This window comes from Camelina sativa, chromosome 12 (genome assembly GCF_030686135.1).
Source record: "Camelina sativa cultivar CO46 ecotype springtype chromosome 12, ASM3068613v1".
NCBI classification, from domain to species: Eukaryota; Viridiplantae; Streptophyta; class Magnoliopsida; order Brassicales; family Brassicaceae; genus Camelina; species Camelina sativa.
This window is the reverse complement of record NC_141891.1, coordinates 11273021-11333968: the sequence shown is the minus strand read 5'-3', so window position 1 is coordinate 11333968 and position 60948 is coordinate 11273021. Positions and strand designations below refer to the sequence as shown.

The window sequence follows — 60948 nt, the reverse complement described above, 5'->3', positions numbered from 1 at the left end:
AAGCATAATTAGAATGCTTTTGATTATTTACTTTTCTAACGCTATACACAAATTATAAGTGCAATTACGCAAATAGAGACGTAAACACAAATAAGACGCTCAATATAAAAACTGAATTGTTGTATATATACCTAAATAAAAATAAGAAGACAGTTTAATTTAAAAGTCCATAGCCGATTGATTCACAATTTCCATAGCTATTGAGTCTCGTGTGTAATGTATGTTTTTGTATATGTGTGTGTTCAAATGTGGTGTATGCGTTAGATTAGAAATATACTTTAACCATATAAACAAAGTACAGTATATCTGTATATATACATACCTAGCTAGTCATATATCATGCACATGGGTAGAAATAAATTGTATTGAGTTTGAATTCAAGTGTTACTACAATATATGTATATATATAGTAGTAGTCTAGTTACCCAACTTGGCTTCAAGCAGTGTTCGAGGATGAGAGACTTCGATCCTTTTCATAGTGTTTTGGTGTTTGTTTTTATTGCCCAAATGGTTTTCGTGATAACCATTCTTTTATATAGGCCAGGTTTTCTCAACTGGTATGTGGCTAGTGTAGGAATAGGCTAATTGTGGGTGGATCTCAGGTTTTGTTTTTTGGAAAAGTTAAGTTGTAAACCCATGTAACAAGGATATCAGATCATCAAAATCATCAATAGAAATCAGTTGAACAAAAAAAAAGATTATAGTTCATGTAATAAGATCAGAATAGGCAATGAGAAATTTAAACTAAATTTTGTTTTTTGACAAATTATTTAGACGGAAAGGAGATAGAAGAACCAAAATTTTGATCGATCGAACTTTCTATCAAAATCCTAATTTTTATATTATAGTTAAGACCACAATCTCAAATTGTTCTTACTTGAACTCATGGTTGACTCTGTCTACGATATAGTTTTTCTTATTTTTTTTCTCATGAATCACACTTTTCTAAATTATATTCAGCCAAACATTGGATTGAGCCTAGCGTTGATCACGTCCGAGTCCAACTCTAAGTCTCTAACCCTAAACCAAAACCATGCATGCATCTCTCTTTCTCCTTCTAGTGTATTTCTCGGCTCTTCTCCAAATTATTTGGCTTCGTTATGATTTAATTTTTCGGAAGACAATCCCATTTTAGATACTAATTAATCGTTCTCATGTTAAGTTTGCTCTCTAATAACCGATCGAACCACCTACATCTGCTCACCAAAACTCTATGAACGAAGAAGTTTTCCTACAAACGAATCCCACAATTTAACTGTACGATGGAATAATGGATAGCCAAATCATAGATGTAAAAACAAGTACGTACAGATTATACAGCATTAAGCGGTCTAATATAAAGACGGACGCCGAGATATCATTTACCTGAAATGTTCTGATAATAAGCCCATTTATTGTAGACCCACTAAAAAGTTAACATCGCCGACCGCTTAATGCAGCCCATTTGTTGTATTTATATTATGAATGTTATACTGTACATTCTTTTTTATGCCATATAACAAAAAGACCGCTTTATGTAAAGTGAAGATCTAGGAAATGTACTCTGCTTTGTTGCATTTGTACTACTGACTACTGTACATTCTTTTTTTAATAAATTTATTTCTCAACCCTAGAAAAGGGAAAAATAGAACCAGAGGATTTTTCTTTTCTTTTTTTTAGTTATGAATGTTAATACCATGTAAAATGAAAAGGTTTGGCCATTACAAAGTAAGAGTCTGTGGATTTGAACCCTTGGCAAAACAAATTGAAACAAGGAGAGAGATCCAAGATTTGGAAGTCACATAGTGTGAGTTCATGTTAACCAGAGCTGCATTAGGTTGCGGCAATGCTTGCGTTAACGTCTTGCAGTGATTACATTCCAAAATTTTTTGTCGATTAGCTTGAAGAATGAAAATGGTGGTAGGCTGGTAGCTGGTAGCTGGCAGTGGGATCGAGACTTGGTGATAAATTTGTAATAGAACCATAGTTTTACACGGCATTTGTAATACATTTGTAATAAAACAAATGTGGTTCCATAAATACCATGTGATTGTTAATGAATCAAGTTTTGTTTTATTTTCTTGCTATCAGTCTTTTTCTGATTGAGACATTTTATTTTACATATTAACGGTACATTTTTTAATAGTATTAAGTTTCAACGTCGTTTTGAGAACTTTGCAAGGATTGGATAAAATAAAACAAAGAAATGTTCAGATTATATATGAGAACTGGTGAAACCGAACATAAGCATTTTTGCTTTTAGCTAAAAGAAAGATGTTGGTTTAAAACTTAACAAATAAAACAAATGTAAGTAAACAAGAACGCTAGCTAGAGGCTAGAGCCTAGACCATCGAAACCCGTTTCGAAGACATGTAATTCGTTGAGTTTTCACTTCCTAAAGCCACTTCTGACAATTAAAATACATCTAGCTTCTACACGCCTAAACAACTTTTTCCGAAATATACTAACAAGTAACAAGCTTGATAGAGCGCGCTGTCTAGTTTTTATTTGTTTGACAAGATAAAAGCTGTCATCGCATAGATGGAAATGTTACATGCATGACACAAAGATGGAAATAGTTGAAAAAGACGACAAAAAAGAATTTATGAGAATAGGGGAAAAAGGACAAAAGAAAGGCACACGTGTATGTTAGAGTTGTGTATGGTTGAATGGTAAAGAAAGCACCTGAGCTGTTTAGACAAGACTCATGGAGAGAACAACTTTAAATGCACTTCGATCATTATTATGAACCCTATTTCCTCAATACATACATTGATACATATATTTTCATATTTGGCACTACAAAAGTCAACGTCCATGAATGAAGCACATAAGCTAAACGATGCAAACATAGAGTATGCAATAAATATGATGAACTTGTGATAGTTTTTGAAGTACAAATCTATTTTGAAACCGTCACATGATTGGTTTTGCGATAATTGACAATTAGTCTCAATTCCATATCACACCTTATAATTTAGATGGTGTTATTAGATTATAATTTATAAATAATTTTTGAAGATTTCAATAAAATTATTAAAAATAAATAAGTGAAAGATTTCTAAAGAAGAGAAGAGAGTATTCTATCGTTTTGTTGTTTAGTTTTCTAAAATCTTTTTAAATGTTCCAAACAATCTCTGTATTTTTGTGATATTTTATATAATTTTATTTTGTAAAGGAAGTGTATAAAATCATGAACCAAATAATAATTAATTTCATTAACAATACTAGATTCTTTTATTTAATTAAATAATACAAAGCTTTTATTGAGTTTATTAAAATCTGAATCCAATAATTCAAATTTATTAAGATTTTAAATAATTTTTTACAAATACTAAACTTTAATACAGTTCAACAAAATTTTGATATAATAACAACACATTTGACATAACATTTAAAATTTTTAAAACTCTATTCAAGTCCTAAATCAATAATCCCCCACAGACATATATGTGGCGAGTTTCATAAAAATCGTCAGACAATTTTAATCTACACAAATCTATAAATGTACTTTCCCCAAACGACAAATATCTCTCTCTGCCTTTTTTAATTATTTTTTACATCTTAATTATGTATTTATTATGCTCAGTTACGCAGAGAAAAAAAAAAAAGAGAGTCAAAATTAAAATAACAGTTTTTCTCCACATAAATCAACATGTGTTTATACCTCTTTACTGATCGACCTCTATATATAGTGCTAACGTTACAATGTTTCTCTCCACCAGATGCCTCACAAGAAAGAAAAACAAAACAAAAGTAAATCCTATAGAAATACGATCATGAGCTCCGTCACAGAGCTATTCAAGAACAACCCCGTGAACCGTGACCGTATCATCCCTCTAGACTTCACCAACACCAAAACGTTACCCAACTCTCACGTCTGGTCCAAAACCGAACCTGAGCCTAAACCCATGTCCCTGCCCATCCCCGTCATCAGCTTGTCGAACCCGGATCAGCATGTGCTACTAAGACAGGCATGTGAGGAATGGGGTGTATTTCATATCACAGACCATGGTGTCCCACGCTCGTTACTTCACAACGTTGAGTGCCAAATGAAGAGGCTTTTCTCTTTGCCCATGCATCGTAAGATCCTAGCCGTCCGATCACCCGACGAGTCCACTGGTTACGGTGTGGTTCGGATCTCCATGTTCTATGATAAGCTCATGTGGTCTGAGGGATTCTCCGTCTTGGGTTCCTCTCTTCGGCGTCATGCTACACTCTTATGGCCCGACGATCATGCCCAGTTCTGGTGAGTAATCAAAATTTTATAAGATATATCATTTTTTTTTATTCTCGAATTATAAACAAATGATGATATTATATTAGTATTATTACCCTTAGTAATGCTCATTACCTAGTGAAGAAATTAAACTAATTATGATTGTTTTTGTTGTTTTTGTTTCTTCATTTGATGTGAATATATGCAAAATGAAGACAAATTAATTATGCTATAGTTTTATCTGAATACCTACCATATTTTTATAGTTTTATCTGAACGCTGTGATACCCAAATCAAGTTATTGTATTCTATATAATATGGTAGGTATTCGAAATTTACGAAGTCCTGTGAATATATATATATATAACTAATGAGAATAAAACTCAAAATTTCTAACACATTTTTGTCAAATGCAGCAATGTGATGGAAGAGTACCAGAAGGCGATGGATGATCTAAGTCTTAGACTAATAACCATGTTGATGGTCTCGTTAGGGCTAACACACGAAGATTTGGGATGGCTTGTACCAGAAAAAACTGGTTCAGGAACCGACTCAATCCAATCCTTTCTACAGTTAAACTCTTACCCGGTTTGCCCTGACCCTCATCTAGCCATGGGGTTAGCACCTCACACCGACTCCTCCCTACTCACCATTCTCTACCAAGGCAATATTCCAGGTTAGATATTAGGATATTTACCATTATCTTCAATCTTTTATCTCATTTCAGTTAACTGTATTTGTAGTTTTACTTTTTTTTTTAACAACCACACATTCATTTTTTTAAGATGTCTTAATTTGGGGTGCCCGGTCCGGAAGAACAAATTTTCAAACGAAAATTAAGTAAATCTAGATCTTGAATTAGGACTAAACTGGTTGCCTGATCATTTGGAAGTAAGGGAAATTAAACGAAAAACTAGTGATATTTACAAATTCAATATCTAGAATTTTATACTTAATTACAAATGACACCCACTTTGTGGTGCATTGGATATGGATATGAACGAAATATTTGTTATATAAAATTAAGCACTATAAATTCAGAATAGAAGAATTATACTTAACACCAAATCTTTTATTCTTGTTATATATAATTTAACTTAAAAGTAATTGTAATATATCGGGTCGTGGATATCACAAAAATCTATGCATTCATTCCAAAACAACATTGTATAAATTATGTTGCATGCATTGCATTGGTGATTTTGGTCAGGTCTAGAGATTCAAAGTCCACAAGAAGACGGGTCGAAATGGATTGGAGTAGAGCCAATAGAAGGTAGTCTCGTTATCATTATGGGAGATTTATCGCATATCATATCCAATGGACAGTTCAGAACAACGATGCACCGTGCGGTGGTGAACAAGACGCACCACCGTTTCTCAGCCGCTTTTTTCGCCGGCCCACCAAAAAACCTTCAGATCGGGCCGTTGACCGGCGACAAGAACCATCCTCCTATCTACCGGCGTTTGATATGGGAAGAGTACCTTGCAGCCAAAGCAACCCACTTTAACAAAGCCTTGACTTTGTTCCGTTGCTGACTTAAAAATTTAACTAACTTCTACTTTCGTTTATTTGTTTATTAATTTGCGTTGTTGCATTTATTCATAATAAGTGTTTTTTTTTTTGGTTTCCTAGTTTCCTAGTTTCCTAGTAGTTAACTTTTAATTTGTTCAACAAGAGTTTTGTTTTTTCGTAGTACTGTTATATTAAGGTCAGTGTTTTGGTTCCAGTGATTAAAAAACCAACCTTCAACGTTAAAATACATATATTTGCTAATTTTATTTGTTAAACTCTATTTCCTAACGCCTGTCGATTAGATATTTTATAAAACTCAGTTATACTTAATAAGGAATTTAACTATTTATTTGATCATAAAATAATTTTGAAAAGAAAGTTAATATAGTATACAATTTCATTTTTTTTAAGCAATACATTCCATATATATGGTAATATTAATCCTCTAAATTTCATTCATCAATATTTTTGAAATAATTTGACCAAAAAAACAAATTTAAGTAATTAAAAAAATAACATTTTTAGCTTTGAAGTTTTGAAGGAAGCGGATCTTGAAATGGCGAAAAGAGGGAGGAGAAAGAAGAAACAGAGTATGTAAAGTTTCTCACTTTCCTCCTCCGTAACAATGGCGACTTCTCTGTCGCCCTCTCCATCTCCTAACTACCCTTCTAGTTCCCTTTATTTACAATCATACCCTTCTCTCTTCTTCTTCTTCCTCCTCGTCTTTCTGACCTCTGCAACTTCTTCACTCACCGTCGTTGCATCCTTAGTGAATCCTAACTCCTTCGCATCCCCACGAATCCCTTACTCCGATCACTGCCACCACATAGTTCCAGAGTCTCCTATCGACCCTTCTCCCTCCGCCGTGTTCAGCCGCGCGTCGCTCGCTTTCGATGTCAGCTTCTTCTCCGGCGGCGACTCTTTCTTCACGAGGTATCAATCACAGAGCGGCGACATTAAATCTGCTAGGTTTAGACCCAGATCAATCCGCAAAGCTTTGGGCGATGGGAGAATTTACAAGGTTGAAGCCAAATTGACTTTGGAAATCTCAAAAACCTCAGCTTTTCACGGCGGCGATTTTGGGCAACGGAAGATTCAGGTAACGCAGATCGACGGACGTAGGATCCATTTGAGCTCTTGGGGAGGACCAAGTTTCGATTTTTCTGGGTTTTGGTCGGAGTCTACAGGACAAGTCTGTATGGTTGGATCAATGCAAGGTACTGATTTGAAGAACTTTGATGCTCGTCTTGTGCTTAACTATTCAAAGGACTCTAATATCTATGGGAGTTTGGTTAAGGGAGTGTTGGAGAGTGTGAATAGACAAAGTAGTTTTGAAACAATTTCGATTCTTGGTGCGAGAAACACTCCTTTGAACTATGAGTATAAGTTGCTAGAGCAATCTAAATCGGATTGTGGGGTAAACAGTGAAGAGAGTATGTCGTTAGAGAATGTTTTGGGAGGAATGTGTAAGCTTTTTGAAGGTAGAGTTCATGTGTTTGGTTTGATGTATAGAAATGATTGTGGGATTAATCATAGTTGCAGTCCTTTGGGAAGTGATGTAGAGTACACACCAGGTTTTATGTCGTTGTTGTCGTTTCTTTGTGATGGGGAGAGGATGCGAATGGTTTTGTCATTTAGTAACATTAGTAGTTTTACCAGGTTGTTTCCGTTTGATCCGAGCACTACTTTGGTTGCGGAGGGAACTTGGGATGTAGAGAAGAAAAGGTTCTGTGGTGTTGCGTGCAGGATCTCTAATTTCTCGAGTTCTTTGACTAATGCTGTGGTTGATGATTGTTCCCTGAGGTTAAGTTTGAGATTTCCTGCTGTCTTGTCGATTAAAAGCATGGCTCCAGTAGTTGGGGAGATTTGGAGTGCCAAAACTGAGAGTGATCCAAGCTACTTCAAAAGAATCAAGTTGTCGAGCCTAAATGATCCACTGTGGCGTTTCCCAAGTCTGAGATATGAGTATACAGAGAGAGAGAGGCTGAATAAGTTATGTGGGGCTGGCAAGAGTCACCCCAAAAGCAAAGCAAATGAATACCCTGATCCTCAGACTTCAGACATGAGATTTGTCATGTCAGTGAAAATTTCTGGAGGAGGTAATGTGTTGAGATCTGCGCGTGCAAGCCCTTATTTCGTGGGAGATCGGTTGTATCGTGATCTTTTGGTTCGCGGGCAAGGAGCTGGACTAACTGGAGTTCCTCTGAACGTCAACAAGGTCACTGGAAGCTTCACAAATATTACTTACAGAATCCGTTATTTGAATCCGGTTTCTGATTCTCGTGGAGATATCTATGCAGAGGGAACGTATGATAGGGATACAGGTGAGCTATGTATGGTAGGATGTCAATCAGTTAGGCTAAACAGCACAGTTGCAATGCAAAACGAGACAGTGGATTGCAGTCTTGCAATCAAGATCAAGTTTGCTCCAATTGATTCGAGTAGTGAAGACCGTTTAAAGGGAACCATTGAAAGCACACGGGAAATGACAGATCCGCTTTATGTTGGACGTATGGAGGTTTTGTCGAGGTCAATTTATGTTCATCAAGCCAAAGAATCTGTTTGGAGAATGGATTTGGAGGTTGCTATGGTTTTAATATCCAATACACTTTCATGTGTCTTCGTAGGGATGCAACTCTACCATATGAAGAAACACCAAGAAGCACTTCCTTTCATCTCCATCGCAATGCTGATACTTCTTACATTAGGTCACATGATTCCTCTGTTGTTGAACTTTGAAGAACTCTTTAAAAGCAGCCAAAACCAGCAAAGGTTGTTCTTCGAGAACGACAGATGGCTCGAAGCCAAGGAAATTGTGGTGCGGATAGTGACGTTGATAGCTTTCTTACTGGAGTGCCGTCTTCTCCAAGTAGCTTGGACTGCTAGAAAAAACGAAGATCATCATCACCATGAAGGTGTGTGGAATGCAGAAAAGAAGGTTTCTTATGTGTGTTTACCTCTCTACATCACTGGTGGATTGATTGCTTGGTTAGTGAATCGTAATAGAGCTCCTAAAAGAATAGTATACATAGGGAAACCGCATGCACGGAACCTCCTGTACCGTCCGGTGAACCTGAAACGCACATTTCAACGTCCTCCTTTGTGGAAAGATCTGAAATCTTATGGTGGTTTGATGCTTGACGCATTCCTCCTTCCTCAGATACTCTTCAACGGATTCAGCAACTCAGAGTTAAAGCCTCTTGCTGCTTCGTTTTACGGTGGAAACAGCTTCGTTCGATTGCTTCCTCATGCTTATGATCTGTATAGAAGCCGCAGCTATGGGAAGATTCTTGATTGGTCATTCATTTATGCAAACCACAAAATCGATTATTACTCTACGGCATGGGATATCATTATCCTCTGTATCGGTTTCCTCTTGGCTGTTCTGATATTCTTACAGCAGAGATTTGGTGGTCGTTGTTTCATTCCGAAGAGATTCAGAGATAATGTGGGATATGAGAAAGTTGTAGAGCTACAACAATCTGGTGAGCAACACAATACCAATGATTCTTGACATTATATATAGACATTTAGACAGACAGTTTTTGTGTTCATACAATATAATTGTCTTGTTTTTAATCATTTTTTTTTTGCTGTAATCTCTACAAAAAAATTTGTTTTTTTGGGAAAACAAATTGTTACAGTGTACATTATTGAAATAAAAATAGAAATGGAACCAAATTGGCAAAGCTCCACCTTGCGTCCTAATGATTCAATGTGTGAGTATATTAATGTCGGTTCTTTGATTGACTTAACACGGCGTGACGTTAAAATTGTTTGCTTCAGTTATAAAAGTGACGTTATGTATAACGTCGATTAAGTAGTGTCGGTTTTCTCAAGTATTTTTACGTCGATTATAATTTGACTTTACGTTCACGCCACTTTAAAAATCGACACCAGATACCGTAGTAGCCTAATCCATCTATCGGAAGAGAGCATCCAACAAGTAAGTTCAGTGAATTTACTTGCACCTGCTTCTCTAATATGATTATTTGATAATGTTTTTGATGTAGTGATTTTTACCAATTAATATCCAAAGCACTAGTGATCATATCATTATAGCACTTAGGGTCGAACCACTAGGAATAGAGTTTGCACACTAAGAATGCAAGAACTAAACTAAGCTAGGACAATGCAAATGTTTGGTTTTATACTAACAACCTAAGTGAAATGAAATCAAAGAAGCTAAAATGCAAATGAAATAGACAAACTAAAGACAATTGACCAACCTAAACAAGTTTCTAAGCTAAGTTATTACCCACACACATAAAGCAATGACAAAATGAAAGAGAGAGATGCAATTTATGAAAGTCAACAAAAAGTCAACTCAAAAGTCAATAACGGAAATGCAAGAATATAAATGTCTATGGGTCTCTCTTTAGCTTGGTAGATTGCCACTAGAAAGATCATCAATTAGGTTTTGTTTCCTATATATGTTATAAGACTTAAATCTAGCGGCTTAAACCCCTAATTATAAACTAATCCACTTCATGGCACTAGTTCATTCACTAATTACTCTTAATCATGCTAAGATTCCTCAATTGCATCTACGAAACATAGTGATCATTAAATTCATGCTTAAACACCCTACAAAGCACTATAAACATCAACTTCCATTGGCTAGAATATGTTTTGCTCTTTAGGATTGAAATAGACATTTCATCAAACACCTTGTGTTTCAATTTCTCAATCAAATCATAGCCACAAATTCATTCCTAATGATAGATACCTTAATAACTAATCCTAAGAACCAAATCCTAACCATCAAATCTCCCTAATATACCTTTAGCCTAAAGACCCATATATTAGATTTACTCACACATGATTATGGAATAAATCATGGTGAAAAATGCAAAATAAATGTAAAGAGAAGAAGGAATCATAAGCAAATATGGAATTACAAAATGAAATTGTCATCCAAATCACCAAAAGATTTAACAACAAGTGTATGGATCCTTTTAGAACTTAGAACAACCAAACTTTGTAAAATTAAATGTCAAAACGCTTAAAAAGAGGTTTTGGTCCGAGTTGGGTCGACCCGGTTCGAACTGGGTCGGGTCTGGATCGGATCCGGTTTGGTTTGCTACATTTCTCATCTTCAAATCTTCATAACTTTGTAACCTTAACACCAAATCCACTTCTGTTTCGACCCACATTTCTTTTCTTTGATGCTCTTCAATCTATTCCAGATGGTTTCTCAGATGGCTGAGCTTTTTTTGACACTTGATCCAAAATTTCATTTCGCCTCTTTAGCTAATTTAGCTTAATTTGCTCCTTTTTGTACCTAAATCAACACCAAATGCAATGCAAATGCAAAAGCTGATGAAAAAGTATCTAAATGCACAAAGTGGGAAATAAAGACTCAAAAACTCAAGAGACAAGTCCTAAACAATGCAAAATAGAGAACAAAAGCAAACAAAAACAAAAATATAGAGATATCATTTTTGATTTTATCTATCTTCTTTCTCAGTTTAAACAATCTGTTTAAAAAAAAAAAAAAACAATATCAAGTAGAAACCATTTGCACAAAGTTTGTTTTGGATGAAATGTTATTAAAGTGATGATAAGTAGTTTTAATAATTATATAATACAAGATTAGACCCGCATAAATATGTGGATAAAAAAAAATTAAACTAAATTTTATCTGATAGTTTCTTATAGAAAAATCCTCAAATTTAGAGGTTATGCACTTTATCTTAAAATACACAATTTAACGGTATATTGCATCATAACAATATTAGATTTTAACGGTATATTGCATCATAATAATATTAGTTCTCTGTGTGATTTGTTTTTTTTTTTCTGTTTTGTCTTTTATGGTATCAGTGTTTTTATGGAAAAGATTGGAGCTGGTTAGTATATTCTTCTAGTGCAAATCAATAGGTGTGTGATTGAAATTGATGAGAGATCATAACAATAATATTGACAGCTTTATTCTTTGTTTCATTAGGCAAATGATTCAAATTCCAAATGGCAATTCATGTACCGCTTAGAAATTTTTACAACCGCTGGTACTTTGAAAATATTGTTTTTGGTTCTCCGGGAAGGGTGTATCCAGTCGTGTTTGACACCGAAGCCCATGAAATATGGATTCCGGGTCACCTCTTCCAAACCATCTTCCGAACGTAGTTATCAATAGATATAACGACGCTGCCTCAGTCACGTATGATGAACGTCCATGTAATTTTTTTTAATTCACTTTTAGTTATTTTCCTTATTGGTATATGTACTATTATTTTTTAAATACAAATTTGAAAAATACTATGTTCTCTAGAGATTTACAAAGATGTTATTACTTAACTACATCTTAAAGTACACAATTCAACGGTATATTGCATCATAATAATATTAGACTTTAATTCTACACACTCTATTCTAAATTCCACTGGATAATAATTATAATTTTAATATCAAAATAATAGGTACATTACATAAAATGTATATCTTACTTAGTATTAAAATAATTGAACATTTATAAAACATAATTAGCAAAGAGATAAATGAAAACTAATGATCTCATATTTGAAAAATTGACATTATCTGAAATATATATATTTTTTTTTGTATATAATGGGTGTCAAAATGGGTCAAGACTAATGATTCAACTCAATTCAACTCAAATCATAAACCCTAATGAGTTGATGGGTTAAATGAGTTGATTATTAAATGAGTTAATGAGTCAAATGAGTTTGGTTATAATGAGTTTTTGAGTTAATCCACTAACCCATCAATTTTAACATGATCAACCTAATATCATCAACATCATCATACTATCATCATCATCATCCTACCATGATCATACTATCATCATCAACATCATCATCATCATCATCATACTACCATCATTATCATCATACTACTATCATCATCTTCTTCATACTATCATCATCATACCTTCACAATCATCACCATCATCATATCAACATATATATCATAGTCAATATCATGATATCATCATCATATCATAATTTTACAGCCAAAATTCCAAACCCGCAATTTTGCCACTGAAAATGCAAATCCGTAATTTCCACTTAAAGTTATGTGATGTTGATGGTGAAAACGATGATATAAATTAATTATAATTATTTTTATGCTAAATATTAATTAATTTATATTGTAGTGGATTAATCCAATTAATCATCTAACTCATTTAACTATATGGATTTATGGGTTGATCCAACTCAATTGTTAAATGAGTCGAGTCAACTCATAAACTCATTTAACTTTAAACTCATTGGATAATGAGTTGAGTTGGGTTGGATTAACCATTTTGACACCCCTTATTATTTTGTAATGCCATACATAATAATTCTACTACATGTGGCATGTCATACCGTTAGATAAAGCTATACTAACATCACTTATACTAGTTTTCTACTAGCTTATCATTAATTTATGTTATTTTAGATTTATTTTACTCATTATTTTGTCAAATAGGTGATCTTATATTACTTAACGTATGCTATACCTTTTAAAGTTAGATTTAAGGATCATAGAACGATCTATTGCGAAAATGCGCCTTAAATTTTGTTTCTAGATCTAAACTAATTTCCTCTTGCAGATGTCGCTGTTGCTGTTGCTGCGTCTGCACATGGTTGGTTGAATGCTCAGCAACTCAATGTCCTCTTTCAGGCGGTCCATAATGGCCTCGACCTGCCTTCTACACATCAGATCATCCCGCTGCCATTATTGAGAGTGAAACTTTTTTCCGCGAGAAAGAAACTTTGAAATATATATGTACTACATAAACTGTGAGACTAATTTACCAATAACTAAAACTGAAAAAGGCCATAATATACCTCTGGTAATTAATTTGTTTTCTAACAAATTTTGACTATATCATCTCCAATATCAATATTAGGTGAGGCATTTTGTCTCAATGTCATATAAGCAATATTCTCATTTGATGGTAATATAATAAAAGTCCGCTGTCCGTCGAACGTCAATTGATGAAGCCTTAGATACATTCCTTGTAGGTAGTTTGGAATGATATACTTGTTAGGTTCTTTTGGCCACTGGAGGTGGTCATTTGGTCTATCTAGAAATTGGGGATGGGACATTGACGGAAGTCAACCATATATAGTCTAGTTCCTCATTCCTAAGATCATAGAAATTGGGTTTGCATGCAGTCTTTTTATTTCCTTTTATCTATGTATCGTTTTCGTTTCTCATAGTTGTCACCCTAGTTTCTTATAGTCTTCAGATTCTTATAATTGGTTGAATAAAGCAAGCATGCTTGGTGGATAATAGAAATGTATCACTGGTATTGATTGTGGAAAGTGTGATGCTACTAAAAGGTTCCATGCAATCAAAGCAGCCTGGTGGCAGGAGGACATGGCAAACCAAAACCAAAATTCTGTTGGAAAAGCTAGTGGCCATACTCTGCAAGGTTCCTTCTCTAGCAAATGCACCCAAGATTTCCAACGAGGTAATTCAAGTTCCATGTTTACTCTTCTCATCCTTTTTACATCATAAGCTTCTTACTGCGCTTTCCGAACTACTGAGCATGTAAGAGGTGAGTTTTGGGTGAGTTTCGCAGCCTCCTTGATTAATTTAAAGAACCATATGAAAAAGACCATAACATGTTTCTTCCCTACAGAATTCGGCTACAAAAATACTCGGAAATATATATGAAGAGCTTGTAGCAGCTAGAGCTATAGACATTAGACAACATTGATCTGGTCTGCAAGCAGAAGCATACATGATTAACAAGTTTCAGAACATACACTATCAACTTTGGGACACCTTGCTCGTTATCCACAAATGGCAGATGAGCTAATCGACACGAAAGTTCCATTCAGACAATCTTTTGGGAACTACTCAAGTCTTCTCTATAAGATTAAGTTTCATCCTAATCGGTGCACTGCACTACCACAACTCTTCTCTGTCTAGATTTTGTAGTTACTTTTTGCTTAATTAAGAAACCCTTGCGGATTTTGTTATGTTATGTTTCAGAAATAGATTGTAACCAACGTAGTTATGAGAAAGATAAGGAAAGAAAAAGGTCAGATGAATTGGAAGTTGCACTTTGATGAAAGTCTGGGGAGAGCCATCACACTAGCTCGCACCAAGTTACTGTTGTTGTTGTCAGCTGCTGCTTTAACACCAACTTTGACAGTTGTAAGGCATTCCAACTTGCCCAAGAAATGACTCATCTGTCTCAGCTCTTGAGAAGAACCTCCATAATCTGAAATTTCTAGCAACTTCACTTGACATGTCCATAAACAAGATATGTCCTTCTTCAAAATCTTCCTCTTCTTCTCAGGGATGCAAGCGCATGCATCACCGCATTTATCTGTAACTCTATGGACAAGACCCTGGAAAGCAGAGACCAAAATTTTGACATGTATATATAATAGTAATGGCAACAACAAAATTTAGTAAGAGCTTGATTTGGTATACCTTGATGGATAAAGCGTGTAGTTTTGGACAACTCGTGAGCAGAAGGGGCATTACTTGCCAACCTCTATACTTGTTACTCTCAACAGATAAATTAAGGAGGTTGCTGAAGACAGGCATGGATTTACAGCAGAAATGAAACGCCTTCACAACCAAAAAACATAAAACACAAGTGAGAGACTGTCATTGATTCTGGTCCAAATGGAAATAGCAAAAAAACACTGACCTCAAGGGAACCAGGAGACAAGTGAAGGGTCGTAATGTTGCGTATACCCGCAACGAGATCTGTAACATCACCATATATAGGCGGCTTTTGTTCATAAGAGTGGCCATCATCATCATCATCATCATCAACGACGTAATCATAGCCGTGTGTTGACACCCATAACCTGAGACTCAGCCTTGCTTCGACAAGCGAATCCAAATCAGCAACCTCATACTGTTCGGAGACAAAGCTAGAGTAGTCAAGGTACACAAGGCTTGGTGCTTCGAAATAAACGATTCGGTGGTGAGCCGGTTGGTCGTAGGGAAGAATGGAAAAAATCACAAGTCGCTTGATGGATGGACATTCCACGTCCGTACCGCAACCAGCAATAGAGTCGGGACAATCACCATCACGTATGTATAAATCTTCGAGCACAGGGCAGCCATCGATGAGGAGAGAGTAGTAGTCATGACCAATCGAAGTTGATAAGAGAGAAAGTGATTTGAGGGCTGGGAGAAACACACGCTCGGCCTCAAGATCATATGCACCAGATAACGTGAGCTTCACGAGTGTGTTACTCGTGAAAAACTCGGTTTTGATACAAATACCGGAAAAAAGGGTGTGAGTTGCGTACAAGTGTAGTTCCAATAAATAAGGGTGTTCCAATGCAGTCAATATCCAACGGGTGAGGGGCAGACGACACAGAGACGATAGAGATAACTTGTTGATGTGAGAACTGGTGTTGGTGAGCACAAGAGCAAGTGTTTTATCTACGAAATCAGAGAAGAGATGTGAACCAGTAATGGCTTCTTCCTCGCTGGGATACACAACCACCGATTCATCAAAACAAAGGGTGTCTACAAGAAGCAGCAGATTGTTCCTGCTCCACCTCTTGGACAGAACCGATGTGGAAGCTGCCACTTTTGTCGGAAGTAAAGACAGGATTTTGCCAAGAATCTCATCTGGCAAATTGCTTATCAAATCTCTACCCGCCATTAATTTTATTAGGGCAGGCTTTATTTCTCTACCTTTACCTAACCTAACCTAATTAACCTACACACACACTAAAATGGAGGATCGCTAAGTTCCTTCCTCTTATCGACCTGAATCCAAAACAATAGAAGCCCAAAGTTCGAATCTTTAAACGAACCCTCCAGAATCAAAGATCTAACAAGGAAGATCCAAAAGCCAAAGTTCGAGGTTTATTCAGAAAGATAACAATTTTTTGTGAACTAAATATTTATCTTTTGGCCACAGAAAAGTAAATATGTCTTATTACATAATTGTGAAAATATAATAAACGTTACATTCTGATTAGAGAAATTTGGAAAAAAAACGTTACATTATAGATATTTTATAAAAATGTTGTCATACCATCAGATTTTTTTTTTTTGTGGGGAAGAAGACAGTAGACTTCTTGTGCTAAGAATCAGTGTGGTTTCCTCATCGCCTTCAACTTTGTCATCTTTCATGCGCTGCAACAAGGTATCAATGTTACTTCCACCTTCTCTTATATCAGCCTTAAGATGAGCATGATACATCTGTCTGTTCACACCGACACAATTCCTAAGAGATGCAACAAAGCTTTCTACTTCTCTCAAGCTACCTTCGTCCCCTAGCCAACTCAAAACACTTGTAACAAGCTTCAACCCAGGTCTCCATTTCCTGTTACCCACTTCTATCCCCAAGGCAGTTTTCAAACACTTAAAAGCATTATCTAAAACACCCTTTTCAGCATAAGCAGTAGCCACAAGTCCCCAAGAATCAGGTGTAGTAGCTTTCCCTCTCCTTGCTAGATCCTCAAGCATTGCTTCTGCCTTTTCCTCCACACATTTCCCAATATAACCACGTATCACAGTGTTAGGGACTCGGAAATCGTAACAGTTTCCGGATGATTCCCATTCCTTTAGTACTTCCTCAGCTTCTTTAAAAGCATCAATCTTCACAAGAGACTGCAACACAGTTAGATAGTCCTGATTTATTCTCCTCTTACAAGCTTCTTTCTCCAAATACCATAGCCTTAGTACCTCTAACTTGTTCCCTAACCTAGCATACAGAGTAATGAGATGATTGTAACCTTCACCATCCTTATTCTCCAATCTATGTTCCGACATTCTCAGAAGCTCAACCGCCTTATCACGATCACCACCATCGATATAGAACTTTGCAGCAACAGCATAAGTGTTCCAGTCCATTGTCAAATCCGGTTCTCTCTCCATATCTCGCAAGATCACACCAATCCTCTCGAGATCAGACATAGCACCAAAAGCATTAATACAGATCCTAAAACTGTAATTATCAGGAGCAACATTATCTTCCTTCATCTCATCTAAAACCCCTGGAACTTTCTCGTGCTGACCAATGTTAGTGTAAAGACACATGATGTTGTTGTAAGTCAAAGAGGAAGAAGCGAAACCAAACTCCTTCATCTTCTGAAAATGAAACAGAGCCTTGTCAACGTTCTGCTGCCTAACGTAACAATTCAAAAGCGCTCCATAAGTCTTGTCGTTCTTGTACTGTTCCTTGAGGTTCTCGAAGTACTCTTCCGCGGTAACGAATCCATGAACTCTACCAATGAGATCGAGATGAACAGCGTGTTCTGTTGGTGAGAACACACATACACCAGTCTCGTTCATCCATTTCGAAACCTGCGTAATATAGTTAGACCCCTAAGATTTTAATTCGGCAGGTAAAAGAGAGAAAGATGCTAGATTTGTATAAGATTACTGACCTCGAGAGCGTGGAGGAAGCGTTTGCGTCTACGAAGATCGTGAACGATGCGAATAAGCTCAGCAACAGAGACCTTTTTGCCGCATTGAACCCAGTTTTGGAGTTCTGGGTAGACACTTGATTTAGGGTCTCCTAAAGGACTGATTTTGGAGTAAAGTGTCGTCTTTTTAACTCTGTTGGTGTAGTAGTATCTGCTCGCTATCCAATTCGCCGGTATTCGCCTCAGTATATTCATTGATTCCGGCGACTGAGACGACGAAACCTCTCTGAAAGCTTGGGAATTTATTTACAAAATGAAAATAAATGTAAAGGTCTCCAGTTCGAATCTCAGCAGCGACATGCTTTAAGGTGTTTTTAAGGGTTATGAGTTATGAATTATGACTTATGAGTGACAATTCCAAATTAGAGGCTAAACCTTTGATAAAGATTCACAATTTAAACCTGATTCTCTCTGCTGCACCTTAACCCTCAATACCTTGTTCCTTCTTTCTCATGTGGTTCTCAGTCTGTAATAAGCTTAACAATGGAGTCAATCTCCTGTTGGGTATACAAAGGAGAATGCTTTCTCGTGGATATGGATCTTCTTCTATGGGAAAGTTTGATCTTTACAAAAGGATCTCGCCTCTTGGAGATCTTAAGATTTCAATTGTTCCTGTTCTTGACGAATGGCGTGGAGAAGGGAACTACACCAGCAAAGAAGAGCTTCGTGGAATGATTAAAGAGTTGATGAAGTACAAACGATTTGGTCATGCTCTTGAGGTTTCTTTCTCCTTTCCTCATTTCTCAAACATTGTCTCTTTCTATCTGTTGTTTCTTAAAATGTCTAGTGTTTTCGTGAAACTCTTTTTTTTTTTGTATTTAATTGATTGAGAAGCCTGAAATTTTATTCTTGCTGATGTTACTTACTTGACCTACTACGGCAAAACCAGTTTCCTCTGAAACAAATCTTTGGTAATTCTGTGATACATCTAGTATGTTGAAGTCACTGTGCTGGCTAAGGACTATCTATGCTGCTGAAGAGTGTTATATAGTTCTTGATCAGTATTCAAACTTCACTTTGCAATGAGGAATGTTCTGTAGTTAGCTTATCTCCCTGAGTAATATTTTATTACGCTCTAGTGGTATTTGATTAAGCTTATTGGTTTGTGTTAGAGTGAAGTAATTTAACATGAACATTTCAATGCAACATATAACTGTATGATCTTTTATCTTAATGTTTAGACCTTCTTTTCTGATTTCTTGTGTGTTTTAATGTGTCTGTTAGGTATCGCGGTGGATGTCTGATAGAATGTTCTTTCCTCTCTCGACGGCTGATTTTGGTACACGCATAAACTTGATATCAAGAGTAAGTGGACTTGGAGAAGCAGAAGGTTTCTTTGACAACATTCCCAAAAATATGAAAGGTATTGCCGTGTTTTCTAGTCTACTTAGCTGCTACGCACGTGAAAAGTCTGCAGAGAAAGCGGAGAGGCTTGTGGCATCCATGAAGGAAACGGGGATTTCCATGGACACGCGTTGTTACAATCTTTTGATGAATATGTACTATCAGATGAACGTTCATGGAAAATTAGATGATATGATGCTTGAAATGCAGCAGAACGGAGTCCCTTTTGACCAGTTTACTCTCGGTATACGTCTCAGCGCATATGCCGCAGCTTCTAATATCGAAGGAATAGAGAGAACCATAGAACAAATATCATCAATGTCCCACATGGTTATTGACTGGACCATTTATAGCGCTGCAGCCAATGCTTTCCTCAAAGTTGAGCTCATCGATAAGGCTACAGTGATGCTTAAGAAGTGTGAGGAACTTGTGAATGAAGATACTGGGAACGAAGCATTTCACACGCTCCTGAAGTTGTATGGAGAGACTGGGCAAAGGGAAGATCTTTGCCGGGTCTGGCTCGGTTTCAATGAAAAGAGGAAAGTGTTCAACATTGGATACAGGACAATGATAACCTCGGCTTTGAGACTTGGTGACGTTGAATTAGCAGAGAAGGTTTTTAACCAGTGGGAATCCAAGAAACTGGCTTATGATTTCGGGATTCCTAATTTGTTGATCAATTGCTACTGCGAAAAGGGTCTTATAGAAAAAGCTGAGCTACTCTTAAAGAAATTAGAAGGAAATGGGGTTGATCCACCTATGGATGTATATCTTTGCTTAGCAAATAGTTATCTTGAGGATGATGAAATTTACAAGGCAACAGAAGCGATTGAGCGTGCAGTCTCATTGCAATCAGAGACCAAACATAGACTCGAGGCTCAGAGGGAATTGCTGAATTCATACTTAGCGTGTTTAAAAGGGAATGGTGATGGTAGAAAGAGGTTTGGTGATGTCATGGAGTCGTTGACTTGTGAGAATCTCTTCTCTGTAGCTGCTCTTGAAAGACTTTCTCACCATTTTTCAGAGATCAAAGGAAACAAATAGCATTCTTTCATTTTGAAGCCATTATGCCACGGATTGAAACTGGTCAGAGAATTAGCTCTTCTTTTTCATTTAATAATCTCAAAATAGTTTTAGGATTTTCTGATATATATATAGCTTGTAAGTTCTGCACTGCAGGTTTAAGCCTTGTTATTGACACAACAGAATAATTACTAAAATCGCCGGAAAACGTTAATAATAAAGTAGTCTGAAAATATATCATATACCTTTCTAAAATTCAGAAATAAGGGACATTACACAAATTTGTAAATTTAATTTTGTTACACAAATTCGTAAACTGGTTTTGTTACAAAGCTACTACCAAAGGAGAAACCGAAAGTTCAAAATCATAGAGCAAAGCTCCTCACTGTCTGCCTTTAGCCGATTTGAGGTGTTTGGTAAGCATCCGTGGTGCAATTGCCATTGACATAAGCTCTTGAAAGAGCAATTTGCATGCATATGGAATGTAAACCTGAGAGGATATAGATGAAGATGGTATTAGACAAGTGTGCGAGCAATAAAGAGTTGTAAAGATGAACCACTTAAACAACAATTTATTCCTTTTTGGACTTACCTGAACAATATCTGTTTTGTTCTTGCAGCCTCTGCATTCAAATGAATTCTTCTTCAGATTTGCAATGGCGATGAGCCCACAGACTTCACACACATGTACCCTATACGCATCGCTCTGATCAAACAGCCTCTCTTTCAAAAAGTGAGCAGCACCATGTGCAATCATGCAATCACGTTCCATCTCTCCAAAACGGAGACCACCATCACGGGATCGTCCTTCAGCTGGTTGTCTTGTTAAGATTTGCACAGGACCTCGCCCACGCGAGTGAATCTTGTCATCAACCATATGCTTCAACCTTTGGTAATACGTTGGTCCAAGGAATATCATAGCTGTGAGTGGTCTGCCCGTGTGACCATTGTACATTCTCTCAAATCCACGCATTTGGTACCCACACTTATGAAGAGCTTTGCTTATATTATCCACCTAAAGACAACATTGGTCAAATTTATACTAAGCCAATGCTAACCAAGCAGCTAAGGAAAATGCAAGTTACCGTGACATCTGTAAAAGGAGTTGCATCTCCTTCTTTTCCCATGTGAGCTGCCACTTTTCCCATGATGCACTCAATTAGCTGTCCAATGGTCATTCGAGACGGAATAGCATGCGGATTCACAATAATATCCGGAGTGACACCTTCAACCGTCCAAGGCATGTCCTCCTGCGTGTAGGTCATGCCAACAGTTCCCTTCTGACCGTGTCTACTACTAAATTTGTCTCCAATTTGAGGAATCCGAACGGATCTGACCCTCACTTTCACAAACCTCAAACCATCTGCATTTGTAGTCAATAACACCTACAGAAAGTTCAAAAGTTATAAGATAAGAAACTTTAAATTCCAGATGTACATCAAACAAGATATTATCAGTTTCATAGTTCAATCCTGAAACTTTCTACACTATTAACTGCAAGGAAATACCTGATCCACCATTCCAGTTTCACTATGTCGCAAGCTTATACTATGATCACGTCTAGTGTATCGTGATGATTGTCCTTCAGCCTCATCCTGAGATATTGGAGTGGTTTTTCCAATGATAACATCTTCACCTGTAACTCTAGTACCCTATACCAGAAAAGAAAATTGCATGATGCTTTCTAATATCAATCGCCTAATCATATCAGATAAACCATTAAAGGAACCATAAATAATATACTTACAGGAGGTGCAAGACCATCATCATCCAGTTTATCATAAGAACCATGTCGCATACCCTGTAGCAGAACCCCAAGTGTTAAACTCCACTTAACAGAAAGCACCACAAAGTTTGAACTGTATGTGTCAAATTCATACCATTGTACTTGCTCTGTCTGGGCGCCCAAAGTCTTCTTTGACAAGCGTCCCCATTTTTTTCTCCTCATCTCTGCCAGCAGAGAAATTGCAGTATAAATAAATGTAAAGCCCGAAAGCAAATGTCCACAAGTATGGCATACTCACCTGTAAGACCGAAAGAACAGGGATCGGAAGAAACCACGATCTATTGAAGACTGATTCATGATGACAGAATCTTCTTGATTATATCCAGAATAGCAAGAAATGGCAACAATAGCATTCTACACAAGGATAAAAAACAACATTTATGATATTTGATAGACGAGTAAAGATGAATTCTGAAAGACTTCTAGCAAAAATAACTCACAATTCCTGCCGGAAGTTGCCTAAAGTGAAGATGCTCCATAGCTCTTGTGGTAACCAGAGGCTTTTGAGGGTAATAGAGAACATAGGCTAAGGTATCCTGGTAAACGGAGCAGTAATATTATTATCATTAGAGCATGTAGTGATGTAACAAAAGTTGACAGGAAAGACAACAAATTAAGAGCCTAGAACATACCATGCGAAATTGGTAGTTGGTGACATAAATTCCCATTGCTTGCTTCCCCATGGCAGATTGATATGTATTACGAGGTGACTAAAAAAATCAAAATGTACAAATCTTAGTTAGCATGAAACTGAATTTACATAATGAAATCGCTTCTCACAGAAAAGTCATGTAGAGAGACATATACCTGATTATGGTCAGGAAATGGTATAATTGAAGCACAGACACCCAATATCAGAGATGGGTGAATCTCACAATGTGTGTAGTTTTCGGTATACGCCTCGTCTGGGCGGAGTCTAGCTTGAACCAAATCCTACAGTAAATTAAGGAGTGAGATTTCTGCAGAACTTAGTTCCCCACAAACTCATCTAATCACATCTTCATCCTAGTACTCACACTGATAGTCATGGAAATCATGGTCGTCTCCTCTTCCTCTGTGTCTATGTATTCTATAAAGCCCTTAGCGACCAGATGATGCCAACCATCTTCTTCTGCACTTTCCTGGGTTATGAAAACAAATCTTAGTACAATGGAGTTATAACAAGAGGTACTTTGATAACACTAGGTTCAAAATTTACCCTTTGTTGCAGAGCATAGATATCTCTCTTCTTTATTAAGAGCCTCTGATTATCCACAATAAACAACGGACGACTACAACGGCCATAATCAGTGTATATCCGGAGCTCCTTCAGACGTATATCTCTAACTACTCCAACTTCAGTGTTGACATCAACCTGCAAGAGGAAAAAGTAATATGTCACTTCTAGTCTTCTACTAACAGTTGCAATTTATTTACTAATATATTTGGAAACGTGAAAGAAATGCATGCTTACCCTTCTTCTCAAACGTCTCAACGTTTTCACCAACATGTCAGGATCTCTGTGAACTCCAACCCACATTCCATTCACAAAGATTTTTGTGGCTGTGGGTATAACAGATGGAGATATTTCCTACATTCAAGTTAAGAAATTCAGGAAACCACAAGAATCAAAGAGGCAGAAATTGGGTAAGACATTGACAGTGAAATGCTACATACCTCAAAATTCTCAGTACCCCATTCTTCCAAAAATTCCAATATAGGATAAGCAGCTGACCCAACTGTTATGTAGACCATGAGAGCCAAGTTTTTCACTAGACCACAAGCCTGGCACAGCAAAGCCACGATGAGCAACGGCTTTATATAAAATCCGAAACACCCTTATCTCTATAAATGTTACAATATTACCTGTCCTTCAGGTGTTTCAGCAGGGCACATCATTCCCCACTGTGAATTGTGCAGTTGTCTTGGTTTTGCCAATTTCCCTAGCAAATCAGACTCGATAAGATTCAGGTGGGATAAACAAAATTACAAGCCAATATAATTTGCAAGGATATGGATGATAAAGAGAACCATGACTAAAATATACCAACTGCACGAACAGACACTGAGACAAAATAGAAGTGTATTAGAAGAATGAGGCTTTACCTTCACGTCCTATTGGAGAATTGAGACGCCTCAGATGTGACAAAGTTGAAGCATACGTCAACCGATTAAGAACCTGTTGTTAGTTAAGACTTTAGAGCCATACCGATAATGCAATAAACCAACCATAATAGAACAAAACTGTAAACCTGATAACATAAATCAGGAAATTATTTTAGCTCAAAAAAAGAAGAAACATAGAAATATCCTAACCTGAGAAACTCCAGCTCTTGTGCCAGCAGCGTTTGCCTGGCCCCAGTTCCCAGTAGCAAGAGAATATTTCAGGCCAGAGGTAATAGTTTTAGCCTTAATGGCAAATTGAAGATTGACTTCTTTGCCATTGTCAACACACTGTCAAAATGACATGTATCAGACTTCCAAACACAGAATAACAAGTTAGAATTGAAGTCTTCGGCAAAGAGTGACTATGTAAGAGACCTTTTGAACATAAGATCTCACATCCCTTGTTAGCTTTCGGAAAAGCTGCATGTAAAGTAGATGTTAGGTCAGTAAGAGACAAAAAAAACTGATACAAAAATCTCCCGTATGCATAATTGTGTGCCAGTAACAAACCATTCTAAAGAGCCCTCCTAGTAAAGGACCAGCAAGATCCAGCCTCTTGTTACCATAATGATCTCTATCATCTTCTGGCCTTCGGCCAAGTGCACAAAGCAGCAACCGATGTACGATATACCTAAAGGGTTATAGCATAATATGAGCAACACAGAAACATAGGAAATCTAAAAGAATACTAGTGAACTAAATACCTACCCAAAATAGTAAGCTTTCTTTGTCTCACAATGTTCCCCAACTCCTACATGAGGAAGCATTTCTTTCTGAAGGATATCTTTCGCATACCTGCAATAATAATATTGCAATTGCAAACCTCCGATGTGAACATCTCAAAAGTTGACATCTAAGATCAATATGCCCAATTTAATTGGTTTAGATGATCACATACTTTATCCTTTTTTCCTTGGTTACACCAACAGTTGCACCACGTTTCCCAATATAATCAAGTGCAACCTGAAGCAAAATGAAAGTTATCAACTGATTGCAGGATCAATTCTTCAAGCACCCAGAATGAGAACAGCCATAATAAAAAACCATTAACCAAGGAAGGACAGTATATACCTGCTGATTTTGAATCACAAAAGCTTCTTCCAAGGAAGGCCTGAGTAACTCCATCATCTGCGTGTCGGCAAAATCATAGCAGATGTGTTCCAAAATGTCCTTATCGGCAACAAATCCCAACGCACGAAAGACTATGATAATAGGAATTTCTGTTCTGATGTATGGAAGAGTACATCGAATATATTGTCCAGATGAACCCTGCATCCATTAGCCACACAGAGAGTGATTTAAATACCATCTTTAAGAATTTACAAAAGAAATATCGAGGAATGATATAGTAGAGTTAGACAATTAGTTCTCTTACCCCTTTGGCACTAGCACGAGCAAGCATACGCACAAACATTGTGCTTGGAGGCCTATTTTGGTTTTCAGCCATAGAACGGACTTCACCAACATAAGCATACTTATTCGGCTGTCTCTTCTTGAACACATAAACATGGTTCGTACTCATCTTCTCCTGAGCAATCAGAACCTTTTCACTGCCATTTATAATAAAGTATCCACCCTGATCATAAGGACATTCTCCAAGCTCTGTCAGATCTTTCTCCGAGTTCTGAAACAAGGTACAATAGCTAGACCGAAGCATGATGGGAACCTAGCAAAACATCAAACACGACGAAAACATGTATACTATCAGAATCGAATAGTAGATCGATGCAGCTTATTAAATGTTTGCGCACCTTCCCAATGAAAACTTTAGTAAAATCCTGTGTCTCTGTGACTTCCTCACCATCATGCCCTTTCTTTATAACTCTTTTAGTAACATCGACATACAAAGGAGCAGAGTATGTGAGGTTTCTCAACCTCGCGGCCTTGGGAAACAGGGTAGCAGTCTCTCCATCAGACTCTGTCATCATCGGTTTACTCAGATAAATCTGTCCAAAGCTAATCTTGTAGATTGTCTGCAGAAAAAACAGCTATATCAGACATGCAAAAAAATAGATATCAAACACATTATATCTCAGTTCCCACCAAGCCAAAATTGAACTGAGCTTCAACCGATATATCAAACCACTGAAAGGACACCTTGAAAAAACAAAGAGCTAAAGCATTGGATGCAAAAAACTCGAGAAAATCAATGAGATTTGCTACCAGACCCTCATTGCAAGTTTGCAACAAAACTGTTCCTAGCGCCAACACTGATTTTTGCTTTAAACAAATGCTTTAAATCATTGAATACCAAGATAAAACCGGGACAGCAATGATATCAGCTACTCGAGAAAAAAAAACCCTAATTGCAGCAAAACCATTCAACGTAGAGTAGCCAAAAAGATAACAAACTCCTAGTGCTAAAAACTGATTAGAGCTTCAACCAATATTCAAAAGCACCATAATTACCACCTTGAAAACCAAATAGCTCAAACATTGAGTACAAAGATCGCTAATTAGATCAGCTACTCAAGAAGGAGCAAACCCTAATTGCAACAAAACTGTACAAGCTAAAGTCGAGACACTCAAAAACCCACACAGAATTTGGACGCTAATTAGATCAGCTACTCGAGAAAGAGCAAACCCTAATTGCAACAAAACTTTACAAGCTAAAATCGAGACACTCAAAACCCACACAGAATTTGAAATTCCCATTCGAAACCCTAGAAAAAAAACGAAGGAAACAGCGGCGAAACAACCTCCGCAAAATCGGACTGATGGCCAGGATTGTGCTGAGATTCAGGTCGGATCTCGATATCAGCAGACTCATCAACGATTTCTTGCATTGTATTCTGAATAAACTCATCAAACGAATCGAGCTGCTGACGAACGAGACCTTTCTCTTCGAAATAAGCAGATATAACCGCCCACGCGTCCTCCTGGGTAATTTCCTCATCGTCATCTTCGTCTACGTATTGAGGTTCAGGTTCGTATTCGTTGTTGTACTCCATTTTTATCTCACTCACTGAAGATTCAGAGCAGAGAAAAAACACTACTCAAAATCTCTCTAAGAACGAAAAAAAGAGAGAGAGAGAGAGAGAGCGACGCAGAGAATGAGACGCAGCCGTGAGGTTGAGAGTTTATAAAAGGCTCTGGGAGAGAGAGGTCGGCTTATTTATTTTCAATAACCGCTTTGGTTTAATAACCGGTTCGGTTTGACTCGATGGGATTAGAAAGATGGACCGGGTTCGGTTGTTAGAGCGCTTGGATTGTAAATGACGAAAGTACCCTTGATATATAAAGTTAAGTCCCCAGCTACATCATTCTTGTGGCGTCAGCGATATTTTCGGAAGAAGAGAGAGAGACGGAGGAGAGTGAAGGCGGAGGAAGAGACCGAGAGAGAGATGATACCGCCGTGTGGGAAAAAGTGCACGCATACGTATTCAGCGTTTACGCAGATTCCATGTATGTAATCTCTCGGGTTCTTCAATTTATGTGAATTTTGGAATCGTCTTTGCTTCAGTTAGTTTTTGTGTTCTTGGTTGGCTCGTTCGTCGTTTTGATGTTTTCGTTTCGAAATGATGATGAGGGAGCTCTGGTATATTGGGTTTTGATTTGGATTGTTGATTGGTTTCTTGATCGAGTAGTAGGTAGGGTTTCTTCGTTTTTTGTTTGGAATTGAATTGGGAACTGTGAAATTGTATTGTTGATTGATTTCTTGATTCATAAGCCTTAATTAGAATTCATACGAATTTACTTAACATTTTGGTAAAGAATCACTTATTTTCGTTAGATTGGTCTAGAGATAACTCATAGCTGTATTTAAGAACATTTTCTTGCTTCTTGATTGAACAATGTAAACTAAAGAATGCGGAACATATCTACCAATTAATAAGTTAGAAGGGGTTATGCTTATGCAGACTTCTTAGAGCTTTTCTATCATGTTGGGTTCTGTGATATCCTAACAGAGAAGTAAGAATAGAGGAAGTTATAGTTTGAGAACATAAATAACTCTGTGCCGTCGTTGCTGTTGTGGACCATCTACATATGTGTACTTTAGCTGCTAAAATGGGGTTGGTTTGGCTATTTCTGATCAAAGCTTTTCATTCTTTGATCTCTCAATTTCATTCATGGTCACAAAAGCTACCTGAATCATATTTATCCTCCATGTTGTTGTATAAGTATCGTTCAGGATTATAGCAATGAGTTTGTGATTTCGCTTTGACATCAGTTCAGACACTGATGATAATTCTTGATTATGTGTAGGGAGAGTATTCTGCAAAAAGGGTTGTGATGCCGATAGTGACTCATGGGAAGATTGTAAGCATTTCTTTTTGATCTTTAAAATCGATAACGAAATTTGTTAATGTATCGGGGGAGCAGTTAGATTTGTCCTCACTCGGCAACATCATAAAACCAAACTTGTCTCCTACATTACATATGTTCATGAAAATATCTTCTCTTTTCAGGTTTAAGTTTCCAAGTTAATGAATTGGTGTAATAGTAGTGTAATCTCTATAGGTGTAGGAGACTGCAGTGAAATATGCTACAAAGATCCTGTGGTAAAAGACCGACCATGGACTGCAGTTATGGATCGTTCTCCTGGAGATGCCAAATACTCTGAGGTATTCACACTCTTCTTAAACTAAACACTTTTCTTCAGTAAATAGAAATAGACTGAACCGTGTCTTACTTGTTTTTACATTGTTTTAACAATTCAGGAATGCTTTCACGCATGTGTTGCAGGCTGTGGTTACAAGGTTTGTTTCCTTGCTTCAGCCTTCAGTTTGATGTCTTTGCAAATATTCTTGTTCTTTGAACGTGTGTGGCTAATTTGTGTCATCGTGCAGTTTGATGTTGAAGCTGAGATAGTCAATAAGGTTAAACCAAAGAGACCTCCACCACCACCGCCAAAGCCACAACCACCACCAAGGTCTCAAAAACCAATGCAGCCTTCTACTGAGGATGTTCTTGCAACATCAGCTTGACATATCACATATCACACCATCAAAGGCTAACAATTAAAACTCCTCAATTTTTGATATCTAACAAGTGAGGGAGTATTAATGTTCAAGGTAGCCAACTCAAAGCAATTGGTCCATAATCCATTTTCTTGATAGCTTGTAATGGAGATTGTAGAGTATATTAGTGGGACTCGTCCCGTGGATGCCCTTATGGTTGTTTTTGGTCTCTAAGGCATATTAATGAAATAGAACATCACAAAGAGCTCAAGTTCATGTTCTTAAGTTAAATCTTAACTCTTAGCTCCGACATCCCAATTGACCAGTCGAACTAAATTCTTAAACAAACTTCTCAAGGCAAAAGGTTAGAACATATGTTTAACAAATTAGTGTAGTTTTGTGGTTTTTTTTTTTTTTTTTTTTTTTATAAATATATGATGCAAAATTCGAAAATTCATCAAAAAATCATGAAACATGAAAGTGATGAAACTAAAATTTATGTCACTTAAAAATTCATTTATAATACTTTTCACTTTTAAATGTCTTTTCTGGTTTGTAAATATATATTTTATTTTCCTTTTTTTGTCTTATTATTCAAGATTACTAATATTAATTCAATTGATAAATCAATTATAATTAGACATGTGTCCTCATGTCGTAGACAGATCCTGTTTTCTAATAAGGTAAGTTTTTTTTTTTTTGGTTGATATAATATTTTCCTTACTATATTGATTTTATAAAGAATATCTCACATTTTTGTCAACGTTTCCATTAAAAAGGTTACTTAACATCCAAAATTTTCACTACTTTTTTATCTTTTACTTTCTTAATATACAAAAGTTCCATAAAATTCTTGTCAAAATTTCTTAGATTTAAAAATATATGTCGATATGGAATATTCTTGTCCACTCCAAAACTGATTAATAAGCAAATTTCTACAAGTACTGTAATAATATGGATTTTACTTGTCAAAATTTGACTACATGACGTGTTGCATGATTATTTGTTGAGTGACTTGCTTCCTTTTTCAATTGACTCCCATATATAAATAAATCGACCAAAACATATTGTAACGAATATTATTATTTTCTCTGAACGAAGGAAAAAACAAAAAATCATGGCACATACCGAATCCACGGTCATGACTTTGGCGGTGACCACCACGCCGACGTCAGATCTAGCTCTCACTAATCTTGCATATTGCTCTCCGTCTGATCTCCATTGCTTCGCCGTTCCGGGAGCCATCGATCTCTTTTTAGCTAACGTGGGAGAAGTCTTTGTTTTATCAATCTCATATCCTTTTTTTATTACACTCACCTTTGGTTATAAGTACCTTAAAAACTCGTTATTCAGTTGTTATATATTCGTTGATCTTAACTGGTATATACTGGACATGAGAGTATTTCTGATGGAAGCATTGCTCTGAATTCGATTCAACGACGACATGCTAGAGTTTCTGCTGGTGACATTGTTTCTCTAACAAGGTAAAGATGCCACAAAAAGCTTTGTTTGTTAATTACCTCTCAGTGCTCTTTTTTGTTTTTTCCTTTGAATCTGAAGACTGATTTGTTCTTGCAGATTTATTCCTCCTGAAGACTTCAGCTTGACTGTTTTGACAGTTGACTTAGAATATGTAAGAAAAGGGACCAGAAACGAACAGATCGATGCTACTCTCCTCTCAACTCAACTGAAGAGTAAATTCATTAACCAGGTAGATTCTTGGACTATTAGTGTGTGATAATTGTGGATCATATATAGTTGAAGAATATTTTCTTTGCGATCATGCACTAACTCTTTTGCAACTTATTACTTTGTGTGCTTTATTTCTAGCTAGTTAGACCATGCGATGATGTCATAATTTCTGATTATTTGAATAAATTTTATGCGTATGTGTATGCAGGTCCTGACAGTAGGCCAGAGAGTTGCATTTGAGTATCATGGAACTAATTACATTTTTACGGTCAATCGAGCTGTTGTAGAGGCTGATGATGTGAACCAAACTAGTGGTATCGAAAGAGGGATGATTTGTAAGGATACATATTTTGTGTTTGAAGCATCAAATGCAAGTGGCATAAAGGTTTGTTTTTGATTAATCTTATATTATTTTTACTTAGTCTGTTAATTATTTTATTACCAATCAATTTGACAATTTGCTAGCATTTACATTAACAAAAAAAAACAGTATGTTTTGATGTGTGACTTGCTATAATTCCGATATCATTGTGTTAAATTTGAGTTTTGTAACTTTGTATATACAGATTGTCAACCAACGAGAATCTGTTACAAGCAAGATATTTAAAGAAAAGGAGTTTAACCTTCAATCGCTCGGTATAGGTGGTTTAGGTGCAGAGTTTGTTGCTATATTTCGAAGAGCTTTTACTTCTCGTATACTTCCTCGCGATGTTATGAACAGGTGGTTGTCTGATTCTGACCTCCAACTATTTCAAAATGCCAATTTCTTGCTGTTCTATGCATTATTTTCCTTGTAAGTTTATTCTTTTGATCTTGCAGAATTGGGGCAAAGCATGTCAAAGGAATGCTTCTTTTTGGACCTCCCGGTACTGGCAAGACCTTGATGGCACGCCAAATTGGAAAAATGCTGAATGGAAAGGAGCCAAAGGTTTATTTTTTACCTCTTACCCTTTTAAAAGATAAGATTTATTCACGAGGCAAAAAAACAGAAGTATGAGAACTTACAACGCATCTATGGATTGTGGTAATATATAATGCCTAAATTTTTTTCTTCAATTGACATAATAGATTGTTAATGGTCCTGAAGTGCTAAGCAAGTTCGTCGGCGAGACAGAAAAGAATGTAAGAGACCTGTTTGCTGATGCTGAAAATGACCAGAGAACACTTGGTGCGGATTAATAATATTCTTTATTACCGTGATTATATTTTGTGCTTTATTTACGCTGTGTTAATTTTTGGCATTCTTAATTTAACTTTTCAGGTGATGCTAGTGAGCTACATATCATTATTTTCGATGAAATTGATGCTATTTGTAAGGTACATATAAAATATATTTTGGCATTCTCAATTTAACTTCACTCGTTTTTTTTCCTGAGTAAAGTTAATTGTATATGCTTGGGTAATTTTCAGACAAGAGGGTCAACCAGGGATGGGACAGGTGTCCATGATGGTATTGTAAACCAGCTCCTGACAAAGGTCAACCATCAAAATTAGCTATTGCCTGATATTTTCTGTCTATTTTAAATGTTATTCAAACATGCATGGCTAACACGTTTGTGTACCTACTATTCAGATAGATGGTGTTGAGGCTTTGAACAATGTTTTACTAATTGGAATGACAAATAGAAAAGATATGCTTGATGAAGCTCTTTTAAGGTCTCGATCTGCATCCTTGTGCTGATTAGTATAGTGTCATTTCTTTTTATCTTCTTATTATGTCTAAGCTAGTTTTACATGTTTGGCTTATATAATTCCTTTTCTACTTTTTTTGAATTTGTTACCTACAGGCCTGGAAGATTAGAGGTTCATATTGAGATTAGTCTACCCGATGAAGTTGGACGCTTACAAATTCTTCAGATTCATACAAAGAAAATGAAGGATAATTCTTTTCTTTCTCCCAATGTCAATCTCCAAGAACTTGGTACACCTTTTGCACTTGTATTAATGTTTTAAGATATAAATACTTTATTGACATGATTTATCTAATTTTAAAGCTGCTAGGACAAAGAACTACAGTGGTGCTGAGCTTGAAGGTGTAGTGAAAAGTGCAACATCATATGCTCTCAATAAACAACTGAGCATGGAAGATCTAACAAAGCCTGTGGATGAAGAAAATATTAAAATTACTATGGATGATTTTCTTCAAGCATTACTCGAGGTTAAGCCTGCATTTGGAGCCTCTTCGAACGATCTTGAACTCTGCAGGTAATATAGAATTTGTTTTTTTAGTTATCAATTTTCCAAAACATTATTTCTGATTTCTCTAGCTCTAGGATATTTTTGTTCCCTGTAGTCAACTCAAATATGCTAATATATATATATATATATATATTGCATTATCTATAAAAGATATATATATATATTGCTTGTAGAGTCGTAGTTCTGATTATTTGATCTATTTGACAAACATTTATATGCTTATAGGCCTCAGGGATTTGTGGATTGTGGTGATCGGCAAAAGCTCATCTACGAAAAAGTCATGTTTCTTGTTGAGCAAGCTAAAGTCAACGAAAGAAGTCGTCTAAGCACTTGCCTTCTTTATGGACCTAGTGGAAGGTAGCTAAATCATTTCAAATGCGTCTACGTTTAGCGTTTTGCTTCTAGCGTTTGCTGATTTTTAAGCTCTTTGGGCAGTGGGAAAACTGCCTTGTCGGCGACCATTGGCATCGACAGTGACTTCCCATATGTCAAAATAGTAAGTACAAGTTAGTCATTTGAACCTTAATAAAAATTCGTTTTTTTTTTTTTCAATTTGTTTGATATTTTTTTTCACTACATTGGCAAGGTATCTGCACAGTCTATGAATGGCCTTCATGAGAGCAAAAAATGTGTACACATTACCAAGGTCCCTAGCTTTTTAAAGCTTTCCAGTTTCTTTTATTTTTGTGCTCTTTCAGTTTATTTATCTACTATAATTAACATTGTGTGTGAAATGAGAATAGGTCTTTGAAGATGCATACAAATCACCACTGAGCATAGTTATCCTTGACGATATTGAAAGGTCAATCACACTATTAGGTTTCAAGCTCTTATTTTCGCATACTTTTTGATTTTTATTCTTGCGGAGCTCAGATGTATATATGTCTATAATATTGTAGGCTCTTGGAGTACACCGAAATTGGACCACGATTTTCAAACGAAATTCTTCATACATTGTTGAACTTCCTCAAACAGTCTCCTCCACGGGTATGTAGATATTATTTATTGTGTATAATGGTTGCAAAATCTAGTTCACTACAGTAGAATTTTATATTGTAAATCTTTTCTTTTCTTTTTGATAGGGAAGCAAACTTGTTGTACTTGGTACAACCAGTGAAGTAGCGTTCTTAAAATCTGTTGGTTTGCGTAAAGCTTTCTCTGTTACATACAATGTTCCATTATTGAAGACACAGGATGTTCAGAAGGTAATCTATGATTTTTTTGAGCCAACGCTCAAGGCTTGCGTGCGGGCTTAACTTTTAGAATCCAGGCTAAAACCTAACAGGATCACACCGTCCCAATCCTAGTTTCTAACATGTTTTTATGATTCATCAGGTGCTAAAGCACTTAAACGTGTTCTCAGAAGATGATATGGAAGAAGCTTCGGAGGCCCTTGACGATGTATGCACTCATTAATCTTATTGGTTATTGAACATTATTAGATCACTGCTTCTAATTAAACATTTTCTTATATCTTTTTCAGACTCCAATTAAGCAGCTATACCTTCTTATGGAGATGGCAGCTCAAAGAGATGGCAAGTCCAAAGAGCCGATCTACAACAGGAAGGAAAAACTCAACATAAGTCATTTCTTAGATTGTCTTCAAGAAGTTACCGACGACATATGAAATTTCCGTTAATTTAAGACATATATATATAGTTCATGCATATGTCTAATGAAATCTTACTTAGTTTGTATTGGATTATTAAAATTGATTTATTTAAAAAAAAAACTGGATTATTAAATCAGTTCAGTTTTCAGTTTTTATCGTCTTATACTATTATACCATAAAAACTGTGACTAGTTAAAGACGATTGATTTTTTAATTTCTTTGTAACAATTCTTGAGATTGAGTACATTACCTTCTACGAAATTATATTGAAGAAATCCTAACTACTTAAAAGCAAATTGACTTATGAAAAAAAGGTTCATGTCATCATTAGAGATCACATAATTTCGTTTCTTTTTTGAAAATTTGCGTGTGCATATCTAGTAATTGTTTGTTTGAAATTTTCTTAAACAAAAGGTACGCAAATGCTTTCTTCGCCGCGCGCATATTCTATATGATCATATTTCCTCTCTATAATTCGCAAAATGACCACCTTAATTAGAAACTTTCTGTTTAAAGTTTGGTATAAATCATTTGGTAGCCTTCGTGTAAAGTTTTTTATTTTTCATAAAATTTCTAGTGATATAAATCATAGTAATTCGGATATATAAGAAAAGAGAAGAGGAGATTAAGGGTAAGAGGATCGGAACCAGAGCATGAGGAGGTCTTGAAACGTCGGAATGTGATTCCTAGCCAAACATGTGTTGTGAATCTTCCTATCAAGCTGAGGGAAAAGAGCTTCCACCGAAATGTGAATGCCAGTGAAGATGAGAACATTTCTCTCATGCCAAATTGTGTATATCACCGCCTGAGCTACCAGAAGCTTTAGAATGACCAATTTTGGATCATTGTTAACCATGAAAGAAAACGATCCCAGGTATTGAATCCCATGAATGGAAGTTGGAGCTTTTTAAGGCACCATCTCCAAAGTGAAAGTGCATCAGAGCTCTGAAGGTGATAGGAGCTTGCGAAGTGTCTCTGAGTGCTGATATGCTGACGTGGCAGATGGGCTGACGTGGAGAAAGATTATGGAATGCCGTGACAAGATACGTGAGAAGGAAGAAAGAAGAGATCAAGATATGCTCGAAGATATTGAGAGTATATTTGATCGAGAGAGATAAGGTAGGATATTTCTTAGGATAAGGAATATTTCCTTTTAGTTAGGGATTCACAAAGATCTAGGTTAGAGATCGTTTGTGTAGGGTATAAAGAGACGAGGGCTAGCCACAAAAAGAACTAGCACTCGTGGGGTTAAAAGTTGTAAACCTTCAAGCATTCGGAGAAAAGGCTTAGAAGGTGAGTGTGGTTATTTTACTCTTTTAGATCTACACAGGGTGTTGTGTTAGATAAACAAGAGAGTAGGCTTAGGTTCATATCTTGTAACAAACAGAGGTTTTTATAGGATTAAATAAAAGCGTTTGCTTGGCGTGTTTCCAAGCGGTTTGGTTGATTTGTGTTCTCTATACATTTACAATTGGTATCAGAGCAAGCACCTGATAAAAGGTTCTGATATCCTTTTTCAACATGTGAGATCTTGCGACAAGGGTATGGAGAAATCACTGGATTTTGTTGCGGTTCAATCACCATTGAAACTCGATCCTGAGTGCTTTGGTTTTTGGAAAGTGTCAATCAAGCAAGCCATCTCAAGCATCGACATGGAAGCTTAGTTTGCAGTGGAAGATGGTTGGTCACATCCGACAGAAAAGGATGAAAAAGGATAAATGGTTCCTAAGCACAGGAAGAAATGGACAGTCGAAGAAAAAGCGGAGTCCAAACATAACTCACAGGCACTGTCAGTTATCTTCAAGTCTCTGCCTAGGGCTATCTTCAATCAGGTTCAAGGATGTGAAGCGGCTAAGGAAGCATGGGATATTCTGGTAGTCATGTTTGAGGGGACAAGTAGGGTCAAACGTACAAGGCTGGATAATCTTGCATCAGATTTTGAAAACCTTCACATGACTGAAACTGAGTCAGTCGCTGATTACAGCAGTCGACTGAGTGGTATTGCACAAGAAGCTGTAGTTTTGGGTAAACGGTATAAGGATAAGAAGCTGGTTAAGAAATTCCTCAGAAGTCTGCCTGACAAGTTTCAACCACACAGGTCTGCTATAGATGTGTTGTTGAATTCTGATGAGCTCAAGTACAATCAGGTGGTTGGTATGATGCAGGCGTTTGAGATACAGTTGAAGAAGAAGGAAAAGGTAAATGAGAAATCTTTTGCCCTTAAAGCCATAGAAGAACAGAAGCTTGCAGAATCTCAGGAAGTTGCAGATGAAGAAAAAGTAGGCTTGTTGGTTAAGAAGTACTTTCGCAAGATGGAAAGGGGTCAGCGGAAGGGAACACCATCGCTCATGAAATCCGATACTGATAAGGAGATCAGGAAGAGTGACAAGCAAGAACGTTAGTGTGCTGAATGTGAGGGTTTTGGATATTACAAGTCTGAGTGTCCAAACAACAGACGTAAGAGTTCTCTGCAGTGCTATGGGTTCAAGGGTTATGGTCACACCAAGTTTGATTGTCCTTCACGTGAGAACAAGCAGAAGTCTTATATTACTTGGAGCGAAAGTGACTCAGATGAAGAAGTCAGCAAATGAGAGGTTCTGAACAGCTTCCTTGGACTGCTGGGTGTTATTGAGGAAGAAGAAGAAGATGATGTGGTGTTGGAAACCAAGAACATAAATGAGAAGGTGCAATCTGATTCAGATGGAGAAGAGCCTGATTTGTCGGTAGAAGATCAAATAGAGCTTCTCATCAAGACAGTGCTACAGAAAACTCAAGACAACACCCAGTTGATTTCTGAAAGAGTTACTCTGCAACTGCATATTGCAATGATCACAAAAGAACTAAGTGAAGAGAAGGCCAAGATGCTGCGACATGAAAAGCAGTTAGAAGAACAGCTGAAGAATATCAGAATTCTGAATAAGGGAACTAAAAATCTGGATACACTGCTTAGCACTGGAAGATCTAGCAATCTGAAGTGGGGATTGGGTTATCAAGGAGCGAACACCAACACAACCACTCAGTTTGTCAGAGGGATGGAATCTGAGCCCAAGCTGATCGAGAAAAAATTCTCTACAACGACTAGACCATATGATCAGCGCTCTGGGAAGCAGAATCCGAGAATCCCAAGGGGGAGGGTGCAGCCGGAGCAGTCTACTAGACCACCGTATGTCTCAAGTGGGTTTCAGCGGATGGCTCAAAGACCTGCTCAGCTTAGTAGAAGAAAAGGATGTTGGTACTGTGGACATCTAACTCATTATAAAGCTCAGTGTTATCAATTCCAGAATCGGGTATCTAGTTTGATGCAACGTGGTGAGTTTTATCCAGTTGTGAGAAGAAACACTCAGGGGTATGTCAGGAAAGATGATCTCTACTGTCATATGGCTGTCACAGCAGAAAAATCAGAGGTTGACCAGCCGAAGTGGTACTTTGACAGTGGATGCTCTAAGCATATGACTGGTGCCCTAGACAATCTATCTCTTTTAGAAGATGTTGTTGGCGGAAGAGTTACTTTTGGTGATGGAAGAAAGGGAACAATCCGAGGAAAAGGTACAACTAGTGGTGTTTCTCAACCACATCTTAAGGATGTTTTCTTGGTCGAAGGGTTGAAGGCAAATCTGATAAGTATTAGCCAGTTGTGTGATGAAGGTCTGGATGTCACATTCACCAAGAAGGGGTGCAAGGCTGTTGATCAACAAGGATCAGTAAGACTCAGAGGCAGGAGATCTGGTAATAACTGTTACATGTGGAAATCGTCAATGCAGTGCTTTAACGCAACTACTGAGTTGGATGCAGAGCTGTGGCACCAGAAACTTGGTCAGTTGAATGTGTGCACAATGGAGAAATTGGCAAATCAAGAAGTTGTACGTGGACTGCCAAAGCTGAAGACTGATCTACACTTTCTTAAAAGTGATGAAGGTATCCTTCTGGGCTATTCTTGACATAGCACTGCTTCTTGTGTCTACAACAATTGCCTGAAGACTGTCAATGTATTGTTTGACGATACCCCATATTTGCAAATGGCGTTAGTACCTATTGTCTCCAACGTGAACCTGGTAACTGATGCTGCGAAGTCTATGACAGAAGCTGACTCTATTAGGGCTGTATCACCTTCTGTTTCAGATCATGTGTCTTCTCAGCTACATCGGAATCACTCCTCTACTGGTGTTATTGGTGCGATTCAGGGGGGTAGAGTTACCATTACCAGAGGGAAGAAACAACAGGCTGTCGTTCCGGAGTCTGTCTCTCAAGACTCTGACATAGGGCAATTTGCATGTTTTGTCTCTTCCATTGAACCTACGAATCACAAGGAGGTGCGTTGTTATGAGTTCTGGGTTGCTGCTATGCAGGATGAGTTGGAACAATCTGAACGAAGTGATGTTTGGGAGCTTACTCAACGTTCTGCTGACATCAATGTCATAGGAACAAAATGGATCTTCAAGAATAAGAGTGATGCTAGTGGTTGTACTGTAAGAAACAAAGCAGGGTTGTTAACTCAAGGATACTCTCCAATTGAGGGAATTGATTTTGATGAAACTTCTGCTCCGGTGGCAATGTTGGAATCCATCAGATTTATGTTTGGTATGGCATCTGCTCTCAAGTTCACATTGCATCAGATGGATGTCAAGAGTGCTTTTCTAAAAGGCATATTACAAGAAGAGATGTGTGTGGAACAACCAAAAGGCTCTGAGAATCCACAACATCCTGCGCATGTGTACCGGCTGAAGAAAGCCCTATATGGTCTCAAGCAGGCTCCAAGAGCATGGTATGAGAGGTTGACTACGTTTTTTCTGGATCAAGGCTATGTTCGTGGAAGTATAGACAAGACAGTGTTTATTCTCAACAGTGAAATTACACTATTGTTTGTTCAGATCTATGTGGATGACATCATCTTTGGTTCTACTTATCAACATCTGGTCCAAATGTTTGTGGAAAGCATGTCACAGGAATTTGAGATGAGTATGGTGGGAGAGCTGAAATACTTTCTGGGTTTGCAAGTGGAACAATCTGCTGATGGGATCTTTGTGTCTCAAAGCACCAATGCCAAAGACTTGATACAGCGGTTCGGTTTGGATAAGAGTAAAGAAGCAAGAGTTCCTATGGGGGTAAATGACAAGCTCTCAAAAGACGAGGGAGGAGTGGATGTCGATGAGTGACTATACAGAAGGATGATTGGAAGCTTGCTCTATTTAACAGCAAGTCGACCTGCCATATGTTTCTCAGTAGGGATATGTGCACGGTACCAGGATAAACCTAAGATGTCCCACTTATTGGCAGTCAAGAAAATCATCAGATACATCAAAGGGACAGTGAACTATGGTTTAGTCTTCACTAAGGATACCAATACCAGTCGGAGCGGATATTGCAATGCTGATTGGGCGAGGTCTGTGGATGATCGTAGAAGTACGAGTGGAGGATGCTTCTTTATGGGCAACAATCTGATATCTTGGCTCCGCAAGAAGCAGAAAAGTGTATCACTATCAATCGCTGAGGCTGAATACATTGCCTTAGGCAGCTGCTGTACACAGCTTCTAGGGATGCGTCAAATGTCCTCTGACTATGGTATGGTTTCTTATACTCTGTTGATTCATTGTGATGATTTGAGTGCAATAAACTTCTCAAAGAATCCTGTTCAGCATTCTAGGATCAAATACATAGATATTAGAGACCACCTTGTTCATGAACTATTTGAGGCGAAACTGATTGAGATAGACCATGTGAGCATCGATTTTCATTACGTTTTCATTCATATATGTATCTAACAATTTACTGTCATTAACTATATATATTTTAAATTATTCATTTTCATTTACATTCATATACATAATGTATGTTTCAATATATATACGCGACTTTGTATCCCTAGATGGATATACACTCTTAGCCATTATTGGCCCTAATTAACGTTTCTAGAGGGATGATGCAGTCACGGTTCGCGCCTTCGCGGGGTTGTTCTTGAATGGCTCTGTGACGGAGCTCATGATTGTATTTATATAGGATTTACTTTTGTTTTGTTTTTCTTTCTTGTGAGGCATCTGATGGAGAGAAACATTGTAACTTTAGCACTATATATAGAGGTCGATAAGTAAAGACTAAAGAGGTATAAACACAGTCTACCAAAAAAAAAAGAGGTATAAACACATGTGGGTTTATGTGGAGAAAAGCTGTTATTTTGGATCATAATAAATACATATTATGATGAAAAAAAATAAAGAATAAAGATAGATATTTGTCGTTAAATCGTTTGGGGAAAGTACATACATATAAGCAGGCATTACATTTTGACCAAAAAAAAGAAAAGGAGGCATTACATTTATGCTTTATGGATCGTGTAGATGAAAATTTCCTGACGAATTTTATGAAAGTCACCACATATATGTCTAAATTAAAAGGTGTGATATGGAATCGAGACTATTTGTCAATTATCGCAAAACTAATCATCTGACGGTTTCAAAATAGTTTTGTACTTCAACAACTATCACAAGTTCATATTTATTGAATACTCCATATATGTTTGCAATAAAGCCGTGCCTAGGTTGGTGTATTTGAATTGAAACCTTCCCTTCCAGCCTCAATTTAATGAAAACATTCAATAGCTTAATAACTTGTCTAATACTCCACAACTGAACACATACTCGGCAAAAACTTGTCACCGCCACCTCGACTCTGCCGCTTCTTCTTTCTCCAATTGGCGTTAGAGAACCAAGAACTCAGCCGTGATGATGAGATGAGAGATCTCTTCTTTGTTGAGATTTTTTGGTGTTTTCTGTGGAACTTTTTTTTGGTATGGTTTGTGAAAATTTCTTAAAAATTAAAGAGAGTTAAGTTTACAAAAGTGTATCCACAATGGATCATACGTACAGTATGTAAAGATTGTTAAATTTGGACTTATCTTGGGTTTCTAACTAAAAACCAATTGGCAATTAGTAGATTGACCCTAACCCTTTATATATTAATGATAATCCCATCAAACTTCAGATGTGGGACTTGGATTGTATCCCAACAATCTCCCCTTTAAACCAAGGACCACATGTGGGATATTAACATGCCTCCTCGAGATGATAACTCCATCTCGAACCGATCCCACTTGGACCGATAATAAACCCCTTCTTGGGCCCCTATTACTCGGGTTAACAAGAGGCATGTCTGTATCCACTTTTCTAGGTCCACCAGAATTTTAACCTTGGGCTCTGATACCATATTAAATTTTGGCTTATCTTGGGTTTCTAACTAAAAACCAATTGGCAATTAGTAGATTGACCCTAATCCTTTATATATTAATGATAATCCTATCAAACTTCAGATGTGGGACTTGGATTGTATCCCAACAAAAATCTAACTACATTATCAAAGAAAAGGATCTAGCTAACCTGCGTACGACTGGAGGAGGAAGAGATGGAAAGCTACAATAAGAACTTTAAAAGTTTGAGGCTATTCATCTTTGGTTTTGTTGTTTTTGTTCTTTTGATTTTTGCTCTCTGTTCAATTGGATTATATAGAACTAGTTGAAAGGAGCCTTTCATAGAAGTAGTTGAGAGCCTTTCATAGTTACGTTCCTTTTTTTTTTTTTAGAATATAAATACAAATGTTCTTCTATTCTTTTTGAAACGGAGTTACGTTCTTTATTGATCACGTGCTGGTTGCATTTATTTGTATCGTATTCTTTCATTCCTCAATGATTTTTTAATTTCATCCAAGTATAACAAATTACATACAACCATGATACGAAAGAGCAGTGATTTTAATCAATACAATAAAACTACAATGTTTCTTTCCAGGTGATGACACCTCAGCTTTTGTATTGAACCAGAAGCTGACACATCAGTAAAAATAGTTAACCAATCAAATTATAACAATTAATACATATCATCTGAAATTTATCGAAAAGGTCCCAAAATCTCAACAACCCGGAATCTGATTTCTCAATTCTCGCTTCACCGTGTCTCAAGAACTCGCCACCACTCTGTAGTAATACGATGTGTGAATCAACGATTTCGGTGTTCTTGATACAATTTGCAATCCGTTCTTGCTCAAGTTTCGCTTGAAATTTCAGAACCATGTAAAGCTATATTAGTATGAGGTAGAGATCGGGAAGAGTATATTCCTTATATTTATGAGTTTCGATTGCGTATGGATCATCAAATTGGATATGGTGTTTCTTTATTTTTTTCTTTCTTTCAGCTGTTAGGTGAAGATGGATCATCAAATTGGATATGGTGTTGAAGTGACTCGGTTATCTCTATCTGTTACTGAGAAAGATTTTATTGATTTCTTCTCTTTCTCTGGTACAATCGAATATATTGATATTGTCAGGTAAACAAACCTTACTTGCAGACAAAATTGGTATTTTCTGCATATTCTGGATTCATAAGATTAAATCTGCTATGTTGTTAACGAGACTAGGTCAGGTGCTTATGTGATGTTCAGGGATTCTTATTCTCAAGAAACTGCTGTTGTACTCTGTGTAAGTCTTGTTTCGATTTTATTCACTTTTTTCTTTCTTTTTGTGTGTCTCTTGAGTATGAATTACTCGGTTCGTTGGAATTCTCGCTTTCTTCAGGGCGCAACGATATTGGATCAGTGTGATTGCATTACTCGTTGGGGACAACATCACGAAGAGTTCGATTTCTGGAATGCGACTCCGCGGGGTTTTGAAGATGAATCATACTCAAATGTATGAATCTCTCTTTTACACATCTCTCAGTTTTGATCTTTCTGTGTTTTATTAGATAGTAGAATCTTACACTCACTGGTTTCATGTTTGGTCTCATTTCTAAAGCTCATTCGTTCTTCAATCAGGTAGCCTCATGCTCAACGAGGCGAGTTCAACGCTGGAGAAGCAGTGACTAAAGCTCAAGAAGTGGTGAAAAAAATGCTTGCCACAGGATTCGTGCTAGGCAAAGACGCTTTAAGCATAAGTAAAACCTTTGACGAATCCCACGGTGTATCAGCTGCAACGATGGCTAGAGTTTCCCAATTAGAGCAGAGGATTGGTCTCACTGACAAAATCTTTACTGGACTTGAAGCTGTCAGAATGACTGACCAAAGGTAATGTGTAGAGAACATAATTTGTATTCGATTTGGTGTGTCACATTCTTGATTCATTGAATTTTAAAGGGTTTTATGGTTTAAGGGCTTCTTTGAAAGCTTTTAGCTTCATTTTGAGAAACAGTGGTGAGGTTTTGGGATTTTTGTTTCAAGTTTGAAGCTTTCTTTTTTTTAAGGGAATTTTGGGTTTTGAATCTTATCCAGTTTTGAACGAAATCAGTGAGAGTTCTTTGAGTCCTTAACTGTAGTTTCTGTGTACTAAAGTTATTGACATGAAAAGCTTTTATCTTTTGGTTCTTGAACTTATAGTTGATGTAAAGACTCTCTTGCTCTGCTTTTTTTGAGTGTGATTTGTATAGCTTTTTGTGGCAGTAGATTGAATCAAGGAGTTGAAAGTTTTTAAAGATTTTGAAAGTGTTTTAGAGATGGATGAGAGTAATCATGGAGGTTCATCAAGCTCACTCCCACCTTTTCTTACAAAAACATCGATGGATGAAAGTGTTTTAATGATGATGCTTCATCGGATTCGATCGTCTCGTGGAGTCAAGAGCAACAAGAGTTTCATCGTTTGGAATCCACCGGATTTTTGTAGAGACCTTCTTCCGAGATTCTTCAAGCACAATAACTTCTTGAGTTTTATCCGTCAGCTTAACACATATGTAAGTGTTGGTTGGTCTTTTGTGTTTTGTTTGTTTGATTTTGAATCAGTCATCTTCTTTTGTTGGTTTAGTTTAGTTTGGGTTTTTGTATTGTTTTGGGTTTATGCTTATTTCACTTTTCTGTTAAATAATTGTAATTCTTTATTTAACTCTACAATTTTTGAATAATTTTATGTAATTGTTTATTTAAGTTTGCAATTTTTATTTACAGAATTAATATTAACAGAAAAATTAAATAAACTAAGTGACAAGAACAAGTATAAATATGTATTATGTTTTAAGAGATAAATTATGTGAGATTAAGGAGAAAAATGTTGAAGTGTCTAAACTTAACGTACTAAGATCTATCAAGAAAATTTACAATGTAGACATCAAAGAGTAATCTATCTTACTATTTTTGAGGGTTTGTAAGTGAGAAACAAATCAAAAACTAAAGGTTTGAAATTCCTAAACTTATTTTTAGGGTAATAAAATTAAAATATATTCAACAACTAACTTTATGAAATAAAAAATTCTAGTATTTAATAATAACAAAAAAACAAAGTCACCATTGAAATTATCAAAAATTTATGAAATTTGATTTCAAACAACATAAATTTATGAAACTTAATTTTAAATAACATATATTAAATTATGAAATAGGGAAAAAACAAAATACAAAAAAATATAACAAAAATAAAATAAAAATCCAATCCCGCGGCGTAGCGCGTGTCTAACCTAGTACCATTTAATTATTTAACCGAAAAAGAAAAGAGCAGTGATTTTAATACCATTTTGGTTGGAACCTATGATCTCGAATACCATAAATTTAGGGACAAATCAAAACAAAGAGATAGCAAAATCTTAAATACATATTCCATCTCTAAGTGAAGTTTTTAAAATCTGTTTCATTCTTAATGCTTAGTGACAAAAAAATGTTCAATGAAAAATTACAAACATAAGTTCGAGTTAGTGGTTTTAACTGCCTAAATATATAGGATGGCTGAAAGAAAAAAGAAAAAAAAACACAGAACAAGTACCATTTACCGTTCGAAATCTGAAACCGTATGCAAATCAATACAATAAAAGTAGAAGGTGTTTCTCTCCAGAGACTGACACATCAGCTTTTGAATTGAACCATAGCTTGACACATCAGTTAAAATCAACAACCAATGAAAACATTTGAATTAATACAGCTAAGATTTTTAAACCAGTTAAAAAACTATGTGCCACATCACATTGTCTTTTACTTCATAAACCCTCAGTGATTGAATCATCACTCAAGCATCAATTCTCGCTTCAAAACCGGAAGCGTAATCAGAAACGTCTTGAACCGCACAGAATCACGGTGGAATCGCGCTTCCTAAAAAACAGAGTTTAGAATCGCAGAGGAAGCAACGGTTCTCATTTGGAAGCGCACAAGTTGTGAATCGGAATCGTCCAAAGATTTAAGAAAGCATTTGTCAATGACTAAAACCTGTTCCATAGTTTAATTCTGAGTAGATTCGTAAATTATTATGAGAACTAGAGTTTGAATTTAAAAAAAAAAAACAGTTTATCAAGCAGGTGCGACGGGCTGCAATAAAAAACGAAGAAGAATAAGCAATTAGGTTTTTCAATTCACACGTGGCTTTTTGCTTTTCAATTTTATAATTTTAATATTTAAGAAAATAAAAGAGATAGCCAATGACAGAAATTTTCGTGAACAGCTTTTTTCTTTTTCTCTCTCTATATATTATCTTATCTTTTATGTTGCTAATGTGATTATTTGTCATGTATAATAAAATAGAATTCATTTTATAACCAAGATTTTTGTTCAGATTTTGGGTACCAATATGATTTAATTGTTTATTTTAGAATTCTATCTCAAAAATAATTTAAAATTTCAGCATAGTTTAGATATTGGTATATGCTCTATACATTTATTTGAATAATTTAACATATTAATAATGAATACTTAAATTTGAGATATTTAAAAGAATTTATAATATATATATACATATATAATTATATATTAATGGTTCCAACACGCACCTGCTTCCTAATTTTTATTAAAAACTCGATTCTACGCTTCTAAAAGAAAATCCATTTTTTTTCAGAAATCTCTATACAAAACAAATAACTCATACCAAAACATAAACATATCTACTTTTTTATAAGGGAAAATTAAGCTAAGAAATTATTTAAATATTTATAATGATAAATATATATTTATTAGTAAATATAAGTAATTCATGATGTAACTACGTCGACCGCATGATCCAAGAAATTTTCCAGTTTTTTACTTTTTTCTTAAAGTAAAATAAATTTTGTAATAGAAGAAGATAGAAAACAAAAGATTCATGTTGTTGTTTTTGCTAAAAGGAAGATTTATCTTTCACATGTCACTAAATGGTAACATTATATATAAATATTGCAAAAAGTATACAATAAAATTTTAGCAAAAACAAACTACTAAATTCTATAATCCTTTTAAAATCTCAATATTATTTATCTTAAAAGAGAAGTTAATTTATAAACATATCCCGCAGTGTAGCGCGGGTCTTACCTAGTCAAATATAATGTTAAATGCTCGACAAAGAACCGTCGGTGCAAGTTAATAACTCTGGGAATGCTAATTGAATTTTTTTGGAGTTAAATTATACTCTCTCTAATAGAGTCTCTATCCCTGATAAATTTGATTTTTTGGGATATTTTTTGTCCCACAAAGATTGATTTTCTATAATTTTAAATTAACTAAAGTTAATATTTTGTAAATTTCAAAAATAATCATTCAAAACAATTAAATTTTTAAACTGTTATTGGTCCACAATTAAATAATATTTTTTAGTGAGAGAAAATAATTTATTTCAAATCAGTAATCATTGTTCTCTTAAAATGTGTAAAGACTTCTAAACATCAATCTTTTAGGGACAGAAGGAGTATATACTAGAAGACTGTCCGCGCTACATGTTAGAATTGCGGAATAGAAGAGAATTACTTGATAGAGAAGATAGGATAAACCAAAAGACTTAATTAGAATAACTCAAATATATGTTACAAGGGTTGATATAGAAAGACAATAGGCATATAGCCGTTAGTAAAGAATTAATGGAGATAGTGACATAAGGAGGTCTTCACATGGGTGCTCCTAGGATGAAAACGACCGGTGATCTTGGTTTGACTTCGCTGGGCTCGTCCACCAAGAGTCACATGTGACTTCTACCTCTTCTAGATTCTTCCTCTTATCAATCTCGATTCCCTTAAGGCTTATGTTCCTCATACTGCAACTTGGACTACAGCCCACTTGTCATTATTGATCAGACACTCGTACGGATGCCTGTATGGACAGACTTGATCTCATGTCCTATCTCCCTTGATCAATACTCCCCCTCAAGTTTAGCCGAGAGATATGGCTAAACTTGGAGTGCTGTGATACATTACCTCGTTAAAAACTTCAATATAGAAAACCTCTTGGAACAAAACTATATTGAGGGAAAAAGAGTGTAATGACCACGGCTTAGAGAACTTTGAGATCAAGGGTGTGTCAAGTACACAAGTCCAAGTTTGTTTTGGATATGAGGACAAACCTGACTACTTGCGGCCTTGGTAAAGATGTCTGCAAGTTGATCTTTACTTGGTGTGAAATATGGAAGAGTGACACCTTCTTCAATCTTCTCTCGAACTTTATGACAGTCCAATTCGATGTGTTTGGTTCTTTCATGAAACACTGAGTTGGTTGCAATGTGGATAGCTGCTTGATTGTCACAGTGCATAGGAATATGTGAAGTTGTTTTGACGCCTAGATCTTCAAGTAACGCCTTGAGCCATGTAAGCTCAGTTGTGAGCTTCCTCATTGCTCGATATTCTGATTCAGCACTTGACATAGACACAACCTTTTTCTTCTTTGACTTCCATGTAACTAAATTTCCTCCTATGAATGTGCAGTATCCCGTTATAGACCTCTTATCTGTCTTATCACCACCCCAATCAGCATCGCAATATCCCACAAGGTCGGTGTTAGAGTTCTTTCCCATCCAAATGCCTTTTCCGGGGCTTCCTTTAAGATAGTGAAGAATCCTTTCCAATATGCTCCAGTGATATGTTGTAGGAGCTTTCATATATCGACTTACCTGATTCACAGCATAACAAATATCAGGTCTAGTAAGAGTCAAATATATTAGTTTACCTACAAGTCGACGATAGCGAGAAGGATTTTCGTATGGTGGATCCTTTCTCTCCCTCTATCGTTCAACTTGGTAACCATATGGAAGTGGTGTATCCACTGATTTTGCTCCTAGCTTCCCTGTTTCACACAGTAAATCAACAGTGTAGTTCCGTTGAGACAGAAATAAACCCTCCTGAGATCGGCAAACTTCAATCTCAAGAAAGTACTTGAGTTCTCCAAGGTCTTTTATATCAAAAATCGAATTTAGATGAGCTTTAACCTCTTTAATACCTTCTTGGTTGTCCCCTGAGATGATTAAATCATCAACATATATAAGGACAACCACTATACCTTTGGTGCTTTTAAGTGTGAACAAAGTGGTGTCCAAGTGAGACCTCTTAAAGCCATGACTTATGAGGGTAGTGCTCAGCTTATGATACCAAGCTCTTGGAGATTGCTTTAACCCATATATAGCTTTTCTTAGACGCAACACCTTCCCAGGAGTGACCGTATCTTCAAGTCCAGGTGGTGGAGTCATATACACTTCTTCTTTTAATTCCCCTTGAAAGAAGACGTTTTTGACATCCATTTGCCACAATTCCCAAGAAAGATTAGTAGTAAGTGAGAGGACTACCCTTACTGTGTGAAGTTTTGCTACAGGCGCAAACGTTTCCTTGTAGTCTTCTCCATAGGTTTGTGTAAAGCCACGCGCCACAAGTCGAGCTTTATAGCGTTCAATATCTCCATTGCTCAAGTATTTGATTGTGAATACCCATTTTGAGCTTACTGCTTTCTTTCCAGGTGGAAGATCAGACTCGTCCCATGTATGATTACATTTCATGGCTCCTACTTCATCATCAACAGCATTCAACCATACTTTGCTCTCCTTGGCTTCTTCATATGTCTTTGGTATATCAAGTTCATCTATCTTACCAAGAAACACTTGATGATCAGCTGGTAGTAAGGCCAGAGAGCACACGGCTTGATTGTTGTAGTATAATCGCTTGTCTTTCCAGGTTGACAGATACTTGATCCGGGTACTTCTCCTTATTGGTGGTGTTGTCAGATCATGATGTGATGACGTCGGCTCCAAGAGTTCCAGAGTTATTTCTTCAGTTTGAGCTCTGTTTTGGACTCTGTTTTGAGTTTCAGTTTGTTCAGTTTCTTCAGGTTGAACTTGAGCTATGTTTTCTTCCTGTATCACATCGGTCTCCCCCTCCGACGCCGGAACCATAACCTCAGTCGGAGCTGTTGGTAGGGATGGAGTTATTGCGTCACCAGTTGACTCAGGTGTAGTATCCTGGGACACGATTTGCTGTTGATGTGGTGAGATGCCAAGATGATCGAGTAAGAACCTGAGGCTTGTGGATTGATCAGTAGGATTTGCAAGGTCCTTTAGATCATCCCAATTTCTCTTCTCAAAGTATCATTGTTCTTCAATAAACTTGACATCCCGAGACACAAATATGCGATTACTGGTAGGATCAAAGCACTTGTATCATTTTTGTGTGATTGAGTAGCCAAGGAACACGCATCGTGTGCTTTTAGCAAAGGACTTGGCCTTATTGAACCTTGTACGGACGACCGTACGGACACGACTCGGCCTCTTGGTGATTCATGATCAATACTCCCCCTCAAGCTTAGTCTAATGAAATGACTAAGCTTGGAACACATGATGCACCACCTCATTAAAAACCTTAACATAGAAAACCTCATGGGACAAAACTATGTTAAGGGAAAAAGAGTGTGATGTCCATGTGTTAGAGGAGTCGATCATGGGCGAGTAAGGTCTACAAGCCCAAGTTTGCCATGAATATGTTTGCAAACCTTCGGACATGCAGCCTTAGTGAATATGTCTGCCAGTTGATCCTTACTTGGAGTGTAGCATGGTAGTGTTACACCTTCTTCAATCTTCTCTCGAACCTTGTGGCATTCTACTTCAATGTGCTTAGTTCTCTCGTGGAAAACCGGGTTGGTGGCGATATGAATGGCAGCTTCGTTGTTACAATACATGATAATTGGCTTCTTTGACTCAATGCCAAGGTCTTTGAGGAGACCCTTAAGCCATGTCTGTAATGACCCTCACCAAGGGATAAATTTCAAATTGAAATCTCAAGGCCAAAGGACAAGGAAAGGAAGCCAGCAAGGAGAGCAGAAGAATTTCTGAAGGAATGTCCGAGAAAAATTGGACGGATTGAAAGATGGCTGATGTGCCGAGTCGTCCGAGATGCACCGAGACGTGCCGAGACGCACCGAAGAGCACCCAAACGTATTGCAGAGTACCGAAAGTGCCGAGATGAGCCGTGACACGAACCGTCAACGAATCGTGGTACCACCGACCGAGCCGACAGGATTCCGCAAATTAAGGAGATTTTGTCTCTTAATTGGCCAATCAAATTGCAAGGAAGAAGAAGTGGTTAATAATTGACCATGGAGACAAATTGAAGAAGTGGTCATTATTTTGCCAAGAAGACAAAAGGAGGAATGGTGATTTAAGTGGCCAAGTATTGCAAATCTACACCAAATATTTTTCAAGAGAAGAAGTGGTGTATAACTCGGCCAAGTATTGCAATTCTACACCAAATATTTTCAAGATGAGAAGTGGTGTACAAATCGGCCAAGTATTGCAAGTCTATACCAAGTATTTGTCAAGAGGAGAAGTAGTGTATAAATCGGCCAAGTATTGCAATCTTCACCAAGTGTTTTCAAGAGAAGGAAGAGGACACTTTTGAGACAAGTCTTGTGCATTTCCACCAAGCACAATCTTGTGGCATCTAAGTGAACACTCGCTCAACATGCATTGGCGAGTGCCACCGCCCACAACCTTCTATATAAACTCGCCCAAGCCTTCTTATTTCTCACACCATCAAAGAGAAAGAAAAAGAAGAGGAAAGAGAGAAAGAGCGAGAGAAGGAGAAGAAGGAGAAAAAGGAGAAGAAGGAGAAGAAGGAGAAGAAGGGAGAAGAAGAGAAGAGAAGCAAGCCAAGACTATCGACCATCAAGACTTTGCATCGAGATAGGAAATCGATTGCAACCAAGGGAGATCCAAGGTGCCGCTAAGTGAAGAACGTCCCCGATCCGATCGCCGGTTATCTGTGAGTTCAGGCGCATTTTACCAAACTAGATGGATCCCAGTGACCTCCATCAAGTAAACGGTTTTGCTTGGAGTTTTAGTTGCATTCTTTACTTGATTTATCTTTGTGATCTTTCTTGTTAATATGCATGTGGTGTGAGGTTACTCTCACGCTAGAATCGAAATGATCTAGTGGTAGAGATGGTAACTTGGTGAAGAAGTTTCACTGGCTGCTAGTTCGAAATGTTCTAGTGGCAGAGGTGGTAACTTTCTAAGGAGGATACTTGAAAAAAATTATGAGCTTAAAAACCATAAAACCTCAAGTATCAAATTGATGAAGTCTTAATGCGTTTTAGTCCGCGAGAAATTCCGGCTAGCGTAGTAAGATGTAGGTATGGCTGTCCTCAGACTAGATCTGTACAGCATGCAGCTGCGACGTGTAACCCACGTTCGTGAGTTGTAGGGTCTGGGACGAAGAGCTTGGAGGTTACTGGGCTCGCTACCCTAAGGTGATATCCGTGTGCATGCCTTTGTGGTTGCAAACGGGGGATTACAGAGTTGACGAGGAGATGAAGCATACCGGGCCCATAAGATAAAAACTTGTTAAAAACTCTTTAGCTTTTGTTCAATTTTATTGCACGTAGTTGTAGTTGATTGATTGCTTACCTGATTTTATTGCTTAGCCCACAAACTTCCGCATTGCTATCTCTGATTGATTGTGTGATTGTTGCTTGCTTGATTGATTGTTTCATTGCTTGCTTGCTTGCTTGTTGTTTTGGGGATTTTGGGGATTGGGTAGTTATTTTCTGCAGGAGCCATGTAACTCACTAAGTAATATTAGATAACTTATGATAAAATTTGTCATGCAGGTAACCCTAGAGAGAAGTAGAGGACGTGGTAAACGCTAGGAAACCCGGAGTAGTTTTTGTGTCTATTTGTAAAACAAAGTATGTTATTTTGTTAGCGACTTTTGGCTCTAAGCCTTGAACTCTTGGGCCATTTGGTTCCGTTTTGAAATAAACCTTTTTAATTATTTAATACATTTGGATTTCCATTCGTACGGGGCATAGCTGATGAAAGACTTTGTCCGAGTCGGCTCAACGACTGGGATATCTCAAGGGTTGCAAAGCCTAACAGATGTCCCATGCAGAAAAGGAAGCTCTGTCGGCGGACTGGCTAAGGGTCCTGATGTGTTCTCGAACCTCGGCTGGACTGTTGGTGGATGTTTCCAAGTAGCGCATCGGACTGGTCTGTGGCCGTCCGGCCATAGCACGGTTCGGGGGCGTTACAATGTCAGCTCATTAGTTAGCTTCCTCATGACTCTATATTCGACTTTAGCACTAGAACATGACACCACCTTTTGTTTCTCGGACTTCCATGTGACTAGATTGCCTCCGATGAACGTACAATACCCTATGGTAGATCGTCTATCCAGCGTATCACTAGCATAATCTGCTGATGGGATCTTTGTGTTTCAAAGCACCAATGCCAAAGACTTGATACAGCGGTTCGGTTTGGATAAGAGTAAAGAAGCAAGAGTTCCTATGGGGGTAAATGACGAGCTCTCAAAAGACGAGGGAGGAGTGGATGTCGATGAGTGACTATACAGAAGGATGATTGGAAGCTTGCTCTATTTAACAGCAAGTCGACCTGCCATATGTTTCTCAGTAGGGATATGTGCACGGTACCAGGATAAACCTAAGATGTCCCACTTATTGGCAGTCAAGAAAATCATCAGATACATCAAAGGGACAGTGAACTATGGTTTAGTCTTCACTAAGGATACCAATACCAGTCTGAGCGGATATTGCAATGCTGATTGGGCGAGGTCTGTGGATGATCGTAGAAGTACGAGTGGAGGATGCTTCTTTATGGGCAACAATCTGATATCTTGGCTCCGCAAGAAGCAGAAAAGTGTATCACTATCAATCGCTGAGGCTGAATACATTGCCTTAGGCAGCTGTTGTACACAGCTTCTAGGGATGCGTCAAATGTCCTCTGACTATGGTATGGTTTCTTATACTCTGTTGATTCATTGTGATGATTTGAGTGCAATAAACTTCTCAAAGAATCCTGTTCAGCATTCTAGGATCAAATACATAGATATTAGAGACCACCTTGTTCATGAACTATTTGAGGCGAAACTGATTGAGATAGACCATGTGAGCATCGATTTTCAGCTGGCTGATTTGTTTACTAAGCCTCTGGACTTCAATAGATTCTCAACTCTGAAGAAGTCTATTGGTGTTTATGAACTCTAACTTTTTCTCTGAGTTGTGTTGGTCTAAGGCAGGAACTGAAGCTAGGACAGATCATAGAAATCCTGGAATATATAAAAGATCAACATTCTGGAAAGATGTGGGAAATAGCTGCTTGTCATGCCAGCCTGTCCATCCTGTTAAACGTTGTCATGATTTAAGGAGGTCAATGAGCTGTGAAGAGACATACACAGGCATCCTAAGGTTCAATGATGAGTTCAGAATCAGTGACTGACACAATCATATGATGTCATTGAAACTCAAGATGCTGAAGCAGTCATCACAAGGCTGTTTGGAGAAAAATATATATATATATATTTAAAAAAAAAATGTGTATGCTCTTCAAAGAGATGAACTCCAGCTGCCTTAACATGTTGGGATGGACTGAAGGCGAAAGGCATGCCAGTGTGAAAGACTACCCACAAGCAACAGTCCTCTGATCTTCGACAATTCAAGAGGTTGTGATAGTTCCTAGTGAAAGTTCTGAACAAGTGGCTGATACGACAAATGTCTGGTTAGTGTTCTGATTTTTGCACGGTTTGATATATATATATATATAATTAATGTTCATGTGTGTTTAATTCTCGATCTGGGTCCCTCAGAATTTATCATTAGTGGTTGTGTGTATATGTGTGTTTGATTCATGAATCTGCTAAATTGGGTCGTAAAAGAGGAAGAATGAGATTTACTAATGCACTGTCATTAATTGTGATTGAATGAATTAACGTGTGAATGTAGTCAAATAAGGAAATAGATGCAGTGTACACTGATGTTTAATTAAGTGTTTTCAGGGTGTTTTTAATGTTTTGGGCCGAGAATGTACAGCCCATTGAGACTCACGGGTGTGTATAAAGAGGAGCTGCTAGGGTTTTGGCGTGTACCCAGTCATTCGTGCAATCTCAACCCTATACCGAACAAGTCTCTATTCACTCTTATCGTCTGTCTGTGTGCTCAAATCCCTAATCACCATGGAATCAATCTTCAGCGGCTTCCATTACGATTCTAGCTTAGATGAGGAGCTTCACACGCCACCTTCATCGTTACCACCACCGACTCCTCATATTCCGATTGATCTAAACACGTTGGCAATGGTGGTATACGAGCTTCGTGACGAGTCAAACACAGCAATTCCGGCTCCAAAAAATTCCGCATCCACACCTTCGTTTACTGATGAGGACGACGGCGCCTGTGACTCTTCGTCTTCTCCACCAAGAAAAGCACCTTCTCGATTTCCGGTTGTCGATCTCACTGGTGATGTTCCCAAGACTGTTCTGTCCAGTCCAGGAATCTCGTCTCGGCTGCACAAGAGACAGGCAACTGCTGATGCTGATAGTCGCGACCCCAAGCGTCCGTCTCTTGCTAAGAATAAGGGGGTCTCTACTTCTCGCAGCGGTTCTTCAAAGGATTTCGATCAGAAGCGGTTCACATCAGCTGAAGCGGCACGCCGGTATGGCTTCTTTGCTTCTCGAACTCTTGCTCCTGAAGTTAATTATCCCCTGGGAACTGATGATAAGGCTAGAGAGCTGATTGATCAAGTTGGGTTGTTGCAAACCATTTCAAAAATCGGATCTTTCGATTCGGAGGTGGTATATGAGTTCTAGGCTAATCTCCCTACAATTAAGGTTGAAGGAGAATCGGTTGATATACTTGTTCGTGACTGGGTATATGAGTTCTCACCTGGTAGAATCAATGCTTTGTTCGGTCTTCAATCCGTTGATGTACGTGAACAACGACTGCAGACAGCTGCTATCTTGGAGGAGGATCTGGCATTATTCCTGTCTAGTGGTAAAGTAAAGTCCTGTAAGCAACTGGTGGCTACCGCAATCAAGAATCCAGTCATCAAAGATCTCCACAAGATATGCTGCAGCAACTGGTCTCCAACGGTGAACACCGGAGATATCTCGATGAACCGAGCCATGGTGATCTACATGATTATGCATCACATTCCGTTCGATTTTGGGAGAATGATCTATGATCAAATCATACAGTTGGGTCTACAAGCTCAATCTGGTTTCCGATTGACATTTTCCAGCTTCATTTATCCACTCTTGGAAGCTCAACGGCCTGTTCCGAGTCTTCGTCCGCAGAACACGAAGAAGACCAAGGTGAAGATGACTACATCCGTCCCTGTTGCACCTGTTTCCTTGAGTGGCTCGTCTGAGGACCGCAAAGCTCTCCGTTTGGTTATCCAGATTCTACAAGGGGTTTCGGATGCTGGTAAGTAGCACTCTCTCTGTTGTACTCTGTTTCTTGCATAATCTGTTGATATTTTTGACTAATCGGTGCCAAACAAGCAGGGGGAGAAAAGTATGATTCTGAAGCTTGAGGGGGAGTTTGGACTATGGGGGAGTGGTTGTTTATTTTTGTTTTTATTTTTGTTCCCTGTTGAAACTTAAGACTTGTTGGTTTTCGTTCACTTGGGTTGGTGTTGTGTGCTGATACAATTTATCTTAACAAGTTGTTATGGTTAACCGTCTTGTGTTGAGTGCTGTAATATTTTGCTAGTACGGTTGTGCTTTGTCTTGGCTGTGTTGTCTATGCATTTTCAGGTTTGATGCTGCGGTTGCTTGTGTGGTAAGATTCAGTCAAAAAGGGGGAGATTGAAAGTGCTTCAGAGCTCTGAAGGTGACAGGAGCTTGCGAAGTGTCTCAGAGTGCTGATATGCTGACGTGGCAGATGGGCTGACGTGGAGAAAGATTATGGAATGCCGTGACAAGATACGTGAGAAGGAAGGAAGAAGAGATCAAGATATGCTCGAAGATATTGAGAGTATATTTGATCGAGAGAGATAAGGTAGGATATTTCTTAGGATAAGGAATATTTCTTTTTAGTTAGGAATTCACAAAGATCTAGGTTAGAGATCGTTTGTAGGATATAAAGAGACGAGGGCTAGCCACAAAAAGAGCTAGCACTCGTGGGATTAAAAGTTGTGAGAGTTGTAAACCTTCAAGCATTCGAAAAAAGGCTTAGAAGGTGAGTGTGGTTATTTTACTCTTTTAGATCTACATAGGGTGCTGTGTTATATAAACAAGAGAGTAGGCTTAGGTTCATATCTTGTAACAAACGGAGGTTTTTATAGGATTGAATAAAAGCGTTTGCTTGGCGCGTTTCCAAGCGGTTTGGTTGATTTGTGTTCTCTATACCTTTACACAAAGGCCAAAGGTCATAGGAGTAAGGGTATCGTAGGAAGAGATGATCCCTGGTTTCGAAATAGATTTCACAAAGGAAACATGTGTCGTCTTCTACTATTTCCCAGATTCTGAGTCGAGACAAGGTTGAAAGTCTATCGAGACAACAGAGCAACATAACGAAAGAATGCTTGGGTACAGAGCCAGAAAACCAAACTTGCTTATGCCAGGGCACTACCTGAGATGGAGGCTTGAGAAGCTCCCAAGTTTCACCGAAACTAAACCGTGTTTTAGGTTCTCCCTTCGGTCTATCAAAAAAAAAAGTGTCTTTTATACCTTCTGTGATTTGTGTTTCATCCAAAAAAAGTGTCTTTTATTGTTAATAATATTTTCTAAGTAATAAAAATTTAATTCTAATCTATATACTTATTTAATCAACCCTTTAAACAAATAACACTATTTCATGTAAAATATTACACAAAATGCCACTGTATTTTAATAGAAAATATAATAACAGAATCTTAATATTAATTTATTGTAACCTGAAAATGATTATCCAAAAATAGTAATTATTAATTTATTAGATTACAAGATATCATTAATAAAAAAATCGAAATTATTTAATAAAATAATAGTAAAATTATTTCGAAATTATGTAATAAAATAACTAAACAGATTCTATTTATTGTTTCAGAAATCTTAGAAAACAATAACAAACTATTTAGAAAAATTATAAAACTTAAATTTATTTATAAGACTAAGATTAAATATTTACATATCTAAATCATTTAATAATAACAAATATATTATTAAAATTAGGATACAACATTGTTTATATTTTTAAAATATATCTATATACTTATTTAAGCTGTGTTGTTAAAAATTTAATCAGTTCTGATGTGACATATTATGAAAATGCTATAATATTTTAATTATTCTAATAACTAACAAAAGAAAAGTTTAGATTTGTTTACAAAATAATAAAACTCTATTTATTGTTTCATAAATCTTCGGAAATAATAACAAACTATTTAATTGGCTAAAAGTTAATTGTTTCTACACAATATTCACTATATAAGTATAATGTTGATAATATACATAACCTAATTGTAATTTTCACCTATAAAATTAATATATAACTTGTTATACCAATAACTTCAATTTGTAAATTTGGTATATTAAGATTTCTAAACACGATCACATCAATTTGTAATACCAAATCACGGGTCAATACATATTTTGTTGGGTTTTTAAGTTTTACCGAATGTATAATTAACAAATTTGATATTGCACCAAACCAAAATAGTAGTACCAACTACGGGTCAAAATCAGAGTATGACCTTAAGTAATTAAATATATGATTTTATAAAATGTATAGAATTAATAAATTTTCGACTATTATTTTGTAACAAACAAATCCAAATTTACATAGATATTTCGTCACACTGGTAACATTGTTTTACAAAATATTAACGTGTATTTATGAGTCGGGTAATAAAACGGGTAATGAGACGGGTAACGGGACGCTCAAAAATTAAATTAATATCCGATACTCGATCATTATTCACGGATAATATAATTATTATACCTTTCACTCGACTCTAAAGTTGCGGGTACCTTTTTTCGGGATAGATACAAACTGAAAAATGGGTGGAATACGAGTATTGGTAGTAGTTTCAGGCCTACCTATTAGTAGGTTAATATGAATCAAAACTCACCATATAGTACTATATTATATAACATGTAAATAAATGATACAACATAAATATAATATTAACAAATAACAAAATAAAATAAAAATTTCCCTGCGCTACCAGCGCGGGCCATTATCTAGTACCATAATTATTCAAGAACTAGGCTAGGTGAGCATGATAACTTGTGTATTACAGTATGTTTCTACATTTATATTTTTCCGCAAAATATGAAGAAACAAAAAAAAAGAGTTTCCCAATTTTTCTATTTGCTTATCAATATCACAAATGTACAGAGATGTAATTGCTCCCGTGGATATCAAACAGATCCACCGTTAATGGCCCAAGGAAGATAGAACATTAGGAGTTGATTAATTATATGTTAAACGAGTTCTGGACTATTGATTAATTGGACCATAAGCAACAATTTTTTTATAAAAACTAAACCAAAACAATAGCTAAGTATAATAATTTCAAAACGTTAAAAAAAAAATAATTATAGAAGAAACCAAAAACTAAACAAGTTACCATTCATTTTGCAAAAGCTAAATCATACACCAAAATTTAATAACCAAATGCCAAAAACCAAAAATTAGAAACCAATTAAAAACTGCAAAACATTCATGGCCTATATTTTTAGCCATCTTCTCATCATATACGACCTTAATCCTCAACCCTTCTTTCTGCCAGCATCATGGATCAGAGGTAAAATCATAGGAAAAAAAAAAAAGAAGTATGAGCTAGAAACAAAAATTAAGAAATAACACACAATATATATTAAAAAAAATCATTGAAAAGATATCAGCATGCATCCGCTAAAAGCATCAATTGAAAAATAACAAAAAAAAAAAGAAGAGAAATTTAAAATCTCGTTAAACCCTCCGTCGTGGGCACTCCACCGTTTTTCAAAAGCACCTTTGATTCGGTGTCACGTTATTCATGGCAGCTTCGAAATCTCCGGTAGTTAGCTTCAAACCCTCCGTCGTGGGCACTCCACCGTTTTTCAAAAGTTGGGCCGACAGAGTGTTGCCTTGAGCAAGACGAACGAGTAGTTCAAGTTCGGAACGATTATAGCTACTGGTTTGAGAAGCTGTGAAACCAAAAATGAAAAAAGAATTAGGAGGACACAAGAGAGAAGATTGTGTGACCTTGAGAAGAAACGATATGAAAATATGAGACACAAACCTATCACACGAAGGTCAAGGTCTGAATCAAGTGCACCTTCGGACCTCATTTTCTCGGTGGCAGTTTCAAGGATACGCATACGCTCGTCATTCCTGAGAGGTGTAACTTGAGCCTTTGATGATGACATGCTGACAGTTGTGTTTGGTGGTTTGTGTCTAAGACAAAAAAGCAAGAGGATTGATGAACTTTAATGTGATAGAATGATGACCTCAATGTGTGTGTTTTGTTAGGAGATGATATATTTTTGAAGAAATCTTAGAAGTATAATAGTTTCTCTAAATATATACTTTAGCGTTTAAATTTATTTATACAAAGTTATAACTTGTCTAACAATTTCTTTACATATTTAATATTTAATAATAACAAATATGTTAATTTAGCAATAGAAAAATATTCTCGCGAATGTTAGTAAGTATATAATCGAGTTAAATAAAAAGCTAACATTCGTTATAATATTTTCTTATTGCTAAATAAGTACATTTTATCATTATTAAATATATAAAAAAAATTGTTATGCAAAATTATAACTTGTCAGTAAAAAAATGTATAATGACGATAAGTTGTTAGATATATTAATGGAAACATAAATGATTTACTTTCACCTTTTGAAAACGATACTTTTTCATGCGAACATAGAATTCTATATAATACAATGCACAATGCCATTACAAATTTACAATTATAATACTTCTTACGTTTCGTAATATAGGATGTTTAGAGAAGTATTTTTGTTTCAAAATATAGGATGTTTTTATGTAACTTTAATTTTAGATTAATTTTATATTTTATATTATGCAGTTTTGATTATGATTAATTAAATTTTTTAAAAATAACTATTTCTTAATATACGTGTTTTATTTAAAACATCGTATATTTTGAATTGGAGGGAGTATATTTTACCTATACTTTGTTAGTAGAAGAAACACAGGTAATGTCGCTTTTAAATTATTCATTTGAGGGAACACACCAACAATCTATATAATTCATGCACTTTCA

At 36.7% G+C, this 60948-nt stretch overlaps 10 protein-coding genes and 2 pseudogenes across 15 annotated transcripts; 9 read left to right on the top strand and 3 right to left on the bottom strand.

The window, feature by feature from the left end:
• The first annotated feature begins 3707 nt into the window (after nt 1-3707).
• On the top strand, nt 3708-5956 carry LOC104731370 (gibberellin 3-beta-dioxygenase 3-like). Its single transcript, XM_010450716.2, has 3 exons — nt 3708-4228; nt 4615-4874; nt 5409-5956. Exons 1-3 carry the CDS (start codon nt 3759-3761, stop codon nt 5732-5734), a joined length of 1056 nt encoding a protein of 351 aa, XP_010449018.1. The 5' UTR covers nt 3708-3758; the 3' UTR covers nt 5735-5956.
• Nucleotides 5957-6171: 215 nt separating this feature from the next.
• On the top strand, nt 6172-9400 carry LOC104731369 (uncharacterized). 3 transcript variants are annotated; one of them, XM_087479714.1, is made up of 2 exons: nt 6214-6928; nt 7371-9400. In XM_087479714.1, exon 2 carries the CDS (start codon nt 7555-7557, stop codon nt 9223-9225), a length of 1671 nt encoding a protein of 556 aa, XP_087335840.1. In that variant the 5' UTR covers nt 6214-6928; nt 7371-7554; the 3' UTR covers nt 9226-9400. The 3 variants fall into 3 exon arrangements, with proteins under 3 accessions (XP_010449017.2, XP_087335840.1, XP_087335841.1); XM_087479715.1 differs by having other exon boundaries at nt 6224-7929; nt 8012-9400; XM_010450715.2 differs by having other exon boundaries at nt 6172-9400.
• A 4945-nt stretch (nt 9401-14345) lies between these two features.
• Nucleotides 14346-16519, bottom strand: LOC104733424 (F-box/LRR-repeat protein At1g48400-like). The gene is made up of 3 exons (XM_010453002.2): nt 15337-16519; nt 15114-15254; nt 14346-15028 (listed from the first exon to the last, which is right to left on the bottom strand). Exons 1-3 carry the CDS (start codon nt 16309-16311, stop codon nt 14717-14719), a joined length of 1428 nt encoding a protein of 475 aa, XP_010451304.2. The 5' UTR covers nt 16312-16519; the 3' UTR covers nt 14346-14716.
• Nucleotides 16491-18467, bottom strand: LOC104731368 (pentatricopeptide repeat-containing protein At4g21705, mitochondrial). Its single transcript, XM_010450714.3, has 2 exons — nt 18047-18467; nt 16491-17963 (listed from the first exon to the last, which is right to left on the bottom strand). The coding sequence occupies exons 1-2, from the start codon at nt 18278-18280 to the stop codon at nt 16692-16694; spliced, it is 1506 nt and encodes a 501-aa protein (XP_010449016.2). The 5' UTR covers nt 18281-18467; the 3' UTR covers nt 16491-16691.
• Nucleotides 18468-18537: 70 nt separating this feature from the next.
• On the top strand, nt 18538-20689 carry LOC104731366 (pentatricopeptide repeat-containing protein At2g20710, mitochondrial-like). Its single transcript, XM_010450713.3, has 2 exons — nt 18538-18804; nt 19310-20689. The coding sequence occupies exons 1-2, from the start codon at nt 18538-18540 to the stop codon at nt 20471-20473; spliced, it is 1431 nt and encodes a 476-aa protein (XP_010449015.2). The 3' UTR covers nt 20474-20689.
• On the bottom strand, nt 20675-27476 carry LOC104733423 (DNA-directed RNA polymerase II subunit 2). The gene is made up of 25 exons (XM_087478098.1): nt 27083-27476; nt 26135-26356; nt 25759-26049; nt 25455-25652; nt 25282-25346; nt 25092-25178; nt 24894-25014; nt 24759-24803; nt 24534-24671; nt 24324-24396; nt 24084-24160; nt 23895-24002; nt 23692-23808; nt 23437-23592; nt 23255-23359; nt 23046-23171; nt 22871-22948; nt 22679-22774; nt 22477-22592; nt 22333-22402; nt 22200-22253; nt 21961-22104; nt 21538-21837; nt 21045-21467; nt 20675-20942 (listed from the first exon to the last, which is right to left on the bottom strand). Exons 1-25 carry the CDS (start codon nt 27332-27334, stop codon nt 20835-20837), a joined length of 3570 nt encoding a protein of 1189 aa, XP_087334224.1. The 5' UTR covers nt 27335-27476; the 3' UTR covers nt 20675-20834.
• A 169-nt stretch (nt 27477-27645) lies between these two features.
• On the top strand, nt 27646-29549 carry LOC104722880 (uncharacterized). Of its 2 annotated transcripts, none has more exons than XM_010441135.3 (5): nt 27646-27788; nt 28590-28643; nt 28793-28948; nt 29045-29083; nt 29174-29549. In XM_010441135.3, the coding sequence occupies exons 3-5, from the start codon at nt 28811-28813 to the stop codon at nt 29309-29311; spliced, it is 315 nt and encodes a 104-aa protein (XP_010439437.2). In that variant the 5' UTR covers nt 27646-27788; nt 28590-28643; nt 28793-28810; the 3' UTR covers nt 29312-29549. The 2 variants fall into 2 exon arrangements, with proteins under 2 accessions (XP_010439437.2, XP_010439436.2); XM_010441134.3 differs by having other exon boundaries at nt 27652-27788; nt 28845-28948.
• An 819-nt stretch (nt 29550-30368) lies between these two features.
• LOC104733422 (vesicle-fusing ATPase-like) lies at nt 30369-34940 on the top strand. The gene is made up of 20 exons (XM_087479519.1): nt 30369-30577; nt 30673-30768; nt 30863-30995; nt 31185-31361; nt 31543-31697; nt 31796-31904; nt 32045-32144; nt 32238-32293; nt 32387-32452; nt 32550-32632; nt 32764-32897; nt 32971-33181; nt 33401-33532; nt 33611-33671; nt 33762-33821; nt 33919-33977; nt 34075-34162; nt 34258-34380; nt 34511-34576; nt 34659-34940. The coding sequence occupies exons 1-20, from the start codon at nt 30402-30404 to the stop codon at nt 34800-34802; spliced, it is 2229 nt and encodes a 742-aa protein (XP_087335645.1). The 5' UTR covers nt 30369-30401; the 3' UTR covers nt 34803-34940.
• A 1565-nt stretch (nt 34941-36505) lies between these two features.
• LOC104733421 (uncharacterized) lies at nt 36506-38725 on the top strand. The gene is made up of 2 exons (XM_087476851.1): nt 36506-37188; nt 37393-38725. Exons 1-2 carry the CDS (start codon nt 36506-36508, stop codon nt 38723-38725), a joined length of 2016 nt encoding a protein of 671 aa, XP_087332977.1.
• A 1227-nt stretch (nt 38726-39952) lies between these two features.
• LOC147930402 (secreted RxLR effector protein 161 pseudogene) lies at nt 39953-40546 on the top strand (annotated as a pseudogene).
• Nucleotides 40547-42642: 2096 nt separating this feature from the next.
• Nucleotides 42643-44689, top strand: LOC104731365 (binding partner of ACD11 1-like). Of its 3 annotated transcripts, none has more exons than XR_015575433.1 (6): nt 42643-42864; nt 42966-43097; nt 43188-43248; nt 43345-43458; nt 43584-43832; nt 44208-44689. XR_015575433.1 is itself a non-coding variant. In XM_087479790.1 (5 exons), the coding sequence occupies exons 2-5, from the start codon at nt 42979-42981 to the stop codon at nt 43834-43836; spliced, it is 543 nt and encodes a 180-aa protein (XP_087335916.1). In that variant the 5' UTR covers nt 42679-42864; nt 42966-42978; the 3' UTR covers nt 43837-43862. The 3 variants fall into 3 exon arrangements, 1 of the variants encoding a protein (XP_087335916.1); XR_015575432.1 differs by having other exon boundaries at nt 44205-44689; XM_087479790.1 differs by lacking the exon at nt 44208-44689 and having other exon boundaries at nt 42679-42864; nt 43588-43862.
• Nucleotides 44690-53303: 8614 nt separating this feature from the next.
• LOC147930401 (secreted RxLR effector protein 161 pseudogene) lies at nt 53304-53951 on the top strand (annotated as a pseudogene).
• Nucleotides 53952-60948: the final 6997 nt, after the last annotated feature.

What these genes read in the sequence shown, in the direction of transcription:
- LOC104733424 (XM_010453002.2), bottom strand. Translation starts at nt 16,311, where the DNA reads ATGGCGGGTAGAGATTTGATAAGCAATTTGCCAGATGAGATTCTTGGC. An exon ending in TGTCTCCTGGTTCCCTTGAG is followed by an intron (nt 15,255 to 15,336) that starts GTCAGTGTTTTT and finishes TTGGTTGTGAAG; the next exon opens with GCGTTTCATTTCTGCTGTAA. An exon ending in TACACGCTTTATCCATCAAG is followed by an intron (nt 15,029 to 15,113) that starts GTATACCAAATC and finishes TCTGCTTTCCAG; the next exon opens with GGTCTTGTCCATAGAGTTAC.
- LOC104731369 (XM_010450715.2), top strand. Translation starts at nt 6,337, where the DNA reads ATGGCGACTTCTCTGTCGCCCTCTCCATCTCCTAACTACCCTTCTAGT.
- LOC104733422 (XM_087479519.1), top strand. Translation starts at nt 30,402, where the DNA reads ATGGCACATACCGAATCCACGGTCATGACTTTGGCGGTGACCACCACG. An exon ending in AAATGACCAGAGAACACTTG is followed by an intron (nt 32,145 to 32,237) that starts GTGCGGATTAAT and finishes TTAACTTTTCAG; the next exon opens with GTGATGCTAGTGAGCTACAT. An exon ending in CTTTATGGACCTAGTGGAAG is followed by an intron (nt 33,533 to 33,610) that starts GTAGCTAAATCA and finishes CTCTTTGGGCAG; the next exon opens with TGGGAAAACTGCCTTGTCGG.
- LOC104731366 (XM_010450713.3), top strand. Translation starts at nt 18,538, where the DNA reads ATGTGGTTCTCAGTCTGTAATAAGCTTAACAATGGAGTCAATCTCCTG. An exon ending in GATTTGGTCATGCTCTTGAG is followed by an intron (nt 18,805 to 19,309) that starts GTTTCTTTCTCC and finishes TGTGTCTGTTAG; the next exon opens with GTATCGCGGTGGATGTCTGA.
- LOC104733423 (XM_087478098.1), bottom strand. Translation starts at nt 27,334, where the DNA reads ATGGAGTACAACAACGAATACGAACCTGAACCTCAATACGTAGACGAA. An exon ending in CAAGAGCTGGAGTTTCTCAG is followed by an intron (nt 24,397 to 24,533) that starts GTTAGGATATTT and finishes AACTAACAACAG; the next exon opens with GTTCTTAATCGGTTGACGTA. An exon ending in CTGAAACACCTGAAGGACAG is followed by an intron (nt 24,003 to 24,083) that starts GTAATATTGTAA and finishes TTGCTGTGCCAG; the next exon opens with GCTTGTGGTCTAGTGAAAAA.
- LOC104722880 (XM_010441134.3), top strand. Translation starts at nt 27,728, where the DNA reads ATGATACCGCCGTGTGGGAAAAAGTGCACGCATACGTATTCAGCGTTT. An exon ending in AGCGTTTACGCAGATTCCAT is followed by an intron (nt 27,789 to 28,589) that starts GTATGTAATCTC and finishes GATTATGTGTAG; the next exon opens with GGAGAGTATTCTGCAAAAAG. An exon ending in TTGCAGGCTGTGGTTACAAG is followed by an intron (nt 29,084 to 29,173) that starts GTTTGTTTCCTT and finishes GTCATCGTGCAG; the next exon opens with TTTGATGTTGAAGCTGAGAT.
- LOC104731370 (XM_010450716.2), top strand. Translation starts at nt 3,759, where the DNA reads ATGAGCTCCGTCACAGAGCTATTCAAGAACAACCCCGTGAACCGTGAC. An exon ending in GACGATCATGCCCAGTTCTG is followed by an intron (nt 4,229 to 4,614) that starts GTGAGTAATCAA and finishes TGTCAAATGCAG; the next exon opens with CAATGTGATGGAAGAGTACC. An exon ending in CTACCAAGGCAATATTCCAG is followed by an intron (nt 4,875 to 5,408) that starts GTTAGATATTAG and finishes GATTTTGGTCAG; the next exon opens with GTCTAGAGATTCAAAGTCCA.
- LOC104733421 (XM_087476851.1), top strand. Translation starts at nt 36,506, where the DNA reads ATGGTTCCTAAGCACAGGAAGAAATGGACAGTCGAAGAAAAAGCGGAG. An exon ending in AGTGACAAGCAAGAACGTTA is followed by an intron (nt 37,189 to 37,392) that starts GTGTGCTGAATG and finishes GGTTCTGAACAG; the next exon opens with CTTCCTTGGACTGCTGGGTG.
- LOC104731365 (XM_087479790.1), top strand. Translation starts at nt 42,979, where the DNA reads ATGGATCATCAAATTGGATATGGTGTTGAAGTGACTCGGTTATCTCTA. An exon ending in GAATATATTGATATTGTCAG is followed by an intron (nt 43,098 to 43,187) that starts GTAAACAAACCT and finishes TAACGAGACTAG; the next exon opens with GTCAGGTGCTTATGTGATGT. An exon ending in AAGATGAATCATACTCAAAT is followed by an intron (nt 43,459 to 43,587) that starts GTATGAATCTCT and finishes TCAATCAGGTAG; the next exon opens with CCTCATGCTCAACGAGGCGA.
- LOC104731368 (XM_010450714.3), bottom strand. Translation starts at nt 18,280, where the DNA reads ATGAATATACTGAGGCGAATACCGGCGAATTGGATAGCGAGCAGATAC. An exon ending in GCTTCCTCCACGCTCTCGAG is followed by an intron (nt 17,964 to 18,046) that starts GTCAGTAATCTT and finishes TATATTACGCAG; the next exon opens with GTTTCGAAATGGATGAACGA.